The sequence below is a fragment of the Triticum urartu genome, chromosome 7A (assembly GCF_056163025.1).
Source record: "Triticum urartu cultivar PI428250 chromosome 7A, HENAU_Tu73, whole genome shotgun sequence".
Lineage (NCBI taxonomy): Eukaryota > Viridiplantae > Streptophyta > Magnoliopsida > Poales > Poaceae > Triticum > Triticum urartu.
Window position 1 is genome coordinate 743,288,845 of NC_141879.1, and position 72,089 is coordinate 743,360,933.

The window sequence follows — 72,089 nt, forward strand, 5'->3', positions numbered from 1 at the left end:
GGGACCGAAAGGGAAACTCTCGTCGCGGGGGGTTTACACCCTTGTCCGCTTCGGGGGGATCACGTGGTCGCTGAAGCCCTTTCTTTGGTCGTCCCGGGCTCCATCGCGCGTTGCGTTCTTCGGTTGGCTGCTGTCTCTGGCTCGCATTCATACGAGGGATGTGCTCCTGCGGAAAACCATCCTGACGGTGGCGGAGGCTGGGTGTCCCTGCTACTCGGCCGCGCTGGAGACTGCGAACCACCTCATCTTCGGGTGCCCCTTTACAGCATAGTTCTGGCGATGCCTCGGTATATCGACAGATGGGAGAACGGTGGAGTCCATCCACCACCTAGACGCGTCTCCCGCTGTGGGGGGGGGGGGGGCGTCGCCCGCTGCCTTCATCCTCATCTGTTGCTGGAGGCTCTGGAAACGTCGGAATGCGGTCGTCTTCCGCAATGACCGGCAGTCCCTTGCAGTCACCCTCAAAGCCTGTCGCGACGATGCCGTTCTCTGGCGGGCGAGGCTGCCCCCCGGTGACCGTGCTCATATTGATGTATGGCTATCTGCTCTTAGGGGTTGAGTAGTTTTAGCCCTCCCCCCTTCTTTCTGTTGGGGAACATAGTAATTTCAAAGATTCCTATGCACACGCAAGATCATGGTGATGCATAGCAACGAGAGGGGAGAGTGTTGTCTACGTACCCTCGTAGACCGTTCGCGGAAGCGTTATATCAACGCGGTTGATGGAGTCGTACGTCTTCGCGTCCGACCGATCCAAGTACCGAAAGCACGGCACCTCCGAGTTCTGCACACGTTCGGCACGGTGACGTCCTCGCCTTCTCGATCCAGCAAGAGGGGCGAAGTAGTAGATGAGTTCCGGCAGCACGACGGCATGGTGACGGTGTTGGTGAAGAACAATCTCCGCAGGGCTTCGCCTAAGCATTAAGAAAATATGACGAAGGATAAACTAGAGGAGACGGGGTTGCCGGCACACGGCTTGGTGTTTCTTGATGTGTCTTTGGTGCTAGCCCTGCCCCTCTATTTATATGTTGAGCCCTGGGGTCGAAACTTGGAGTAAAAGCCTCCACAAAGTCGGTTTCACCCGAAAGGCAAGAGTCCTTCTCGGACTCCAGGGCCAGACGCCAGGGATCCCGGCGTCTGGACCCAGACGCCAGGGACCCTGGCGTCTGGCCCCTGGACTCCGCAAAACTTCCTTTTGCGCTTTCCAAAAACCTTGTGGGCTTTCCCCTTTGGCCCAAATAAAGTGTTCTCGTACCCAAACATTTCGGGAAACATCCGGAACCCCTTCCGATGATTTCCGGAACCCTTCCGGTGACCAAACACTATTATCCCATATATCAAACTTTGTCTCCGTACCATTCCGGAGTTCCTCGTCATGTCCGTGATCTCATCCCGGACTCTGAACAACATTCGGTCACCAACATACATAACTCACATAGTACTATATCGTCAACGAACGTTAAGCGTGTGGACCCTACGGGTTCGAGAACTATGTAGACATGACCGAGACACCTCTCTGGTCAATAACCAATAGCGGGACCTGGATGCCCATATTGGCTCCTACATATTCTACGAAGATCTTTATCGGTCAGACCGCATAACAACATACGTTGTTCCCTTTGTCATCGGTATGCTACTTGCCCGAGATTCGATCGTCGGTATCTCAATACCTAGTTTAATCTCGTTACCGGCAAGTCTCTTTACTCGTTCCGTAATACTTCATCTCGCAACTAACTCATTAGTTGCAATGCTTGCAAGGCTTATGTGATGTGCATTACCGAGAGGGCCCAGAGATACCTCTCCGACAATCGGAGTGACAAATCCTAATCTTGAAATACGCCAGCCCAACATGTACCTTTGGAGACACATGTAGAGCTCCTTTATAATCACCCAGTTACGTTGTGACGTTTGGTAGCACACAAAGTGTTCCTCCGGTAAACGGGAGTTGCATAATCTCATAGTCATAGGAACATGTATAAGTCATGAAGAAAGCAATAGCAACATACTAAATGATCGAGTGCTAAGCTAACGGGATGGGTCAAGTCAATCACATCATTCTCCTAATGATGTGATCCTGTTAATCAAATAACAACTCTTTGTCTATGGTTAGGAAACATAACCATCTTTGATTAACGAGCTAGTCAAGTAGAGGCATACTAGTGACACTCTGTTTGTCTATGTATTCACACATGTATTATGTTTCCGGTTAATACAATTCTAGCATGAATAATAAACATTTATCATGAAATAAGGAAATAAATAATAACTTTATTATTGCCTCTAGGGCATATTTCCTTTAGTCTCCCACTTGCACTAGAGTCAATAATCTAGTTCACATTCCCATGTGATTTAACACCAATAGTTCACATCATCATGTGATTAACACCCATAGTTCACATCGTTATGTGACCAACACTCAAAGGGTTTACTAGATTCAATAATCTAGTTCACATGAATATGTGATTAACACCCAAAGAGTACTAAGGTGTGATCATGTTTTGCTTGTGAGAAAAGTTTAGTCAACGGGTCTGCCACATTCAGATCCGTATGTATTTTGGAAATTTCTATGTCAACAATGCTCTGCATGCAGCTACTCTAGCTAATTTCTCCCACTTTCAATATGTATCCAGATTGAGACTTAGAGTCATCTGGATCAGTGTCAAAACTTGCATCGACGTAATCCTTTACGACGAACCTTTTGTCACATCCATAATCGAGAAACATATCCTTATTCCACTAAGGATAATTTTGACCAATGTCCAGTGATCTACTCCTAGATCACTATTGTACTCCCTTGCCAAAATTAGTGTAGGGTATACAATAGGTCTGGTACACAGTATGGCATACTTTATAGAACCTATGGCCAAGGCATAGGGAATGACTTTCATTCTCATTCTATTTTCTGCCGTGGTCGCGCTTTGAGTCTTACTCAATTTCACACCTTGTAACACAGGCAAGAATTCTTTCTTTGACTGTTCCATTTTGAACTACTTCAAAATCTTGTCAAGGTATGTACTCATTGAAAAAAAAACTTATCAAGCTTCTTGATCTATCTCTATAGATCTTGATGCTCAATATGTAAGCAGCTTCACCAAGGTTTTCTTTGAAAAATTCTTTCAAACACTCCTTTATGCTTTGCAGAATAATTCTACATTATTTCCGATCAACAATATGTCATACACATATACTTACCAAAAATGCTGTAGTGCTCCCACTCACTTTCTTGTAAATACAGGCTTCACCGCAAGTCTGTATAAAACTATATGCTTTGATTAACTTATCAAAGCGTATATTCCAACTCCGAGATGCTTGCACCAGTCCATAGATGGATCGCTGGAGCTTGTATATTTTGTTAGCACTTTTAGGATTGACAAAACCTTCTGGTTGCATCACATACAACTCTTCTTTAAATCCATTAAGGAATGTAGTTTTGTTTATCCATTTGCCAGATTTCATAAAAATGCGGCAATTGCTAACATGATTTGAACAGACTTAAGCATCGCTACGAGTGAGAAAAATTTCATCATAGTCAACACCTTGAACTTTGTCAAAAACCTTTTTCGACAAGTCTAGCTTTGTAGATAGTAACACAACTATCAGCGTCCGTCTTCCACTTGAAAATCCATTTAATCTCAATGGCTTGCCGATCATCGGGCAAGTCAACCAAAGTCCATACTTTGTTCTCATACATGGATCCCATCTCAGATTTCATGGCCTCAAGCCATTTCACGGAATCTGGGCTCATCATCGCTTCCTCATAGTTCGTAGGTTCATCATGATCTAGTAGCATGACTTCCAGAACAAGATTACCGTACCACTCTGGTGCGGATCTTACTCTGGTTGATCTAGGAGGTTCAGTAGTATCTTGTTCTGAAGTTTCATGATCATTATCATTAGCTTCCTCACTAATTGGTGTAGGTGTCACAGAAGCAGGTTTCTGTGATGTACTACCTTCCAATAAAGGAGCAGGTACAGTTACCTCGTCAAGTTCTACTTTCCTCCCACTCACTTCTTTCGAGAGAAACTCCTTCTCTAGAAAGGATCCATTCTTGGCAACGAATGTCTTGCCTTCGGATCTATGATAGAAGGTGTACCCAACAGTTTCCTTTGGGTATCCTATGAAGACACATTTCTCCGATTTGGGTTCGAGCTTATCAGGTTGAAGCTTTTTCACATAAGCATCGCAGCCCCAAACTTTAAGAAATGACAACTTTGGTTTCTTGCCAAACCATAGTTCATAAGGCGTCGTCTCAACGGATTTCGATGGTGCCCTATTTAACGTGAATGCGGCCGTCTCTAAAGCATAACCCCAAAATGATAGCGGTAAATCAGTAAGAGACATCATAGATCGCACCATATCTAATAAAGTACGGTTATGACGTTCGGACACACCATTACATTGTGGTGTTCCAGGTGGCATGAGTAGTGAAACTATTTCACATTGTTTTTTTAACTGAAGGCCAAACTCGTAACTCAAATACTCTTCTCTACGATCAGATCGTAGAAACTTTATTTTCTTGTTACGATGATTTTCCACTTCACTCTGAAATTCTTTGAACTTTTCAAATGTCTCAGACTTATGTTTCATTAAGTAGATATACTCATATCTGCTCAAATCATCTGTGAAGATCAGAAAATAATGATACCTGTCGCGAGCCTCAATATTCATCGGACCACATACATCAGTATGTATGATTTCCAACAAATTTGTTGCTTGCTCCATTGTTCCGGAGAACGGAGTCTTAGTCATCTTGCCCATGAGGCATGGTTCGCAAGCATCAACTGATTCATAATCAAGTGATTCCAAAAGCCCATCAGCATGGAGTTTCTTCATGCGCTTTACACCAATATGACCTAAACGGCAGTGCCACAAATAAGTTGCACTATCATTATTAACTTTGCATCTTTTGGTTTCAATATTATGGTTATGTGTATCACTACGATCGAGATCCAACAAACTATTTTCATTGGGTGTGTAACCATATAAGGTTTTATTCATGTAAACAGAACAACAATTTATTCTCTTACTTAAATGAATAACCGTATTACAATAAACATGATCAAATCATATTCATGCTCAATGCAAACACCAAATAACATTTATCTAGGTTCAACACTAATCCCGAAAGTATAGGGAGTGTGCGATGATGATCATATCAATCTTGGAACCACTTCCAACACACATCGTCACTTCACCCTTAACTAGTCTCTGTTTATTCTACAACTCCCGTTTCGAGTTACTAATCTTAGCAACTGAACTAGTATCGAATACTGAGGGGTTGCTATAAACACTAGTAAAGCACACATCAATAACATGTATATCAAATATACTTATGTTCACTTTGCCATCCTTCTTATCCGCCAATCACTTGGGGTAGTTCCGCTTCCAGTGACCAGTCCCTTTGAAGTAGAAGCACTTAGTCTCAATCTTAGGACCAGACTTGGGCTTCTTCACTTGAGTAGAAACTTGCTTGCCGTTCTTCTTGAAGTTCCTCTTCTTCCTTTTGCCCTTTTCTTGAAACTAGTGGTCTTGTCTACCATCAACACTTGATGTTTTTCTTGATTTCTACCTTCGTCGATTTTAGCATCACGGAGAGCTTGGGAATCGTTTATGTTATCCCTTGCATATTATAGTTCATCACAAAGTTCTACTAACTTGGTGATGGTGACTCGAGAATCCTGTCAATCACTATTTTATCTGGAAGATTAACTCCCACTTGATTCAAGCGATTGTAGTACCCAGACAATCTGAGCACATGCTCACTAGTTGAGCGATTCTCCTCCATCTTTTAGCTATAGAACTTGTTGGAGACTTCATATCTCTCAACTCGGTTATTTGCTTGAAATATTAATTTCAACTCCTGGAACATCTCATATGGTCCATGACGTTCAAAATGTCTTTGAAATCCCGATTCTAAGCTGTTAAGCATGGTGCACTAAACTATCAAGTAGTTATCATATTGAGCTAGCCAAACGTTCATAACGTCTGCATCTGCTCCTGCAATAGGTTTGTCACCTAGCGGTGCATCAAGGACATAATTCTTCTGTCCAGCAATGAGGATAAACATCAGATCACGGATCCAATCCGCATCATTGCTACTAACATCTTTCAACACAATTTTCTCTAGGAACATATCAAAATAAACATATGAAAGCAACAACGCGAGCTATTGATCTACAACATAATTTGCAAAATACTACCAGGACTAAGTTCATGATAAATTTAAGTTCAATTAATCATATTACTTAAGAACTCCCACTTAGATAGACATCCCTCTAATCCTCTAAGTGATCACGTGATCCAAATCAACTAAACCATAACCGATCATCACGTGAAATGGAGTAGTTTTCAATGGTGAACATCAATATGTTGATCATATCTACTATATGATTCACGCTCGACCTTTCGGTCTTAGTGTTCTGAGGCCATATCTGCATATGCTAGGCTCGTCAAGTTTAACCTGAGTATTCTGCGTGTGCAAAAACTGGCTTGCACCCGTTGTAGATGGACGTAGAGCTCATCACACCCGATCATCACGTGGTGTCTGGGCACGACGAACTTTGGCAACGGTGCATACTCAGGGAGAACACTTTTATCTTGAAATTTAGTGAGAGATCATCTTATAATGCTACCGTCAATCAAAGCAAGATAAGATGCATAAAAGATAAACATCACATGCAATCAATATAAGTGATATGATATGGCCATCATCATCTTATGCTTGTGATCTCCATCTTCGAAGCGCCGTCGTGATCACCATCGTCACCAGCGCGACACCTTGATCTCCATCGTAGCATCGTTGTCGTCTCGCCAATCTTATGCTTCCACGACTATCGCTACCGCTTAGTGATAAAGTAAAGCATTACAGCGCGATTGCTTTGCATACAACAAAGCGACAACCATATGGCTCCTGCCAGTTGCCGATAACTCGGTTACAAAAACATGATCATCTCATACAATAAAATTTAGCATCATGTCTTGACCATATCACATCACAACATGCCCTGCAAAAACAAGTTAGACGTCCTCTACTTTGTTGTTGCAAGTTTTACGTGGCTGCTACGGGCTTAAGCAAGAACCAATCTTACCTACGCATGAAAACCACAATGATAGTTTGTCAAGTTGGTGCTGTTTTAACCTTCGCAAGGACCGGGCGTAGCCACACTCGGTTCAACTAAAGTTGGAGAAACTGACACCCGCCAGCCACCTATGTGCAAAGCACGTCGGTAGAACCAGTCTCGCGTAAGCGTACGCGTAATGTCGGTCCGGGCCGCTTCATCCAACAATACCGCCGAACCAATGTATGACATGCTGGTAAGCAGTATGACTTATATCGCCCACAACTCACTTGTGTTCTACTCGTGCATATAACATCAACACATAAAACCTAGGCTCGGATGCCACTGTTGGGGAACGTAGTAATTTCAAAAATTCCTACGCACACGCAAGATCATGGTGATGCATAGCAACGAGAGGGGAGAGTGTTGTCTACGTACCCTTGTAGACCGTTCGCGGAAGCGTTATATCAACACGGTTGATGTAGTCGTACGTCTTCATGTCCGACCGATCCAAGTACCGAAAGCACGGCACCTCCGAGTTCTGCGCACGTTCGGCTCGGTGACGTACTCGCCTTCTCGATCCAGCAAGAGGGGCGAAGTAGTAGATGAGTTCCGGCAACACGACGGCGTGGTGACGGTGTTGGTGAAGAACAATCTCCGCAGGGCTTCGCCTAAGCATTAAGAAAATATGACGGAGGATAAACTAGAGGAGACGGGGTTGCCGGCACACGGCTTGGTGTTTCTTGATGTGCCTTTGGTGCTAGCCCTGCCCCTCTATTTATATGTTGAGCCCTGGGGTCGAAACTTGGAGTAAAAGCCTCCACAAAGTTGGTTTCACCCGAAAGGCAAGAGTCCTTCTCCTACTCCAGGGCCAGACGCCAGGGATCCCGGCGTCTAGACCCAGACGCCAGGGACCCTGGCGTCTGGCCCCTGGACTCCGCAAAACTTCCTTTTGCGCTTTCCAAAAACCTTGTGGGCTTTCCCCTTTGGCCCAAATAAAGTGTTCTCGTACCCAAACATTTCGGGAAACATCCGGAACCCCTTCCGGTGATTTCAGGAACCCTTCCGGTGACCAAACACTATTATCCCATATATCAAACTTTGTCTCCGGACCATTCCGGAGTTCCTCGTCATGTCCATGATCTCATCCCGGACTCCGAACAACATTCGGTCACCAACATACATAACTCACATAGTACTATATCGTCAACGAACGTTAAGCGTGCGGACCCTACGGGTTCGAGAACTATGTAGACATGACCGAGACACCTCTCTGGTCAATAACCAATAGCGGGACCTGGATGCCCATATTGGCTCCTACATATTCTATGAAGATCTTTATCGGTCAGACCGCATAACAACATATGTTGTTCCCTTTGTCATCGGTATGTTACTTTCCCGAGATTCGATCGTCGGTATCTCAATACCTAGTTTAATCTCATTACCGGCAAGTCTCTTTACTCATTCCGTAATACATCATCTCGCAACTAACTCATTAGTTTCAATGCTTGCAAGGCTTATGTGATGTGCATTACCGAGAGGGCCCAGAGATACCTCTCCGACAATCGGAGTGACAAATCCTAATCTCGAAATACGCCAACCCAACATGTACCTTTGGAGACACCTGTAGAGCTCCATTATAATCACCCAGTTACGTTGTGACGTTTGGTAGTTACGTTGTTATGTTGTTACTCCGGTCAAAATGGGCATAACTCGGATGAAAAAAATCTCAAAAACCTAATAGAAAAAAGTTACGGGGCTTTTAAGATCTAGAGTGAAAAAATCGAAAAAAATTCAAACAGTGGGCAAACTGTGGTCAAACAATGGTCAAACTAATTATTCTAGAATATTAGTGTTACTAAATAATTATTTCAGTTATTTCAATTTTGGTCAAATCTGGTCAAACTGTGGTCAAACAATGGTCAAACTAATTATTCAAGAAATATTAGTGTTACTAAATAATTATTGTTTTAAAAAAAATAGTTTCAAAATAAAACTATGAAATGTGTCACTTCATGCTCAAGCAAAATTCCTGAAGGTTAATAGGATTGACATCTTAGTATTGTTAGGAAAACAACAAGTGCAGACTTGGAGCGAGGGAGAATAGAACCCGGAAGTTAAGCGTGCTCAGGCTGGGGGAGTGGGAGGATGGGTGACCGTTCGGAAAGTTAGATGATTTGGAATGATGAGGAGTGATTAGAGGATAAATTGAGAAGTGATGAGGGGTGGTGATTACAGACTAGAGGTTAAAATAATCAGAAATTTGAAAATAAAAAAAATTCAAAAAAAAATTTCAATTTTTTTAAAAAAAAATCATAAAATTTCCTTTAGTCCCGGTTGGTGTTACCAACCGGGACTAAAGGTGGAGCTCCACGTGGCCGCGCCCTTTAGTCCCGGTTCTGGATTGAACCGGGACTAAAGGGAGAGGCCCTAGTACCAACATTTTAGTCCCGGTTTCAGAACCGGGACTAAAGGCCCTTATGAACCGGGACTGAAGGCCCTTTTTCTACTAGTGCACGCCTGACGTCCCTCGATGCCCCGCACGTCCCACACGCACCCGACGCGCCCGACCGCCCCAGTGCGTCCCGCACGTCCCGCGCGCACCCGACGCGCCCGACCGCCCCAGTGCGTCCCGCACGTCCCGCGCGCACCCGACGCGCCCGACGAGCCCGATCACACCAGTGCGTCCCGCACGTCCCGCGCGCATCCGACCCGCCCGACGAGCCTCACCGCGCGCCCGCGGTCCCGACGCGCCCGACGCGTCCAGTGCGCACCCATAACACGCACCGGTCGCGCCCGGCTCGCCGCCGCGGCTTATTGCCCTGCACCGCCGCAGCCTCCATGCCGCCATGCAGTGCCTCCACGCGGCCACGCCGTGCTGCGCCGCCGCGCCACCACGCAGCGCCTCGGCGGCCTCCGCGGTCGCTACACGTACGACGCCACCACCCGCAGCCTCCGCCACGCGCCATGACAGCCACAGCGCCGCTCACCTCCATGGGCCGACACACGGCTCGGAGCTGCGGCAACAACGGCCGGCAGCCCGCGTGCTTCGCTTGGATCTCGCTCGAGCGCGTCGGCTGGAGTCATGCTCAACACGCCATCACCTGGGCGGATCACCTGCGTCACCGGGCGCGCTTCGCCCGGATCCCTCTCCAGCGAATCGGCCGCATGGGGCGCGGCTGGATTCCCCTTCACCGATCCACCTCCTCTCCAGCAAGCAGCGAGCACAACAAGCGGACGGATGATGCACCTCCCTTCCGGAGCAACTAGTTAACGAGCGCTCCTTCGGGAGCCTCACAACGATCAGCGCCACTTGGTGCGTTCTCAGCCATTCGCCACGTGTCGCGCTCTGGACGCTCCCTCTGGATTTTTTTGATTTTTTCGGACGCGTTTTCGGCTTTTTAGACGGGTTTTTTCGGGTTTTTTCGACGTTTTGCTTTTCTCCTAGTCTTGCTTAACTTTTCGATCAATTTTTATTAATTTTTTTTCACAAAAAAAACACGTTTTCTTTTTTTTCTTTCGCGAAAGTCACGGTTTTTTTCCGCGAGAGGCACGGTTGTGCTTTAGGGAGAGTCACGGCCGTGCCTTTCGGAAATGGAAAAAAATATCGTGTTTTCTGGTTTTTTTTTCTTTCGCGAGAGTCACGGTTTTGCTTCCGCGAGAGGCACGGTTGTGCTATCGTGAGAGTCATGGTCGTGCCTCTCGGAAAGGGAAAAACAAAACACGTTTTCTGTTTTCTCTCTTTCGCGAGAGTCACGGTTTTGCTTCCGCGAGAGGCACGGTTGTAATTTCGCAAGAGTCACGGCTATGCCTCTCAAAGAAGGAAAAAATATGCGTTTTCTTTTTTTTCTTTCACGAGAGTCCCGGTTTTGCTTTTGCGAGAGGCACGGTTGTGCTTTCGCCAAAGTCACGGCCGTGCCTCTTGGAAACGAAAAAAAACGTGTTTTCTGTTTTTTCCTTCCATGAGAGTCATGGTTTTGCTTCCACGAGAGGCACGAGTGTGATTTCGCGAGAGGCACGGGCGTGCCTCTTTCGGAAAGGGAAAAAAACCATGCTCCCGGTTCGGTTTTTTCGCCTGGTTTTTTTGAAAAAAAGTTCGTCAAAACCTATCAACATGGGATCTAGTTTTGAAGATCTCGACACGGGGAATCCAATGGTGAAAACGGTTCGAGATTTGGACGCACGGTTCAAAAGATAAAACGTTTTGAATAAACGGATCTACGAAAAAAGGGAAAACTCCCAGGTTGCGACAAGTGGCGTGCTGCATGGGCGCCACTTGTCGCGACCTGGGAAAGTGGGATGTTCTTTGCAACGAGTACTTCTTAATTAGTGATTTCACCTCCCTTGTGGAGCGAGCACAACTTATCTTAATGGGCATGGATAACCGGCCCAGTTTACCAGAGGGCTCGGATTTGGCCTGTGGAGCAGCACCCCATAGGATAGTTGGGCCAGTTGTGGGAGAGATGCCTTTACAGGAGATCCGATGGCTAGAAACGTATAGATCATGAAAACGGACGGTTGGAAACGCGAAGCGCCGACAGGGCTCGCTTTAGGTGCGGTCATACTGTCATGAGCCATGACTAGTCACTGTCCATGGACGTGCCCAGTCGTGTCCGTAAACGCTTGAGGGACGGATTTGTCAAGTCCACCTGTAGATGCTCTTAGTGGCACATCTATACTCTATACCTACTATTAAAGGGAATAGGTATTCTTGGTTTGTTCATAATATTGTTTGTCCCGTGGTGTTTTTTTTCTTTTACTGTGGAACCTATCTAATTTTCATCCGTCACGGGACGCTGGGGTTAATTCGTAAGTTCGTCTGTGATTTCTCGTACGTATGGGCCGGCCCATGATAATGATAGGCTGCGATGATATGTACTGTAGCTCAAAAAAAAGATGCGCTTGCGGGGATCGAACCCAGGATGTCGTATTACACACACCTACCAACCTTTACTGTTTACAAAGCAGTGAAATTTTTTAAGAACAATCACCAGCGCGGATACAAATATTTTTTAAATTTTGATATATCAACTCTTTTTGAAAAAAACACAGAATTATTTGCGAAGCGCAAACACATAATTCTTTTTAACACTTTTGGAAACGGGAACATTATTTGAAACTCCTGAAAATGAAAACATGAACATTTTTAAGATTTGTGAACAATCTCTGAAAACGGTAACATTTTATGAAATTCTGAACATTTTTTAAAAGTTGTGAAAAAAACAAAAGCATTCCGAACAACTTTGAAATACACAAACATTTTTTTTGAAAATCCAGAATATTTTTTAGTTTATGTACAAATACAAAAACACAACCATTTTTAAAATTTTAAAAAGCGTGAATATTTTTTTAGATAGAGAGGGTTTGCTTGAATATTTATCCCACCTCGCTTTGATCCTCAAAAACCCACCAGTTTATATACGCTGGATAGTTGTTGAGTAATCATCAAGCCCAAGGAAGGGTATGGTGTGGGAGTGAAGGAATTAAGGTTGGCTCTAATTAAATGAAATTGTTGGAATAGAGCCTGACGAAAGAATTAAATGTTGGCTCTAAACAGAAATGTGGGAAGTATGGCTGGATTGTAGGCTTGGGATGTGCTTGCATGTCCCATGGAGTGTATGGTATGGCTGAATCTAACTAACAAAAGATATAAGATACCTGGTTGGAGTGGTATATATAGCTGGTGAGTGATGCTAAATCTTAATGGGCACTAATAAAACAATCCTCGAGATGTGTGCAACACGAGAGATGTTGCTGCCTTCTTTCCATGGGATCAATCGGGTCTAGCTCGTGAACTACTCAAAAACGAAAAAAAGAAATAAACGACCTGCTGTCCGCTTTGATTTTTGGGCGGCATGTTAACCTTTTCAATGTGCAAGGGAATGTTTTTATTTCTCGGTGTTTTTGCCGTTATTAAATTTAACTTTTTTGAAAAAAAAACTGGTTAATCTACATGCAACTTTTGATCGAGCATTGTTACTGCAAACGGCACACACAACAGTTTCAGGCCCGCTGATGTTGCTCAAAGCAGAACACAACATTAGAAGGACAATTGCTTGCTATATCCGGAAGCACACCAATGAACACCGGTCCTTGCTATTATTTTTCTATTAGAAAGTTGGACCGCTGTGCTGCAAAACCAGTTACATAAATGATGCCAAGACAACAAGTCATACGTACAACGTAGCAAAGTCGAGCACATGGACACAACAAGGATGTCCGCCACTGCTACAAGTCGGACACCTGTCGTAACGAGGTGAATCAGCATGCTACAAGTTGGATGTGTGGAGGTGTAAAGCTAACTAAGTGTTGATGATAGGATTATAAGAAGAATTAATTGATCCTTAATACCCGTGTTAAGGGTTTGTTGCATGATTAATGCCTGACTGATATGCATTTCTTTTAGAGCTTGATGTGCCTCTCCGTGCTGTGTGATACCTTCTGGATGCTATCATGCCACACTGATGAACACGCTAATTTTTACTCTAGTTGCAACGTACGGGCATATGTGCTGGTGAAAAAAAATTGAAAGTCGAGAATTTCTTTCGCGCTTAATGCTAGAACCAACCAACGGCCATGTAGACCGAGGAAGCGGAAGCAAACCGCCTCCCAGGGACGGGGCTAGATGAGGACATGGGTGTAATGTACACCCATTATCTATTTTCAAAAACGAGTACATAGATACATCGTTAAATCATATGGTTTTAAAAATATTTTATTAAATTTGTCATTGTGTATCCTCACATTTTATTTTTACCTAATATTAAAAGACAGAAACTTTTATAGTTCTTCGTACGTTTATTGGTTTTTTTTAATTTTCCGTGTGTTCCTATACGGCCTCAGCGGGGTGGTCCACTTGTCTCTCCGTTCGTCTCAAAAAGTAATGTCTCAGCCCGACACTCAAATTGCATCCCGTTCCTCCTACGAAGCAAAAATACATAGCTGACTCGGGGAGTTAAAAGGGGTCAACCAGAACTTGAACTCCTACTTGATCTGGGTTTCGTGCCCTTCCACCCCTAGATAGATACGGGTCGTCAAGGCTTGCAGCGAGCAGCAGCGGGGATCAGGCGGAACTGAGCTGGGTGAGGGAGACAGAGGAGAGAGATTGTTCTCGACCTAGATCTCCGTGGCGACTCCTTCCCCCCCGGTTCCTCCACTCTCCTGCCACCGTGCTCGGCTGCTCCCGTTGGCTGCCTAACCTGGTTCCGGGCCGTCGTTGCTGGCCTGAGCGGCCAAATAGGAAGAAGTGGCCTTGGTGCTGGCCATCCTTCCCTGATCTACTCGACCTCGAGTCCCCTCTCTCCTGACAACACCGCGACCCCGCCCTCATCTCCTCAAATCAAGTCTCCATCCAGCAGAAGAAATCATCCTCCACGCTCATGGATGGGTTGCTGTAGTACTGCTGCAAGCACATGCAACACACGACTCCTGTTAGAGGCTAAGACGCCATGGCCTCCCTCTCTTGCTCCAGTCACCAGCCTCCTTCGCTTTTTTCTGGTTTTGGTAGATTCAACACACCGGCAAGTACTGAGAAAAACCGGGCAACAAGACTAATGTGTTTTCCACTTTTCATGCATCAACGCCCTTCTTTTTTTCCCACTAACCCAGAGCCACACACGTCGGTTCTTCTCTTTAGATGTTCAGTTACATGAACCAACGCCACACTTCAGACATACCGGCGCGTACACAGCCACGCTTTGAACGGAACTTAGGTACACACTGAGTCCATCGACGTTTGCATGGTCAATTGTTTATTATATTACAATATGGTTTTCTGACACAACACGTACACCTAATTTGTGTTGGACTGAATGAATGAAAAATATACTACTTCGGCACATTGATTGGTCGGTCAGAATGATCAGTTGGGCGTTCTTGTTGGCGGTGTTTTTTTAGTGTTGATGTTACACAAGAATCCATGGAAAAACAATAATTTCTCAGGCATTTCCTTTTTAGCATTTTGAATTTAAATATATAGTCAGAGCGGCAACGATTACAAGAGTATGACGGTGTGCCCAATTCCCATATTAATGTATTTTTTTATCTTTCAGAGCAGCAACAACTCCCTATGCCTGTAAAAAGACATAGATGATATAAGCATCACCCGAGGCTGAGAAAAAGAAGAGTACTTAATATGTATCTTTTGTATAGGTTAAGTATATATGCTTATGTCTATCGTTGCATCCTTGTCCTATAGTATGTTTTGGTCCTGTGTTACCACAACGGTTCATGATTCTTATATATTGAAATAAAATAAGAACGTATAACTTTGAACCTTGGTTGCTTTGGTAACACTTTTCATTTGCTTGTGCTTCTAGAGTGTCGTCGGCGTGGAAGAAGGAGAAATACATCAGTAGAATCCTCTGAAACTTCCAAATCGTCAGAGGAAGATAAAAGGCCTTTGTGGTTATCTTTCTTTTGGTTGGCTGTCACCAAATGAAATCAGTTTTTTTTCCAGAGAGACCCTTCGGGATGGTAGTAAACTTTGGTCAGTTACATGTAAATGTGTGTTATACATTCTGGTTTTTCTGTTAAGCTGAAACTAAACCAAATTAAAGCATTTTTCCCAAACTACTGGCAAGGAAAAATTTAATGGATTACTTATATCTTACAGTGGAAGTTAGATGAGGCGTTCGCGTGTGCCGGCGGAGGTGGGAGTGGATTCGTGACTTGGTGATGACAAAAAAAAGACGACATCCACTTTAGGGCATGGCCAATGCATAGCCTCAGGGTGATACCCTATAGGCTACGTAGGATCGGATGTCAGAAAAAGTAGGTTCGTATGGAGCAGTGGGATCCTCTATAGGAGGTGGGTGTTTGGGGTAAAAAAGTGTGGTCCGGTGTATAAAGTTAAATAAAGGTTGAAATGAAGAGTAGACATGCATGCGTAGTGGGAGACTTTATTTTATATTCTTTGATGAGGCCAACTAATGATAACTTGCATTGGAAAGAAAAATCAATATAGATGCCTCAAGCTACTTTTTGTCATGAGGCATATGTATTCATATGCGACCATTGTACATGCACTTATATCTTCTTGTTGGCTGAGGGTGCAAAGGGGCACTTTGCTAATGGAAGAGGACGAAGTGCAAGGCGATCACTATAAAAGAAAGAACAAATGGCAGGAAAACGTTGGTGTTTTTCGTGGCATGGTCAAAGACTGCATCTTGGTGTTCACTATGCTGAACATGCATGTAACCATTTTCTACCGTCTTCTTATAACAATGTAATCACAAGACATGTGTGACATGTTGAATTAAAGTAATGTTTTGATCAATGTCTCTAGAGAGAGAGAGAGAGAGTGAGAGAGAGAGAGAGAGAGATGAGTACTAATTTAGAAATCAGCGTTTTGGCTCTCGGGTGCATCTGCCCTGAGGTGAACAATACATTCATTTAAAATAGTAAATAAAATTCAAAAAAGTAGTTTTTTATGTGATGCTAGATGCTTATATGCGTGAAGTCCATGCCAAATTTTGTGGAGTTTGGACATTTTTGAGTTGTAAGAAAGTTTACTGTTCATGTACTGTTTTGACCGATTTTGACTTTTTTCTATCAGCTCCTTAAGTATCAGAACAAGCTGAAATTGGGCACTAATAGTACGCACTGCAACATCAACCACCTAAAATATTCAAAAGCTTTTAAATTTTTAGTAGTTTAGTTGAATTTACTTTTCACCACGTGCATATGAGCTTTGGCACGAATTGAATATCCGACTAATTTATCTCTATATACTACCTTAATCAACACACAAATTTCTCATCAAATTATAAGGTAAATCACTCACAAGATTTGATAAGAATTTATTTACACAATCTCATTAATACGGACACATAAATAACGGGCATTTATTTACAGCATGTCAATATTTCGTGGCAACACACGGGCATTGTCCTAGTATATTATTAAATATATTGTCAAATTTGTACACTGGTGCTCCAAAAACAAGTATATTGTACTCTAGAATTTTGTAGAGATGTATTTTCCTAATATATAATACAACCACTATTACAATATTTGTGAAACTATATGTTTTAGAAATATCTAACATACATATGTATAAACTACATAAATTATACAAGTATTAAAAAAAGTAAAAAAAATATTTCAAAGTAGAAACTAAATTCAGCACAACACTTAAGTATTTTTCAATGATATACAATACAAATGTATAATAAATAATTAAATAATTTTGTTCAGTATGACAAATAAGAAATGGAAAAATATACTCCTTCCCATCAAAAAATTATATATACTCCTTAACACAGTAGTATCGTAAGTATAAAATTTTATTATAAAATATGTATATATCAAGAGGAGTGGGGGAATAGGGAAACTGAAATTGGTGACTCCAGTTTCCCCCGTCGGGTCTCCTCCTCCCCACCTCGGCACCACACCCGAGCGCGAGTCGCCAGGTCCCTTCTCCACACCCGGCAGGAGGTGAGTTCTGGTGGAGACCGAAGCAACCAGCCCCCTCCCTAGCCACACCATGACAGGGTCCTCAAACGTATCTACCAGCTCCTTGAGGTGGAAGAAGTCGACGTTGAAGAAGGCGAGGTCGTGGAGTGGGGGTTTCTTAAAAAAGGGTAAAATCCTACCGCGACGAATCGCCCTACATGATGCTTAAGGACGACTTCCGGAAGTTGTCTGAACATGTTCTTGATTCTTCATAGATCATTTTTTTTTCCTTTTTGGACATGTATTGGAATTCTGAAGTTATTGTCCTTAAACTTCCAAGAAGTTTAACTTACCTCCTGGTTTATGTTTTGTTGTTCTTTTACACCATTTTTTGAGACAACCTACAAGGTGGTGACTGTGAGTGCTAAAGGCTGGCTTGCTTGCTTCTTTCCGCCTTTTGATGTTACTATTGTGCATTTGTTCTTTGATGTTACAGGAAATTGTAGCTTCAGGAGGAGATAGCTGGCTACTTCTAATGCAACAAGGACAAAGTTTCCTGAACTTGGCAGTACAGGAATGAAAACGGGTCCGTTTTGTAGTAATCAATGGTTTGGTGATCATAGAGTGGCCAAATAATATGAGAATGCAGGATGAAGAATGGTATTTGTCTTGATTTTTTTTTCTGAATGTGAAGTTTCAAAATATTATCTGCTTGAATTGAGGTGGCCATTTCATCAAGAGATTAGAAATTCTATTCACCCTGGCAAAAGTATGCTTCCTTGACAACTGTTCTATAGTTCTGTATCAGATGAGCAAGTGGTGCTCTTAATCGAGAAGGAAGCTTCTGTTAGATATACCCTTATTTGTTTATTAGTTGATGAGATTAGTCCTTGCAGGGCTATGACATTGGCACTCGTCTACATCTAGCAGTAAGAGAAATGTGTCCCCTGGATAAGGTATTGGTCACGGTACCAGGCCACTCTTTCTTCTTAGAAGTTGAAGATAGTTCTAGCTTACAAGAACATGTCTCTTTTTGCAGGTTGGGTGCAGATGTAATGTGTATTGTGGTTGTTTGGACAACCCACACATTATTGAATATTTCTGGTGAGACTCGATTTTTTAATGCTAATTTCAAATGTGAGTTCATTTTCTTCTATTTATTTATTTTGGATGGTAATATGTTCTGCACTCAATTAGATAATAACATGATATGGCAAACAAAATAATAAGATAAATGGACGTTGGTTAGTGTAATTGGAAGGACTTTGTATTCAATGATGGTAATTAGAGGAACTAATTCCACTGACTTTACTTTGGCAATCATCTACTGAATTGTGAATGCACATCATCTGTGTAGGTATCAGGGTTTAGCACAACTTAAAAGGTGGAATAATAATTATAGAAGAAGTTCATGCCATGCCAATCATGTGTCATTACTTCTGTATTGTTGCTATCATAATCTTAGTTTTTCAGAGAATCATGATGTATTTGAAAAAAAAAAACTACTTAGGTAGTAACAGGACCTTGCTGATTACATAATTATCTTCTGTAACTAGAGCGATTGTTGATTTCTATTATCCATTATTTTCCATCGGCTTCATGGTGAAGACAAGAATGTTTATATGGGAAACAGAAAAAGGGTGCAACATAGTGAGTGTTTTTTCACATATATAGTGATAAACGTCAGTATAAATAACATGCTGCATAAATAAGATAACGATATCAAGGTGGACCTCCTATGATCTGGAAGTATGCTTACCTTTGAACTGGTGTCGAAATTCTACCACATTAAAATTTCTTCTGAATTTTTTTTCTATTTTGAGCTTTGCATAATCACTTTGTTCTGCATTTTCAGCCAATTAATGAGATCTTAATGTTCCAGGAAAGAGCACAAGTTTTGAATAGTATTCAGTGTTGCCATGCTAACTGGAAGTATTCAAGATTACAAATGTGGCAGTTAACATTTCAACTCTTTCTCATTGCTATATGAAAACACTTAAAGTTCCTTTGATGGTGACTTGTACACTTGAACTTATGTGAGGACAACTTCTTAAAAATGGATGTTTTAGTTTTTCTTATTGTTATAGTTACATCACCAAACATGTTCTTTTATGTACTCAACAGTTTTAGTGATTTAGTGATGTAAAGTCTTCAACAATTTTTTCATGTTTGTTGCTTGGATGTGATTTTTTAAGTGTTTCTAATGGTGTTCAAATTGCAGGCCATGCTCAACTTTCTCACCCTCTTTTTTGGTGTATGCACAGTGATGATCTTTGATGAGAATGATGCCCTTGAGAGTTTGAGACTGTGGGTATGCATTACATGAGCCTAATGAAGAACAGATGGATCCAGACACATGCCACACATGCACACACGGGTCCTCAGCGTCACACTGAGATGCGAGAATCCTAAGAACACGAGATTCCGGAGGACGAAGAAGAGAAGCCCCACCAGGGAAATTGGTTAGTGCAGGGAATTGGCATATGTAACCTCTTGATTCACTGGTAACCGGGTATTAGGGAACCTTCTAAACCTGGTAACATTACCCTACCCTGAGATCCTTGCCCTCAAGATTCATCAATAGCTTCTATAATAATCTTGTAGCAGTGTCCAGCTCAATGCCAAGGCGAAGGGAAGCCCCAATCACCCACCAAGATGGCGGAGAAGCTTCTATATTATCGTCTTGGCATCATATAGAAGAGGGTGTTCCAAGGCCGTCTAACATCCATTGCCATCGATGCATTGCGCGCCCTCTTCCAACTTGACTGCACTAGTAGAAAAAGGGCCATTTGTCCCGGTTCATAAGGTCCATCTGTCCCGGTTGCGGAACCGGGACTAAAGGGTCGTTACTAATGCCCTTGGCCTTTAGTCCCGGTTCTTATACGAACCGGGACAGGTGGGCCTCCACATGGCCACTGTGGCGAGCCCAGGCAGGAGGGCCTTTAGTCCCGGTTGGTGGCACCAACCAGGACCAATAGGCATCCACGCGTCAGCTGTTCAGGGGCTAGGGATTTTGTTTTTTTTTCTGAAAGGGGGGGTGGATTTGCGGTTTTTTATGGTTAATTAAGGTGTTTTATATATTGTGTTAGGTAGCTAATTAATTAATAGAGAGAAGTGTCCTCTCTTATCTCCGTGCTTGGTCGACGCTACGTACTATACGTATAGAGAGGCCCTCGACATGCTAGCTAGTAAGAAAATGAAGGAAACCATTAAGTACAGAAGTTCGTCATGCATACCGAGAGAAGTGATCGACCTCTCCTCCGAGAGATTAGTCGAACAACAAGTTTTCGTATTATCTATCCGACGTTACTGGCTACATACATATACAATATGTAAGATCTGTTACAATCCCCTAGCATCTGAAATCAAGTTCCACATGGTATTCTCCGGCTTATTGATGATGTGGTCAAGAAAGAATCCCGCTAATTCCTCTTGAATTGCTTTCATGCGATCTTCGGGTAGGAGTTCATTCCGCATCTCCCACGTCTAATTTGAAGAAGGGGGTTAATACATATATGAATGAAACTCAACAGAAATGATGGTGTAATAAAATGAAATTGTGAATATTACTGCTTACGCACATCAGATTGTCTTTTAGAGTAGCCCCACTTATCTTTGCAAGTCGCGTTGTAGATGAACTCGCACACGTAGTATCCACAGAAATCATTCCCTTGTTCCTGCCACAAGCACTTTACGAGAAATAGAGGTCAATCAAACCGATAATGAAACATTATAAATGGAATTGATGAAAGTAGCTAGAATCAACGGGATCGAGATGGGCGGAACTAGCTAGCTAGTACTACTTACTTTCGGGTATGTCCATCGCAGCTCCCCCAGCAGTCCCGGAGCTTGTGCGGTGAATACGTTCCAAACCCTGCGAGACAAAGAAAACAATTACTTGATATCAGGAAATGAACAAAAAGTTGCCGATATGGTGCAATAATGATCGATTGAACTTACTTCTCGAGCATTTTAGTCATGTCTGCATAGGTCTCGGGAGATTTTCGTCTCGAGTCTAAGACGGTTACTAGTCCCCGCTCAAGCTTAATCTCCAGGAGAATATAGTGGAAGCTGCGCACCCATGCATAACTCATCAATTACATTACTATAACCTCGCTTGAGTAATAAGGGAAACCGAATATGCACAAAACAGTAACACTCACTTGAAGTTGTAAGGAAAGTGTATTTTATCTTTGTTTTGATTTACTATAAATGATTTGAGCAAGTTGGCCTCGGCATCATCGGCGTTCTTTTCAACCTCAAATTTATCTATGAGATTTGGGTTAATGAACCCAATATCATACATTTCTGGTTTTCTGCACTCGACGATCTTCAATCTGCATAATATAGTGAGGATAATCATATATACATGCAATGAAAGAGCTGAGCTATATATAGAGACTTAATGACAGAAGTAGTACTTACAAACAGTAGCAAGTGACCGTTAATTTATCGAGGGCCTTTTAATTGAACCACTGGAAGAACTCCTCAAATGGAACAGTCAACAAATCAATTCCAACGAGGTCGTGCTCCTCTTTAACTCTCAGATACAAAGTATTCGTCCCCCCAGACTCTCTGTAGGTTTCCACGTAGTAATCATGGAATCTTCGCATCATCGTTGTTAGAGATTTTTCATCTTTGACAAGAGGCTTCCCGTAATGGTTTTGGTGTTCTTCCACCTCCAAGAAATCATAATGTACATCGTCGGACAGGTAATCATCAAGATTGCTATAACCGGGCACCATACCCGGATCATTAGCAACGATATCGCTAGACACCTTGAGCGGGGGGCATGATTGGTCCGCTTTTCGCCGAGCTGGGAAATTTTTTTCTCAACTCGTCGTTTTGCTAACCTTCGATCACTGATAATATTTCCCGACCGCTCCGCTTCGATATATACCTTTGCAGTAATGTGCTCATAGTTGGTATTCGGCGGAGACTTTGGTGGTTTACTCAGGGCATCGAGTGTGCGCTTTGCTTTCACCCGGTCTACCTTCTCCTCCGGAGGTGGATGTCTCTTTGCTTTCACCCCTTCAAAGAAGTCATTCACTTTTTTTTCCACGATCTTCGCGTTTTCTTCCATGGTCCTCTCGTATGGTAACTTCTCTAGAGGCTTGAGAGGTGGACCGAATCTGTATTGCCTGCCTCTGGCTGTACTGCTAGACGCCGGAGCAGACGGAGCGGCTGCGACTGTCTTTTTTCGTGCTTGCTTACAAGGCGGAGGAGAAGGACTACGACGTGCCGGAGCAGCCGGGGCGGCGGCGGGTCTCTTTCGCCCTTGCTGGCGAGGCGGAGAAGGAGGAGGCTGGTGGCTGCTCGGGCGCGCCGGCGCATGTGGAGAAGAAGGCGGAGTGCCACCACGCGCCGGAGAAGGAGGCTGGTGGCTGCTCGGGCGCGCCGGCGCAGGAGGAGAAGGAGGCGGAGTGCCGCCACACGCCGGAGAAGGAGGCTGAGTGCCCTGATCACTCGCCGGAGGAGGAGGCGGTGGAGAAGGCAGAGTGCCCTCACTCGCCGGAGGAGGAGGAGGCGGAGGCGTCCAGTTCGGAAGGTTGATGAGCTCCTTCCGCCATAAGCATGGAGTCTTCAGAGCCGAGTCTCCCCGTCACCCGTAGGGTGGTCAAGCTGGAGGTCCTCAAATCCTTCTGTGATTTCATCGACCATTAGCCTAACATATATTTCTGGAATCGGCCGGCAGTGTAAAGTTGCGCCAGGTTCAGGATGTGCAACAGAGCCAACAGCCGCCTTGACTTTCATATTCATCCATTGCGTCATAAGGTGGCAATTGTGAGACTCCATGATTAAGTCCACGGGGTAGCTAGCAGGAGCCGTGAAGATGATAACCCACAAGTATAGGGGTCGCAACAGTTTTCGAGGGTAGATTATTCAACCCAAATTTATTGATTCGACACGAGGGTAGCCAAAGAATATTCTCAAGTATTAGTAGCTGAGTTGTCAATTCAACCACACCTGGAAGCTTAGTATCTGCAGCGAAGTGTTTAGTAGCAAAGTAATATGATAGTGGTGGTGATAACGATGGCAAAAGGTAACAGTAGTAAAAGTAATGTTTTTGGTATTTTGTATTGATGATAGCAATAGCAATGGAAAAGTAAATAAGCGAACAACAATATATGGAAAGCTCGTAGGCAATGGATCGGTGATGGAGAATTATGCCGGATGCGGTTCATCATGTAACAGTCATAACCTAGGGTGACACAGAACTAGCTCCAGTTCATTGATATAATGTGGGCATGTATTCCGAATATAGTCATACGTGCTTATGGAAAAGATCTTGCATGACATCTTTTTTCCTACCCTCCCGTGGCAGCGGGGTCCTTATGGAAACTAAGGGATATTAAGGCCTCCTTTTAGTAGAGAGCCGGAACAAAGCATTAACACATAGTGAATACATGAACTCCTCAAACTACGGTCATCACCGGTAAGTATCCCGGTTATTGTCACTTCAGGGTTAACGGATCATAACACATAATAGGTGACTATAGACTTGCAAGATAGGATCAAGAACACTCATATATTGATGAAAACATAATAGGTTCAGATCTGAAATCATGGCACTCGGGCCCTAGTGACAAGCATTAAGCATAGCAAAGTCATAGCAACATCAATCTCAGAACATAGTGGACACCAGGGATCAAACCCTAACAAAACTAACTCGATTACATGATAGATCCCATCCAACATTAAGCCTACGATGGAATTACTCAGGCACGGCGGTGAGCATCATGAAATTGGTGATGGAGGATGGTTGATGATGATGATGGCAACGGATTCCCCGCTCCGGAGCCCCGAACAGACTCCAGATCAGCCCTCCCGAGAGGTTTTAGGGCTTGGTGGTGGCTTCGTATCGTAAAACGCGATGATTTCTTCTCTCTGATTTTTTCTCCCTGAAACTCAATATATGGAGGTGGAGTTGGAGGCGAAGACGCAACAAGGGGCCCACGAGGTAGGGGGGCACGCCCTAAGGGGGTAGGCGCGCCCCCACCCTCGTGGCAAGGTGGTGGCCCACCTGGCCTTCATCTTTGGCAGGTATTTTTCTTATTTTCTGAAAAGTGTCTCCGTGAAGTTTTAGGTCATTCGGAGAACGTTTGCACCTGCACATAAATAACACCATGGTAATTCTGCTGAAAACAGCGTCAGTCCGGGTTAGTTCCTTTCAAATCATGCAAATTAGAGTCCAAAACAAGGGCAAAAGTGTTTGGAAAAGTAGATACGTTGGAGACGTATCAACTCCCCCAAGCTTAAACCTTTGCTTGTCCTCAAGCAATTCAGTTGACAAACTGAAAGTGATAAAGAAAAACTTTTACAAACTCTGTTTGCTCTTATTGTTGTAAATATGTAAAGCCAGCATTCAAGTTTTCAGCAAAGATTATAACTAACCACATTTGCAATAACACATATGTTTACTCATATCAATAGCATAATCAACTAGCGAGCCATAATAATAAAACTCGTATGACAACACTTTCTCAAAACAATCATAATATGATATAACAGGATGGTATCTCGCTAGCCCTTTCTGAGACCGGAAAACATAAATGCAGAGCACCTTTAAAGACCAATGACTGACTAGACATTGTAATTCATGGTAAAAGAGATCCAGTCAAGTCATACTCAATGTAAACTAACAGTAATGAATGCAAATGACAGTGGTGCTCTCCAACTGGTGCTTTTTAATAAGAGGATGATGACTCAGCATAAAAGTAAATAGATAGGCCCTTCGCAGAGGGAAGCAGGGATTTGTAGAGGTGCCAGAGCTCGGTTTTGAAAATGAGGTGAATAATATTTTGAGCGGTATACTTTCATTGTTAACATAACAACCAAGAGATGCTGATATCTTCCATGCTACAGACATTATAGGCGGTTCCCAAACAGAATGGTAAAGTTTATACTCCCCCTTCCACCAACAAGCATCAATCCATGGCTTTCTCGAAACAACAAGTGCCTCCATCTAACAAGAGTCCCAGGGGAGTTTTGTTTGCAATTATTTTGATTTAGTTTGCATAAAGCATGGGACTGGGCATCCCGGTGACCAGCCATTTATCTCGTGAATGAGGAGCGGAGTCCACTCCTCTTGAGAATAACCCGCCTAACATGGAAGATACAGACAGCCCTAGGTGATACATGAGCTATTCGAGCATACAAAACAAGATATTTATTTGAAGGTTTAGAGTTTGGCACATACAAATTTACTTGGAACGGCAGGTAGATACCGTATATAGGTAGGTATAGTGGACTCATGTGGAATAACTTTGGGGTTTAAGGGATTGGATGCACAAGCAGCATTCCCGCTTAGTATAGGTGAAGGCTAGCAAAGGACTGGGAAGCAACCAACTAGAGAGCAACAACAGTCATGAACATGCATTAATATTAATCAACACTGAATGCAAGCATGAGTAGGATATAATCCACCATGAACATAAATATCGTGAAGGCTATGTTGATTTTGTTTCAACTACATGCGTGAACATGTGCCAAGTCAAGTCACTTAAATCATTCAGAGAAGGATACCACCCTATCATACCACATCATTACCATTTTAATAGCATGTTGGCACGCAAGGTAAACCATCATAATTCATAGCTAATCAAGCATGGCACAAGAAACTATGATCTCTAGTTTTCATTGCAAACATGTTTATTCATAATAGGCTGAATCAGGAACGATGAACTAATCATATTTACAAAAACAAAAAAGGTCGAGTTCATACCAGCTTTTCTCATCTCAGCCAGTCCATCATATATCATCATAATTGCCCTTCACTTGCATGACCGAATGATGTGAATAATAATAATAGTGCACGTGCATTGGACTAAGCTGGAATCTGCAGGCATTCAATAAACAAGAGAAGACAAGGCAATATGGGCTCTTTTGTCAGATCAACAATAATGCATATAAGAGCCACTTCAACAATTTAATTATGGTCTTCTCCTATCGATCCCCAAAGTAAAGAAAAGAAATAAAATTATTTACACGGGAAAGATCCCAACAAGCAAAAGAAGAACAGGAAATCTTTTTGGGTTCTCTTTTTAGTTACTACTACAAGCATGGAAGGTAAACTAATTAAAAGATACAACTAATTTTTTTGGTTTTCCTTAAGGTTTATTAAACACACAAGAAGAAAGCATAAAAAGGAAAATAAACTAGCATGGATGATACAATGAAAAAGTATGAGCACCGACATCTAGCAATGAGTGTGTGAGCATAAATGTAATGTCGGTGAGAAATACGTACTCCCCCAAGCTTATGCTTTTGGCCTAAGTTGGTCTATGGCCACGGCTAGCCTGGCGGATATCCATAATAGTAGCTGGGGTCGTACTGTGATGCAGCAACTATCGCCTGCTGAGCTGCAGCGTGGCGACGAGCGGCCTCCTCTCTCCTCTCGTACTCATCTGCCTCCTCTCTGGTAATACTATATCCTCCTCTTGCCTGATAATCAAAGAAAGCAGGAGCAGGGAGAGTAATACGGACAACACGGCGTCTGTCAAAGATTAGTCGATACTGGAGAGGTGATTCGTTCCTCTCGACAAACTGGTGGTGAACCATAGCATTAAAGTCTAGATAGGCAGGAGGTAATTCAATATCATCTTCGTGTACATCTATACCAAGAAAATTAGCTATGCGGATTGCATAAATTCCACCAAAGAAAACTCTATTAAATCTATTAAGATGAAACCTACGTGCAAGGATGGCTCCCAAATTATAAGATTTGTCTCCTAACACAGGACTCCTAAGAATACTGAGGTCAGGGACACACATGTGACATGCCTCATCTTTACCATTTATGCATCTACCTATGAAGAGAGAAAAATAATGTATAGCTAGAAAGTGAATGCTCCCTATGGTAGCTTGTGTAATATCTCTAGATTCTACCACAGTTATATTAGCAAGAAAATCTCTAAATTCAGATTTGTGAGGATCCCTTATACTACCCTATTGTGGAAGTTTGCATGCAGTGGTAAAATCCTCTAAGTCCATGGTATAAGATTTGTCATAAAGATCAAACAGGACAGTTGGAGAATTACGTGAAGTTGAAAATTCAAACCTCCTCCCAAAGGAACTAGTGAGATTATGATACTGACTGTACTTCTCTTCCTCGAAGCTCACTAGATCAGCGTTACGCAAATATGCGTTGAATTATTATTTTATTCCCGCTCGATCCATAAAATTTTCAGAAGGCCACTCACAAGGACGCACTGGAGCGTCTCTTGGTGGCTCTTTGTCAGAATCACGCATTGCAAGCCTGGGTCCTTGCTTCCTTGAAGAACCACCTTGGAACATTTTCCGAAGTATTTTTCTTCCACTGAAAAATTCTGAAATTTTTTAGTAACTTCAAAATAAAAGTGAACCAAACTCAATAATATTGATAGTAACTACTCCTACAAGTGCCTAGGGCCTATATCATGCATCAAAACTACTTTTGATCATATAAATTTGACATGGAAGCTCAAGAACAGGGTCACCTAAGCAGCAAAAAATTTCAATGAGTAAAGCTCTAGAACAAAAACTAATTGGACCAATGGAGGAGTCACATACTAAGGATCAATCTCCCCAAGCAGTTTTGTGAGAGGTGCTTTGAGCAAGGAGATCGAAAATGGCAGCAAAACGAGCTTGGACTCGGGTTTGAGCTGGTTATTCGTGTTTGGGGGAGGAAGAAGGAGTGTATGGGTGAAAGGATAAGTGGAGGAGGGCCACCATGGGCCCACGAGGCAGGGGGCACGCCCTCCACCCTCGTGGGCAGGTGGTTGACCCCCCTGGTGTGTTCTCAGTTCCATAAATCCTCAAATATTCTAAAAAAAATCATATTTAATTTTCAGGGCATTTGGAGAACTTTTATTTTCGAGGTATTTTTATATTGCACGGATAATCAGGTAACAGACAGAAAATTATTTATTTTTATTTTATTTAATATAAATAACAGAAAGTAAAAGTGGGGTACAGAAGGTTGTGCCTTCTAGTTTCATCCATCTCATGATCATCAAAAGGAATCCACTAACAAGGTTGATCAAGTCTTGTTAACGAACTCATTCCGAATAACATGGAATCGGAGAAATTTCGAATAACACTATGTTACCTCAACGGGGATATGCACATCCCCAATAATAAGAATATCATATTTCTTCTTGACAGTAGGAAGAGGAAATTCAAAACCTCCAAATATAATCGATGAAAATTTTCCAATAGAGTTGATACTGTGAACATGAGGTTGTTTCCTCGGAAAGTGTACCGTATGCTCATTACCATTAATATGAAAAGTGACATTGCCTTTAGTGCTATCAATAACAGCCCCTGCTGTATTAAAAAAGGGTCTTCCAAGAATAATAGACATACTATCGTCCTCGGGAATATCAAGAATAACAAAGTCTGTTAAAATAGTAACATTTGCAACTACAACAGGCACATCCTCACAAATACCGACAGGTATAGTAGTTGATTTATCAGCCATTTGCAAAGATATTTCAGTAGGTGTCAACTTATTCAAATCAAGTCTACGATATAAAGAGAGAGGCATAACACTAACACCGTCTCCAAGATCACATAAAGCAGTTTTAACATAATTTCCTTTAATAGAGCATGGTATAGTGGGTACTCCTAGACCTCCAAGTTTCTTTGGTATTCCATCCTTAAAAGTATAATTAGCAAGCATGGTGGAAATTTCAGCTTCCGGTATCTTTCTTTTATTTGTAATAATATCTTTCATGTACTTGGTATAAGGATTTGTTTTGAGCATATAAGTTAATCGCATACGCAAAAAGATAGGTCTAATCATTTCAGCAGAGCGCTCAAAATCCCCATCATCCTTTTTCTTGGATGGTTTGGGAGGAAAGGGCATGGGTTTCTGAACCCAAGGCTCTCTTTATTTACCATGTTTCCTAGCAACGAAATCTTTCTTATCATAATGTTGATTCTTTGATTGTGGGTTATCAAGATCAACAACAGGTTCAATTTCTATGTCATTATCATTACTAGGTTGAGCATCATCATGAACATTATTATTGACATTATCACTAGTTTCAGTTTCATTACCAGGTTGTGCTTCAGCATCAGAAATAGAAATATCATTTGGATTCTCAGGTGTTTCAACAATAGGATCACTAGAAGCATGCAAAGTCCTATCATTTTTCTTTTTCTTCTTTTTAGATGAACTAGTTACATCTATATTATTTCTCTGAGAATCTTGCTCAATTCTCTTAGGATGGCCTTCATGATACAAAGGTTCCTGAGTCATTCTACCACCTCTAGTCATAACTCTAACAACATTATCATTATTCTTATTATTCAATTCATTGAGCAAATCATTTTGAGCTTTAAGTACTTGTACTACTTGAGTGGTAACCATAGAAGCATGTTTACTAATAAGTTTAAGTTCACCTTTGACATTAGCCATATAATCACCCAAGTGTCCAAGCATATTTGAATTATATTTCAGTTGTCTACCAAAATAAGCATTAAAGTCTTCTTGCTTAGCCATAAATTTATCAAACTCATCTAAGCATGGGCTAGCAAACTTAGTAAATGGGATTACAGCTTTATCTTATCTATAGAGAGAATTTACCTTTACTACCTGTGTCGGGTTATCAAGACCATGAGTTTCTTCAATAGGTAATGGATTAAGATTATATATTTCTTCAACAGGAGGTAAATTAAGACCATGTATTTCTTCAATAGGAGGTAAATTCGTAACATCTTCAGCTTTAATACCTTTTTCTTTTATAGATTTCTTTGGCTCTTGCATATCTTCAGGACTGAGAAATAGAATACCCCTCTTCTTCGGAGTTGGTTTAGGAATAGGCTCAGGAATTGGCTTTGGAGGTGTCCAATTATTTTCATTTGTCAACATATTATTCAATAGAATTTCAGCTTCATCCGGTGTTCTTTCCCTGAAAACAGAACCAGCACAACTATCCAGGTAATCTCTGGAGGCATCAGTTAGTCTATTATAAAAGATATCAAGAATTTATTTTTCTTAAGAGGATGATCAGGAAAATCATTAAGTAATTGGAGAAGCCTCCCCCAAGCTTGTGGGAGACGTGCCATAGTCGCCGCTCCTCTACTAGAGCTAGCTGAATCCAACTATTGTGACTCTTTCCCATTTTTAATAAAAAACAATATAAGTATTTTGATGAAACTACAATGAATGAACAGGGCATGTGTGTCATGCATTGCGTGTCGCATGCAACAACACTTTGCCTGCTTCATCCTAGCACTAGTAGAAAAATTTCCTAATGTGAAGCTCATTAGTCCCGCTTTGTAATCTAACCGGCACTAATGTAACCATTAGTACCGGCACTAATGTGACCATTAGTGCCGGTTCCAATAGCTAGGCGGACGGTGGTCATTAGCTTCGGTTCGTGGTGAACCTCTAGTACCGGTTCATGCCACGAACCAGGACTAAAGAGGTGGTGGCCGGCTGGTGTCAGGTTGCGGCCCCACCAACACCTTTAGTCCTGGTTCGTGGCACGAACCGGTACTAGAGATGCACCTTTAGTCTCGGTTTGTATAACCAACCGGGACTAAATATCATCCTATATAAACCCCTTCGTCGAGCTCTCTGTTCTTCCCCTTTCCTTTTCTCTCCTCTTTGTTCTTCCCCTCTTCCTCGAGCTCATCACATATTTTGCCCAAATTTTGTCAAGATTTGAAGGCCCCCATCCATTCAAGTGATCAAAAAGGTTAGTAACTTTGTCCTTTCATCTCTCGTTGCTAGATTAGCTCTTGCAATGCTCTATATATAGTAATTAATTTGTGGGTTTTAGTTTGGGAGGAATTATATGTGGTAGTTTATTTGATTTATATGCAATTTGAGCTCAAAATAATTCTTAGTTTGCATAAGTACGCGTGGTTTACTTAATGCCCTCCCGTCTCCGTCCTAACCACTGACGATCGCCCACACCATCCCGTCGCCGGCACCACCTTGTGGTGAGCCTCTTGTTAATTCTTATCTTTTTATATAAAAAAATAATGTTTGTGTGATTTAGATATATAGTTACTTGTATAATTATCTTACCTGTACGTTGTTTGTTATACATAATACCATGGTTTTGATATCCGTCCCCATCGATCCTTGTCCGGTTTATGATTCGGATGCGGTATATTCTCTTTTATAACTATTTTTTGCATTTCGTGTTTATGAAAAATTTTGTCCATCAAGTTGACATAGATATTTTTATCTAGGAGGTATGTTAACCAGAAATTCCAACCGACCCTATTGTCGAGAGGTTAAATTTAGATGAAAATGAAAACGAGTATTTCAAAGAAATTGAAAAGAATTGAGGAGGAGAAGATGGAATTGGAGTTGCATCTTGCCGATGTCGTTGATGATCACAAGATCAAGATGGAGAAAATGTGCTTGAAGATTAGAAAATATGCCATTGATAGTGAGGCTTGGTATTATTATGTTGTTGGATCAATTATTACCTTAGTTGCGATATTGATCGCATTTGCTGTTGCATTTAAATGCTTTAGCTAGAGAGTTTGTATGTTGTTTTATGAGAATAAGTGTGTATGGAGCTTTATGTATGAACTTTATGAATGAACTTGTATTAATTTGGTCTTTTCGGTGCTGTGTAATGAAGATGAGCCGACAATGGATATACGATGACCGATGATCTCCCCAGTTCGTTAATGACATAAGTACTTTTCTGCTTGCGGCTGAGTCAAACATGCGGGCGGATGGTTTTATGTCTTGTCCATGTGCTGGCTGTAATAATGATCGGAATTACTCTAAGTCAAAAACAATTCACGTATACCTGTTTGAGTCCGGTTTCATGCCTCACTGTAATATATGAATCAAGCACGAAGAAAGAGGGGTTATGACCGAAGACAATGAAGAAGAAGAGGACGACGAGAGCTATCCTGGTTGTGCCAGCAATAGTATCTTGAGATTGATGAAGTTACCATAAGTGCCTTGTAATCGACGGGACGTCCCCTCCCACTGAACAAACTTCGCTGAAAAGACTAAACTAAATTCAGAAAAATGTGAACACCAATGTCAAGTCTAGAACTTAAATCCTGTTGGACTAGGGATACTACTGTTCTTCTAACCATACTTGGTTCGGCGTCTCATCTTTGACTATCAGGCTATCACGCATATTATTTGGACGTGTAGTGCATGCCAGATTAGTATGGATTGCCAATAATACACCAAGGTCTGGCTGCTTAATGACTCCGTATCGTCTCATGATATTGACACACGTGTACTTTAGCGTGTTTACTTTTTGGCATGTCTTAACTCTAAATCTAAGCTGTTAAATTCCGAGATTTACATTACAAATATTGTAGTCTACGTGGAATAATATGGACATGGTGTTTACTTTGTATTATGTGTTAATTATACAATAGAAGATTACATCTAGATTTCGAAACCACCAAACAACAACCACCACTATCGTCAGAACAAGCAGCCGATGTGACATAGTCGCTGCTCCTCTACTAGAGCTAGCTGAATCCAACTACTGTGACTCTTTTCCCTTTTTAACAAAAATCAATTTAAGTATTTTGATGAAACTACAATGAATGAACAGGGCCGGTGTGTCGTGCATTGCATGTCGCATGCATCAACACTTTGCCTGCTTCGTCCTAGCTTAGGTGCGGGTGTTTCTATCTGGATCTTCCCATTAATCTTGAGATAAATGCCTATAAGAGGTAATAGCACCAAAGGTTCTCGAACTTGTCTATAAAATGTGATGAATTAGTTCTAAAACTTGCAAAAGGCAACAAACTTATCCTACAACTTGTAACAAATGTGCAAGTTTGGTCCTGGGCCAATCAGGAGCTGCCAAGCCACCTGGACCGGGCTGGTCAGCTCTTGTCTATTTACATAAATAAAAGACCATGGCTTTCATCGAGATTAACTGCCGACCACCACGAACCGGTCAGCTTCTGGCCCATGCATGAGGGTCAAACAGAACTCCCAGCCAGCCGAATCCACCAGACAAGATTAGATGGATATTGCATAGATTCCCAAACTTTATCAATTGTTTTTTTGGTAATTACAGGGCATGCATGTTGGTCATCATAAAACTAATACGGTCAAGTCTGGGTACATGATGATGCGGAGCATCCCACGTTCATTCCTATGTACATTTTGACTACTCTCCAAGCCCTTAGGATACATAGGATGAGACCTCGACTATACATCATTGGACACAAGGTGAACTCGCTCCTCTTCAAACTTTCACTTTTCACATGTAAGACATGGCTACTACCTCAAACTTGTGTGCTATATATATATATATATATATATATATATAGCAACTACAATGCATGCACGCATGATTGTACATGCATAGCCACATGTAGCCACATGCATAGCCCCATGCTATACAACATACGATCTATAAGCCTAGCCGCCACCTCCACCTCCTCCACAGAAGGCTAGGGTTTCTGCCTCCCCGCCGGCGGCGCCGCAGGTCCGCCTCCTCTCCGATGACCCTAGGGCCATGGGGGCGCGGTGGATCTCGGCAAATGCCGGCAAGAGGGCTCCGTTTTTAGTCTTTTCTTTCAATTTTGTTAGGGTTTGTGTCCTGCTCAGGAAGGCGAGACGGCGGCAGCTCCCTGAAGATGGAATAAAGGTCTCCCCGCCTAGCTTCCGTTCCGGCGGTGCGTCTAGTATCGTTGGTGGGTGTGTCTCCAGCGGATCTATCTTTGGTAGATTTGCTCGGACCTCGTCGTTGTTCGTCTACGTTCGTGTGTCTTCGGATTGGATCCTTCCGATCTACGTTATTCTTCATCTGCGGTGGTTGCTGTTCTGGTGTGCTGGTCCTACAGGGTCTTAGCACGACGACTTCCCGACTGTCTACTACAACAAGTTGTGCTCGACTCCAGCGATGGAGGGGCGATGACGGCGGCACGCCTTTGGCTCGCTTCAGTGCTTGTAGTTGTTAGGTGGTTTACGGATCTGGTTATAATTTCTATTATTTCTGGTATTCGTTGTACTGCCATGTTTGAAGATGAACAGATCGAAAATTTTCTCAAGAAAAATGCATAGCCCCATGCCATGTTATTTATCTTCCTTTTCTTCTTTATTTTCTCTTGATGAGTCACCTTGGATCCATGCATGCATATCATGGGTGCTCATAATTCAGAAATAGAAATCATATCCCCTTGATATCACTCTAAGGCCTTATACAATGGTCAGTGCTTAAGCGCTGATGCTTGAGGAAAAAAAAGCAGCATCGGACATAGTCTTGCAATGCAGAAGTGTAGCCTTGTACAATGGGAGGTGCTTAGGAAAGGTGCTTAGAGAAATAAACCAGACTTTTCTTAAGCACCGGTGCTTATTTGTACAAGGTAGATGCTTAACTAAGCGTCTCTCCTATAAAAATAAGCACCGGTGCTTCAGAAAAATTCGATTTATTTTTCTAAACATCTCCCATTGTACAAGGCCTAAGTAATGGCGGATACCATCCTTTTTCTGGGTTTAGGGACATCGCATCAGACTAACCCCAGCTAGCTAGCTACTCCCTCCGTCCCATAATGTAAAATGTTTTTGACACTACATTATGGGACGGAGGGAGTACAAATCAAAATCGAACACTTACAGCAGATCAAGCGCGACTGACTGCACTCCATCTCAGGTAGCGCCTCTCGGGCATCAGGGAGCGCCGGGCCACCTTCGCCACGGCCGCTGGCAGAACCATCCCCTCGCCTCTCCGGCATCTCTCTCTTGGCCGGAGAGAGGCCTTGCGTCCCAGATGTACGTGTGCTTGAGCGAATCACCGCGCCGTTGGACGGCCACCAGAACCCATGTGCCCTTTTGTTTTCAAAGGGCATGCGGTGGAAGAGCCAAATCATGGATCATGAATCCAAACTGAATGTGCTTGTTTCTGAATGATTTGTTCTTCAGAATCTGAACAATCTTCAACACGAAAGAGAACAAGACTGGACTTGGTGACAGGCAACAGAGTTGAAAATAAAAGAGCCATGGCAGAGCAGCAACCGAGTTTCGGTGGCCGTCGGATCTGCGCTCTGATTCGTGCGAGCACACGTGCCGCTGACACGCGGGTGTCTCTCTGACGGAGGAGTCAGAGAGAGAAAGAGATGCCGAAGAAGCTGCGAGCAAACGGTTCCGCCGACCGCGGTGGTCGCCCGGCGCCGGCACCATCCTGTCCCAGAGATCGAACGGAGGCACACATGGCGGCTTGATGGGTCTAAATATCACAAACCCTAGTGTGTGTTCCTTGGTAAAAAGAAAGAGAGGATTGATAGCATCCCCGTCAGTCTTGAAACGGACCTGAAGCTACAACTGCAACCAAATATTCAGAGCGCACGTGCATGTCAACCAGAGCAGCGAGATTAAGCAATAATTATAAAGGATTGGGCATTAAAACTGAACGTGTACTAGACAGCGGCAGCGAAGTGCGGTGAGGCCGGGCGGTACGAGGCCGACGAGGTTGTTGCTGTTGAGATAGAGGGCGGCGAGCTGCTTGCACTTGGAGATGCCGTCTGGGATGGGGCCGGCGAACTGGTTGCCGTGCAGGTGCAGCCATTGCCATGCCCGCTGGAGGTGGGTCACCCCGGCGAGCACGTCGAGCGTGCCGGAGAGCTTGGTCTCGCCGAGCTGGTTGTGACCCAGAGTGTCTGGAGGCTGGACCATGCAAAGGCGCCCGGGATGGGCCCGGAGAGCTTGTTGTAGGATAGGGTGAGCATCTGCAGCCCGCTCATGCCCTCGAGTACCGCGGGATCCCGCAGACAAGGTTGCAGTTGACGAGGCGCAGGCTCATGAGCTGCGGCGAGGAGGTGGTGGACCGGTTGAGTGGGTTGTTGACTTGTTGTCGAGGCAGATCTCCTCGAGGCTGTCGAGGCCGCCGAAGAAGTCGGCGGACAGGGCGTAGAAGGCGTAGCTAGCGTGTGAGCAGCACGGTCCGCTGATCTCCTTCTCCAAGTAATCTTGCAGCCCATCCAGCCCTGCATGACATCCTTGATGTCTTACACAATTGGCCCAGCCACAGACAGATTCCGAGGCGCCGAATTAACCATACAGACCGCCTCCCGGCAGTCCATCTCGACATGGATCGGCTGGACGCCCAGCTCACGGCCAAACAAAAGAGCCTTGCGACACGCCATTAGCTCAACAATCTCCGGTCTCGAGCAGTTTGGGAATGGTTGGGCCACGGCCCCGTGAAATGCCCCCACATGGTCCTGGACGACCACTCCACCTCCTCCATTGCCAGTGGACACTGGATAGAGAGACAGCATCATCAACATTAAATTTTATCCAATCGGTCTCCGGCGGATGTTTAACAGATGCTCGAGCCTTCCTGGCCACGACCTCGGTCCATTCATCCATAAGCCTCGCCACAGAGTCAGATATATCAACAGGATGTTTGATCTTCACCCCGTCGCGAGCCTCGTTCCTTGCCAACCAGAGCCAATAGAGACCCTGCATGAGCATCTCCTTCTCCTCCTCCCGAGCACCTCCCATCCAACTCCATAGCCAACGGCCAACATCATAATTAGAGGTAGTTCCGTCAGGAGTGATGGCAGCTCCAAAATCGGTGGAGGAGAGTCTCCTCCCGCCCGCATGCAGTATAGAAGACCCCCGGTTTTATCTTTCTTCGCAGCAATTCCGACCCATTGGACAGCCCATTGCGCATGATCCTCCAAGAGTGCACCTTCATTTTATTGGGAACACGGGTACTCCACAGCGACAGCCAGTTTCTATGAGTATCAACCGAAGAAGACGACCCCGGGCGACCCGACTTGGCTCTTCTCATCGTCATGGGATGGTGATAGGCCGAATGAACCGAGTAGACTCCATCCTTGGTGTAGTTCCATGCAAGGTAATCTTTACACCCTGTCCTCCAATAGGAATCTGTTTAATATCCGAAGCATCACCGGCAGAGAACATCTCATCCACCTTGGCCTCATTCCACGCATTACCTTCAGCATTCAGCAAATCAGCCACTCGGGTCGTGCCCTGGATAAAAGTTTAGCCCAGTGGCCGGAGACTGCCACTTCGGGGAATCCAGTTATTGTGATGAATGTTGATTTTGGATCCATCCCCGATGCGCCACACTGCTCCATCCCGCATCAAGTCATGACTCACGACCAAAGAGAATACTGCGAAAGGTGAATGATGTAACGCCCCGAGACCGATGTGCCAGGTGTCTTCCAGTTATTCGCTGTTGTTGCCTTGTCATTTCTTGCGTGACATACATTTCATATCATGTCATCATGCACATTTCATTTGCATACATGTTCGTCTCATGCATCCGAGCATTTTCCCCATTGTCCGTTTTGCAATCCGGCGCCCCTATGTCCTCCGGTGTTCATTTCTACCTCTTTTCGTGTGCGGGTATTAACCGTTTTCGGATTGGACCGAGACTTGTCATGCAGCCTTGGTTTACTACCGGTAGACCGCCTGTCAAATTTCGTACCATTTGGACTTCGTTTGATAGTCCAACGGTTAACCGAGGGACCGAAAAGGCCTCGTGTGTGTTGCAGCCCAGCACCCCTCCAAAGCGGCCCAAAACCCATCTAAACCCCGTCCATCCTCTCGGTCGTTTAATCACGATCGCGTGGCCGAAAACCGCACCTCATTTGGAGCCTCCTAGCTCTCTCTTCCTATAAATATGTGCCCCTCTCCGAAATTCGCGGTCTAACCCTAGCCTTCCTCTTCCTCACGCCGCCGGACATGTCCGCCCGGCGACCGGACGTGTCCGCCCTCGCCCTCAGCCAATCAGGAGCCTCCACCTATCCACCGCCACCGTTCCCGCACCGCCGGCCCGCGGAGCCCATCCCGCCGCCGCCGCGGCCCGAGCGCCTGCTCCCGCGTCTCCCTCGCCACGCGGCCTCCCTCGCCGGCATTGACAGCCCCACGCCGCCGCCCAGCCGCCCATTCGCCGGCGCCGCCTTCACCGGAGCTCGCCATCACCGTTCGCGTTCCCTGTGCTCCGCCGCCACGCCCGCGACGCTGGGTCCCTCCGCCGCTCGCGCGCCTCGGCCTCCAGCGCTGCTGCGTCGCCGGAGCTTCACCCGGTCTACCCCGCCGCCCCGACGCCATGGCCGGGGAGCGCCCCGCCGCCCCTTCCCGGAGCCCAGGAGCTCCTCCGCCCAAGCCATGGCCGGATCCGGGGTCCCCATGCCCGGATCTGCCCATTCCGCGCCTCCCCGCACCACCCGGGTGTCTCCCGCACATTTCGGCCGTTTTCACCCTCATCTCCGACGATCCTCGATTTCCGCGCCGGACGAACCCTAGATCTGGAGGTGATATTTTCATTTAAGTCCCCACTTTGCATTAACTTTTAGGCATCTTCATCGCATCATAACTTCGTCACCGTTGCTCCGATTCGTGCGTGTAGCATATCAAAATGTTTGACTCGACGAGTACATCATTTCATCTCATTGCATCATTTTCATTTAAGCTCATCTTGATTCCCAAAATGCTGTTGGAAGAGGGCTATGTGAGGATTATTCCAGATCTGTTTCAGCAAATGGCCTTTTGTCATTTTTGCCATGATTAATGTGTGCATGCTATGATCCTGAACTCTACATGTGTTTTGAAGAATGCCATGCCATCTATACAGGGGTGTATGCCATGTATTTTTTGTGACCTATGTGGTGACTAGCACAAGCATGCAAAGTAGCTTACTCAACGATGCTGATTTCAAGGACTTAGAATTTCACCAAGCCCTTGCCCTGTCATTATTTTTATGACATATGTTCATGTTGTTTCCTAGTGATCCGTGCATCTTTTGAGCATGATCAGTATGGATGTTTTGTAGATAATGTTGTGCTCTATCCATCCATGTCTTTGTTTGCAATTATGGAGCACCTTAGCTTGAGTCAATCGAGCTGTTCTTTTGCTATAAAATGTTCCTGGCAGATTGTTAACATGTTTGGCGATTTTGCCGAGCTTATTGTTGTTGATCCGTGAATGCTATGTTGTTGTTTCTTGCCATGTCTAGCTTCTATGCCATGTCTATTTGCTGGGTGTATTCTTAGTTTGTCATGCAATGCCTCGTAGTGAGTGCATCGAGCTCGTAAACATGCCTACTTGTTAATTTGTTTTGCATTCTCCAGTTTTTCACTAAGTCTGAATCTGTTTATGTTTTTGCCATGTTCACATGCTTGCAATTGTATTTTCTGATCCATTTTGTCTCATGGTCACTAAGGGACTTTTGTTATATTCTTAGAATAGCTTCATTCCATGCCTTGCTTTGCCATGATATGTCCCTGTAGCATGTAGTTATCGTGCTCTAAACATTGCTTCCTGATGATAAATTCCTGATATGCTGATAATTTCACCAAGTCTGAAACCAGTAATCTTTTGCACTTTTGCCATGCTTGTTTGAACCTGTTATTGAGTGAATTAGCCGTAGCTCACTGTTCATCTTTTGTCAAGCATCATGAGTGGATCCGTGCCATGTATTTTGTTGTCATGTTGGAGTGCTGTAGCATGTTGTTCTTGATGCATTTAGATGGTCTCATGCTGATTATCGCAGACTGGTGCCATATTTGTTTTGCTTGTCATTTCCAAACCGTGCATCCGATTCCGGTGATCTTTATATCGATTTCAACCGAAATCATATCACCTTTCTAGTGGCACTCTTGGATTTCCATGTTGAGGCCAAGTTCAATCATTCCTTTCCAAATCATGCATATGCATCACATACCGCATATTGTTAAGCCATGTTTGTGTGTTGCTTGTTTACTATGTCGTGTGCTTCTTTCTGGAATTGCTTCTTCGGGTTGGTTCCGATAATGTCGCGTTTGTGAGGACCTCTTCGACTACATCCGTTTGTCTTCTTCATGGACCCGTTCTTCTTCCTTGCGGGATTTCAAGCAAGATGACCATACCTCGAAATCACTTCTATCTTTGCTTGCTAGTTGCTCGCTCTTTTGCTATGCCTATGCCGCGATACCTACCACTTGCTTATCATGCCTCCCATATTGTTGAGCCAAGCCTCTAACCCACCATGTCCTAGCAAACCATTGTTTGGCTATGTTACCGCTTTGCTCAGCCCCTCTTATAGCGTTGTTAGTTGCGGGTGAAGATTAGAGTTGTTCCTTGTTGGAACATGGATATTTTGTTGGGATATCACAATATCTCTTATTTATATTAATGTATCTATATACTTGGTAAAGGGTGGAAGGCTCGGCCTTATGCCTGGTGTTTTGTTCTACTCTTGTCGCCCTAGTTTCCGTCATATCGGTGTTATGTTCCCGGATTTTGCGTTCCTTACACGTTGGGTTATAATGGGAACCCCTTGACAGTTCGCTTTGAATAAAACTCCTCCAGCAAGGCCCAACCTTAGTTTTACCATTCACCACCTAGCCTTTTTCCCTTGAGAGTCGCGCATCCCGAGCGTCATCTTTATTTTAACCCCCCGGGCCAGTGCTGGTCTAAGTGTTGGTCCGAACTAGATCCACTTGCGGCGCCACCTCGGGGAAATTTGAGGGCTGGTTTTAGCTATACGTAGTGTTCATCCGGTGTTGCCCTGAGAATGAGATATGTGCAGCTCCTATCGGGATGTCGGCGCATCGGGCGGTCTTGCTGGACTTGTTTTACCATTGTCGAGGATGTCTTGTAACCGGGATGCCGAGCCTGATCGGATTATCTTGGGAGAAGGAATATCCTTCGTTGACCGTGAGAGCTTGTGATGGGCTAAGTTGGGACACCCCTGCAGGGATTTGAAATTTGAAAGCCGTGCCCGCGGTTATGTGCAGATGGGATTTTGTTAATGTCCGGTTGTAGAAAACCTGAAACTTAACTTAATTAAAATACATCAACCACGTGTGTAACCGTGATGGTCTCTTTCCGGCGGAGTCCGGGAAGCGAACACGGTGTTGGAGTTATGCCTGACGTAGGTTGTTCTAGGATCACTTCTTGATCATAGTTGTTCGACCGTGCTTTTGCCTCCTCTTCTCGCTCTCATTTGCGTATGTTAGCCACCATATATGCTAGTCGCTTGCAGCAGCTCCACCTCATACCTTTTACCTTACCCATAAGCTTAAATAGTCTTGATCGCGAGTGTGTGAGATTGCTGAGTCCCCATGACTCACAGATACTTCCAAAACCAGTTTGCAGGTGCCGATGTTACCGGCCAGGTGACGCAACCAAGCTCAAGGAGGAGCTCGATGAAGATCTTGTACTTTGTGTTGTTTTCGTTCTAGTTGATCAGTAGTGGAGCCCAGTTGGGACGATCGGGGATCTGTGTAGCATTTGGGGTAGTCTTCTTTTATTTTGGTTCCGTAGTCGGACCTTGATTGTATCTAGATGATGTAATGCTTTATTTATGTATTGTGTGAAGTGGTGGTTGTAAGCCAACTATGTATCTCTTTCCCTTATGTATTACATGAGTTGTGTGAAGATTACCTCACTTGCGACATTGCTTTCAATGCGGTTATGCCTCTAAGTCATGCTTCGACACGTGGGAGATATAGCCGCATCGAGGGCGTTACAAGTTGGTAATCAGAGCCTTCCCCGACTTAGGAGCCCCCTGCTTGATCGAATCGCTGGTGTTGTTGAGTCTAGAAAAATGTTTTGAGTCATTTAGGAATTATATATCGGAGAGTTAGGAATTCTTTTTACTCTTCAGTCCCTTCGTCGCTCTGGTGAGGCATCCTGACGTAGAGTTTTCACTCTTCTCTTCTCAGATTTCACTAAAAAATTAGGATCACGCGGGTATCTTGGAATCGTTCCGATGGTTTTGTGACGAGAACATTGTTCTTGGTGCCTCCTGACATTTCGGGGTTGTGGCAGTGTCCCGGGGAGTTGAGCTCCGAGGTGTTGTCGTCACAATTTTATCGTTGAGATTCTGGAATACCTGAGTTTCGCCGACATCGAAAATCTCTTTTATGCAGTTGTTGGTGAGATAACCTCGACACCACCCAGTACTGGGGAGGGAGTTCGGGAGTATTGCCATAACTCGTATAACGGATGCTTTTCGAAGGTTGAGTTAAACAATTTCCGAATGTTTCTTGGTTATGTGTTGAAGGATGGATACAGCTGGATGTAGGATTTGTTAGTTTTGGGTGAGATATTATGCTTCCCCTGTATCCCAACACCTAATTGCATAACCGGAAAGGTTCGGGAGTTTCATAAGTGGGAATTCAAGTAGCTCTTAGGATATCTTTTCGATAGATGTATGATATGAAATTGGGGTTCGACGTCTAGTGGTCCACCTATCCACGGTTGGTTTTACAGTGGTCTCGTTGTGTCTTAAAGAGTCCTTGGCTATGCCGACTCGGGGACGCTTCCTATGTCATGTGCACTGCCTTATACATGATTGTGCTGTACGATCGAGCCCGTGTAGGCCCCACCATGAAAACTTTGGACGAAATCTCTATCATATGTTTGTTCCTGCTTATTCTGCAAGGCAATCCTTTGCTTTGTTTTGGATTGTGGTATTCGAGTTGCTTTGAAGTCAAATGTTGATTCCATACCTTACCTAAGCGGTGTTCTCATATTCCTATGTGAATACTAATCCTTCTCGTTTATCGAGATTGTCTTGTTAATCCTTTTCAACTGGCGTGTTCTCTCTTCAAGTGGATCCGATCTTTTTCAACATCCGCAAGATCGACTCAAATCTTCTCAACGGCGTTCGTTTCATCCATCCCAAGTTGTCTTTGTTTTCCCGCCCACCCACCCTTGTTTCTTCAAGGACTCGGATTTCGTAATCAAGTATCATCTTATTGATGAGAAGCCTCTCCATTCTTTTTCCGTCTATGTTCTTATCCGGCTATTCTCATGAAGATTCTAATGGAGCTTCAAGTTCGTTCTTCATTCTTTTCATCTCCGGTGTTCTCAATACAAGCTTTGTTGATCATATCCTTTCCTCGTTTCAATGCTATCTCATGCCGATGCAATTCTTAATCATCCATTTCTCGCTATTCAATTGTTCCGGAGTGCTGAAGATATCTCAGAAGACTCGCCTTGTAATTTAAGATCAGTTCAACCTATTTCGAGGTTGTTACCTCATTCTAGCCATTTAATTCAACTGGCGCAATCTCTCTTTTGAATTGTTCAGCGGTGTTTCTTTTGAGTGGGCCCTAACCCACAGGTCTTTTTCCAGGATCTTACCCGACTCTTCTTATTTTCCCGGAGCTATCCTATATTCTTTTCAAAGTTTGACGTAAGTATGATTTTCATCAGTCAAATGCTTTTCTCCAAGATCTTTCAAATTCTTTTCATCGTTTGGCTCAACCCATTCGCTTTTCATTATCCTGCAGTATCTCAACAACTCTTGTTGGTGTTTCGCATCGTCATTTGTGTTGGGGAACGTAGCAGAATTTTAAAATTTTCTACGCATCACCAAGATCAATCTATGGAGTCATCTAGCAACGAGGGAGAGAGGAGTGCATCTACATACCCTTGTAGATCACGAGCGGAAGCGTTCAAGAGAACGGGGTTGATGGAGTCGTACTCGACGTGATCCAAATCACCGAAGATCCTAGCGCCGAACGGACGGCACCTCCGCGTTCAACACACGTACGGAGCGAGGACGTCTCCCGCGCCTTCATACAGAAAGGAGGAGGGAGAGGTTGAGGAAGAGGGCTCCAACAGCAGCACGACGGCGTGGTGGTGATGACGCTGCAGTACTCCGGCAGGGCTTCGCCAAGCTCTTATGGAGGAGGAGAGGTGTTGGGGAGGGGAGGGGCTGCGCCTTCGATGTTGTGTGCAGCCCTCCCCTCACCCCTCTATTTATAGGGGAAGGGGGAAGGGGGCCGGCCCCCTCTAGATGAGATCTAGAGGGGGGGCGGCGGCCAACGGGAGGGGGGCTTGCCCCCCAAGCAAGGGGGCGCACCCCCTTAGGGTTTCCCCCAACCCTTGGCGCATGGGCCCTAGGGGGGTGTGGCGCCCCAGCCCACTTGGGCTGGTTCCCTTCTCCATACAGCCCATAAGGCCCTCCGGAAGAGGTGGACCCCCGGAACCCCTCCGGTGGCCCCGGTACAATACCGATATGCCCCCGAACCTTTCCGGCGACCGTATGACAACTTCCCATATATAAATCTTTACCTCCGGACCATTCCGGAACTCCTCGTGACGTCCGGGATCTCATCCGGGACACCGAACAACATTCGGTAATCACATACAAGTGTTCCTAACAACCCTAGCGTCACCGAACCTTAAGTGTGTAGACCCTACGGGTTCGGGAGACATGCAGACATGACCGAGACGACTCTCCGGTCAATAACCAACAGTGGGATCTGGATACCCATGTTGGCTCCCACATGCTCCACGATGATCTCATCGGATAAACCACGATGTCGAGGATTCAATCAATCCGTATACAATTCCCTTTGTCAATCAGTACGTTACTTGCCCGAGACTCGATCGTCGATATCCCAATACCTTGTTCAGTCTCGTTACCGGCAAGTCACTTTACTCATACCGTAATGCATGATCCCGTGATCAACCACTTTATCACATTGAGCTCATTATGATGATGCATTACCGAGTGGGCCCAGAGATACCTCTCCGTAATACGGAGTGACAAATCCCAGTCTCGATTCGTGCCAACCCAACAGACACTTTTAGAGATACCTGTAATGTACCTTTATAGTCACCCAGTTACGTTGTGACGTTTGGTACACCCAAGGCACTCCTACGGTATCTGGGAGTTGCACAATCTCATGGTCTAAGGAAATGATTCTTGACATTCAGAAAAGCTACAGCAAATGAACTACACGATCTTTGAGCTAAGATTAGGATTGGGTCTTGTCCATCACATCATTCTCCTAATGATGTGATCCCGTTATCAATGACATCCAATGTCCATAGTCAGGAAACCATGACTATCTTTTGATCAACGAGCTAGTCAACTAGAGGCTCACTAGGGATGTGTTGTGGTCTATGTATTCACACTTGTATTACGATTTTTGTATAACACAATTATAGCATGAACAATAGACAATTATCATGAACAAAGAAATATAATAATAACCATTTTATTATTGCCTCTAGGGCATATTTCCAACAGTGTCCCACTTGCACTAGAGTCAATATTCTAGTTACATTGTGATGAATCGAACACCCATGCAGTTCTGGTGTTGATCATGTTTTTCTCTAGGGAGAGGTTTAGTCAACGGATCTGCTACATTTAGATCCGTATGTACTTTACAAATCTCTATGTCTCCATTTTGAACACTTTCACGAATGGAGTTGAAGCGACGCTTGATATGCCTGGTCTTCTTGTGAAACCTGGGCTCCTTGGCAAGGGCAATAGCTCCAGTGTTGTCATAGAAGAGAGTCATCGGGCCCGACGCATTGGGTATGACTCCTAGGTCGGTAATGAACTCCTTCACCCAGACTGCTTCTTGTGCTGCCTCCGAGGCTGCCACGTACTTCGCTTCACATGTAGATCCCGCCACAACGCTTTGCTTGCAACTGCACCAGCTTACTGCCCCACCATTCAAAATATACACGTATCCGGTTTGTGACTTAGAGTCATCCAGATCTGTGTCGAAGCTAGCATCGACGTAACCCTTTACGACGAGCTCGTTGTCACCTCCATAAACGAGAAACATTTCCTTGGTCCTTTTTAGGTACTTCAGGATATTCTTGACCGCTGTCTAGTGTTCCATGCCAGGATTACTTTGGTACCTTCCTACCAAACTTACGGCAAGGTTTACATCAGGTCTGGTACACAGCATAGCATACATGATAGACCCTATGGCCGAGGCATAGGGGACGACACTCATCTTTTCTCTATCTTCTGCCGTGGTCGGGCATTGAGCCGTGCTCAATCTCGTACCTTGCAATACAGGCAAGAACCCCTTCTTTGACTGATCGATTTTGAAGTTCTTCAATATCTTGTCAAGGTACGTACTCTGTGAAAGACCAATGAGGCGTCTCGATCTATCTCTATAGATCTTGATGCCTAATATATAAGTAGCTTCTCCAAGGTCCTTCATTGAAAAACACTTGTTCAAGTAGGCCTTTATACTTTCCAAGAATTCTATATCATTTCCCATCAACAGTATGTCATCCACATACAATATGAGAAATGCTACAGAACTCCCACTCACTTTCTTGTAAATGCAGGCTTCTCCATAAGTCTGCATAAACCCAAACGCTTTGATCATCTCATCAAAACGAATGTTCCAACTCTGAGATGCTTGCACCAGCCCATAAATCGAGCTTTGGAGCTTGCACACCTTGTTAGCATTCTTAGGATTGACAAAACCTTCCGGCTGCATCATATACAATTCTTCCTTAAGGAAACCATTAAGGAATGCCGTTTTGACGTCCATTTGCCATATCTCATAATCATAGAATGCGGCAATTGCTAACATGATTCAGACGGACTTCAGCTTCGCTACGGGTGAGAATGTCTCATCGTAGTCAACCCCTTGAACTTGTCGATAACCCTTAGCGACAAGCCGAGCTTTATAGATGGTCACATTACCATCCGCGTCTGTCTTCTTCTTAAAGATCCATTTATTTTCTATGGCTCGCCGATCAACGGGCAAGTCAGTCAAAGTCCATACTTCGTTTTCGTACATGGATCCTATCACGGATTTCATGGCTTCCAGCCATTTGTCGGAATCCGGGCCTGCCATCGAAGGTTCACCGTTGTCTAACAACATGATTTCCAAGACAGGGTTGCCGTACCACTCTGGTGCGGAACGTGTCCTTGTGGACCTACGAAGTTCAATAGCAACTTGATCTGAAGTTTCATGATCATCATCATCAACTTCCTCTCTAGTCGGTGCAGGCACCTCAGGAACATTTTCTTGAGCTGCGCCACTTATCGGTTCAAGAGGCAATACTTCATCAAGTTCTACTTTCCTCCCACTTATTTCTTTCGAGAGAAACTCTTTCTCTAGAAAGGACCCATTCTTGGCAACAAAGATCTTGCCTTCGGATCTGAGGTAGAAGGTATACCCAATAGTTTCTTTAGGGTATCCTATGAAGACACTTTTTTCCGATTTGGGTTCGAGCTTTTCAGGTTGAAGTTTCTTGACATAAGCATCGCATCCCCAAACTTTTAGAAACGACAGCTTAGGTTTCTTCCCAAACCATAATTCATGCGGTGTCGTCTCAACGGATTTCGACGGAGCCCTATTTAAAGTGAATGCGGCAGTCTCTAAAGCATAGCCCCAATATGACAGTGGTAAATCGGTAAGAGACATCATAGATCGCACCATATCTAATAGAGTGCGATTATGACGTTCGGACACACCATTACGTTGAGGTGTTCCAGGCGGCGTGAGTTGTGAAACTATTCCACATTTTCTTAAGTGTGTGCCAAATTCGTGACTCAGGTATTCTCCCCCACGATCTAATCGCAAGAACTTGATTTTCCTGTCACGTTGATTCTCAACCTCGCTCTGAAATTCCTTGAACTTTTCAAAGGTCTCAGACTTGTGTTTCATTAAGTAGACATACCCATATCTACTCAAGTCATCAGTGAGGGTGAGAACATAACGATAGCCACCGCGAGCTTCAACACTCATTGGACCGCACACATCAGTATGTATGATTTCCAATAAGTTGGTTGCTCGCTCCATTGTTCCTGGGAACAGAGTCTTGGTCATTTTACCCATGAGGCATGGTTCACACGTGTCAAATGATTCGTAATCAAGAGACTCTAAAAGTCTATCTGCATGCAGCTTCTTCATGCGTTTGACACCTATGTGACCAAGGCGGCAGTGCCACAAGTATGTGGGACTATCATTATCAACCTTACATCTTTTGTTATTCACACTATGAATATGTGTAGCATTACGCTCGAGATTCATTAAGAATAAACCATTCACCATCGGAGCATGTTCATAAAACATATCTCTCATATAAATAGAACAACCGTTATTCTCGGATTTAAATGAGTAGCCATCTCGTATTAAACAAGATCCTGATACAATGTTCATGCTCAAAGCTGGCACTAAATAACAATTATTGAGGTTTAAAACTAATCCCGTAGGTAAATGTAGAGGTAGCGTGCCGACGGCGATCACATCGACCTTGGAACCATTCCCGACGCGCATTGTCACCACGTCCTTCGCCAGTCTTCGTTTATTCTGCAGCTCCTGCTTTGCGTGACAAATGTGAGCAACCGCACCGGTATCAAATACCCAGGAGCTACTACGAGTACTGGTAAGGTACACATCAATTACATGTATATCACATATACCTTTCGTGATGCCGGCCTTCTTGTCCGCTAAGTATTTGGGGCAGTTCCGCTTCCAGTGACCACTTTCCTTGCAATAAAAACACTCACTCTCGGGCTTGGGTCCATTCTTTGGCTTCTTCCCGGCAACTTGCTTACCGGGCGCGGCAACTCCCTTGCCGTCCTTCTTGAAGTTCTCCTTACCCTTGCCTTTCTTGAACTTAGTGGTTTTATTCACCATCAACACTTGATGTTCCTTTTTGACTTCTACCTCTGCTGATTTCAGCATTGAATATACCTCAAGAATGGTCTTTTCCATCCTCTGCATATTGAAGTTCATCACAAAGCTCTTGTAGCTCGGTGGAAGCGACTAAAGGATTCTGTCAATGACCGCGTCATCCGGGAGATTAACTCCCAGCTGAGTCAAGCGGTTATGCAACCCAGACATTTTGAGTATGTGCTCACTGACAGAACTATTTTCCTCCATCTTACAGCTGAAGAACTTGTCGGAGACTTCATATCTCTCGACCCGGGCATGAGCTTGAAAAACCATTTTTAGCTCTTCGAACATCTCATATGCTCCGTGTCTCTCAAAACGCTTTTGGAGCCCTGATTCTAAGCTGTAAAGCATGCCGCACTGAACGAGGAAGTAATCATCAGCACGTGTCTGCCAAGCATTCATAACGTCTTGGTTCTGTGGGACGGGTGCGTCACCTAGCAGTGCTTCTAGGACATAATCTTTCTTGGCAGCTATGAGGATGATCCTCAGGTTCCGGACCCAGTCCGTATAGTTGCTGCCATCGTCTTTCAGCTTGGTTTTCTCTAGGAATGCGTTGAAGTTGAGGACAACGTCGGCCATTTGATCTACAAGACATATTGTAAAGATTTAGACTAAGTTCATGATAATGAAGTTCATCTAATCAAATTATTCAATGAACTCCCACTCAGATAGACATCCCTCCAGTCATCTAAGTATAACATGATCCGGGTTAACTAGGCCATGTCCGATCATCACGTGAGACGGACTAGTCAACATCGGTCAACATCTTCATGTTGATCGTATCTTCTATACGACTCATGCTCGACCTTTCGGTCTTCTATGTTCCGAGGCCATGTCTGTACATGCTAGGCTCGTCAAGTCAACCTAAGTGTATTGCGTGTGTAAATCTGGCTTACACCCGTTGTATTCGAACGTTAGAATCTATCACACCCGAGCATCACGTGGTGCTTCGAAACAACGAACCTTCGCAACGGTGCACACTTAGGGGGAACACTTTCTTGAAATTATTACGAGGGATCATCTTATTTAAGCTACCGTCATTCTAAGCAAATAAGATGTAAAACATGATAAACGTCACATGCAATCAAATAGTGACATGATATGGCCATTATCATTTGCTCCTTTTGATCTCCATCTTTGGGGCTCCATGATCATCATTGTCACCGGCATGACACCATGATCTCCATCATCATGATCTCCATCATCGTGTCTTCTTGAAGTTGTCTCGTATTCTATTACTTCTACTACTATGGCTAACGATTTAGCAATAAAGTAAAGTAATTACATGACGTTTATGTTGACACGCAGGTAATAAATAAATAAAGACAACTCCTATGGCTCCTGCCAGTTGTCATACTCATCGACATGCAAGTCGTGATTCCTATTACAAGAACATGATCATCTCATACATCACATATATCATTCATCACATCCTTCGGCCATATCACATCACAAAACACATGCTGCAAAAACAAGTTAGACGTCCTCTAATTGTTGTTGCAAGTTTTTACGTGGCTGCTATAGGATTCTAGCAAGAACGTTTCTTACCTACGCCAAAACCACAACGTGAATTGCCAATTTCTATTTACCCTTCATAAGGACCCTGTTCATCGAATCCGATCCGACTAAAGTGGGAGAGACAGACACCCGCCAGCCACCTTATGCAACTAGTGCATGTCAGTCGGTGGAACCGGTCTCACGTAAGCGTACGTGTATGGTTGGTCCGGGCCGCTTCATCCCACAATGCCGCCAAATCAAGATAGTAACGGCAAGATAATTGACAATATCGATGCCCACAACTGCTTTGTGTTCTACTCGTGCATAGTAACTACGCATAGACCTAGCTCATGATGCCACTCTTGGGGAACATAGCAGAATTTTAAAATTTTCTATGCATCACCAAGATCAATCTATGGAGTCATCTAGCAACGAGGGAGAGAGGAGTGCATATACATACCCTTGTAGATCACGAGCGGAAGCGTTCAAGAGAACGGGGTTGATGGAGTCGTACTCGACGTGATCCAAATCACCGAAGATCCTAGCGGCGAACGGACGGCACCTCTGCGTTCAACCCACGTACGGAGTGAGGACGTCTCCCGCGCCTTGATCCAGCAAGGAGGAAGGAGAGGTTGAGGAAGAGGGCTCCAACAGCAGCACGACGGCATGGTGGTGATGAAGCTGCAGTACTCCGGCAGGGCTTCGCCAAGCTCTTATGGAGGAGGAGAGGTGTTGGGGAGGGCAGGGGCTGCGCCTTCGATGTTGTGTGCAGCCCTCCCCTCACCCCTCTATTTATAGGGGAAGGGGGAAGGGGGCCGGCCCCCTCTAGGTGAGATCTAGAGGGGGGCGGCGGCCAAGGGGAGGGGGGCTTGCCCCGCAAGCAAGGGGGCGCCCCCCCTTAGGGTTTCCTCCAACCCTAGGCGCATGGGCCCTAGGGGGCTGTGGCGCCCCAGCCCACTTGGGCTGGTTCCCTTCTCCATACAGCCCATAAGGCCCTTCGGAAGAGGTGGCCCCTCCCGGTGGACCCCCGGTACCCCTCCGGTGGCCCCGGTACAATACCGATATGCCCCCGAACCTTTCCGGCGACTGTATGACAACTTCCCATATATAAATCTTTACCTCCGGACCATTCCGAAACTCCTCGTGACGTCCGGGATCTCATCCGGGACTCTGAACAACATTCGGTAATCACATACAAGTCTTCCTAACAACCCTAGCGTCACCGAACCTTAAGTGTGTAGACCCTACGGGTTCGAGAGACATGCAGACATGACAGAGACGACTCTCCGGTCAATAACCAACAGCGGGATCTGGATACCCATGTTGTCTCCCACATGCTCCACGATGATCTCATCGGATGAACCACGATGTCGAGGATTCAATCAATCCGTATACAATTCCCTTTGTCAATCGGTACGTTACTTGCCCGAGACTCGATCGTCGGTATCCAAATACCTTGTCCAGTCTCGTTACCGGCAAGTCACTTTACTCGTACCGTAATGCATGATCCCGTGATCAACCACTTGATCACATTGAGCTCATTATGATGATGCATTACCGAGTGGGCCCAGAGATACCTCTCCGTCATACAGAGTGAAAAATCCCAGTCTCGATTCGTGCCAACCCAACAGACACTTTCAGAGATACCTGTAATGTACCTTTATAGTCACCCAATTACATTGTGACGTTTGGCACACCCAAGGCACTCCTACGGTACCCGGGAGTTGCACAATCTCATGGTCTAAGCAAATGATTCTTGACATTCAGAAAAGGTACAGCAAACAAACTACACGATCTTTGAGCTAAGCTTAGGATTGGGACTGGTCCATCACATCATTCTCCTAATGATGTGATCCCGTTATCAATGACATCCAATGTCCATAGTCAGGAAACCATGACTATCTTTTGATCAACGAGCTAGTCAACTAGAGGCTCACTAGGGACGTGTTGTGGTCTATGTATTCACACATGTATTACGATTTCCGGATAACACAATTATAGCATGAACAATAGACAATTATCATGAACAAAGAAATATAATAGTAACCATTTTATTATTGCCTCTAGGGCATATTTCCAACAATTTGAAGACCGAAGAAGATTTCTCTCTCAATCTTGCTCCTTTCTCTTCAAGATTCATGGTTTTAGCTTGTTGCCATCCTCTCATACTTGTTTTCGATTGAGAGAATTCTTCTCAACCATCCGGAGCAATTCAGGAGTATTTTTTCAAGAGTCCATCAATTCAGGTTTATTCATTCTCAGATGTCAGTTATCATTCTCCAATCTTACCGGTGCATCGTTCAAGTGATCCCTAATCAGTCATGATCCCTTCGTTCTCATGTATCTAGATTGTCTCAAGTATCTTCGTTCATTTCACAATTCTTACCCGGTGATTCATCCCTTTACGTCGTTCTTTTTCAATTCTTACGGTGGTTCATTCAAGATTTCTTTTCCTTCGTTATCATATCCATTAATTCGTTGTTCCAATCCTACCGGTGGTTCGATGAAGATCTTCCCGAGTTGCGCAATATCTATTCTAATCCTTTCTACAAGAATAAGTAGTATGCTAAATCCGTTGCTTGTCATCAATTTAAATTGGTGAAGGATACGCATAATGTAATTATTATTCTTGTTTCATCCACATGTTAATCCTTTCTTCCGGAGTTTGTTCACAATGACTAATTCTCGTTGTCATTTGTTCATCTTCTCTTTTTCCCGGAGTTCCAACCTCTTTCAATTATATCATCGCGGAGATTCATCTAAGTCGGTACAAGGATACACCTTGTGTTTTCAACTTCTCTTTCCTCCTGTTTGATCATTCTTTTGTTTAACGGAGTTCTTCATGAAGGTTCTACATGATGGTTCTTCAAGGATTTAATTCCTTCTCGAAGTGTTCATCTACATTATTTTCACAGGAGCTCAAGCATTCTTCATCTTGCATCTCAAAGACCAATTCATTCTATCTTATCTTTATTGGTGGTTGTATGTCATTTTCGATAATTTTCCTTCATGTTTCAGGATTCACAAGCTATCAAGAATGAGATATCTTAAATCCATCAATCTCTTCTTTGGAGATATCTTGTGTCAGGTTTCACCTAAAAGCCTTCCCTAAGGATTGCTGCTATTACGGTGCTTACAAATGATCCAAGTTCTTCATTTATCCTACCGGTGATATAAGTTTCTCATCTCCTTGTTCTTATCAATCCAATCTATTGTTTTTCGTAAGTGGCAGAATTTCACCTCAGTTTTGAGATGTTTTCCATAAGCCCACTAAAAGCTTATCCTTTTCGTTGTAGTTAATACAACTACTCAATTCTAGCATTTGTTGTTAGCATGCTCTCCCCAAGATCTTGCTGTCCCTCCGTTCATTCCATTTCCATTCTTTCATTTCTTCCGGAGGCATTGTGATGTTGCTCTCTTCGACCCATCAGCTTGTTGTGTCAAGATCATGTTTCTTTCTTTTGCTTATCCACTTAACCGGAGTGTTGTGTCCTCTTCTCAAGTCCTTTTCATCCTATCAAGTCTTGCATCCCTTCTCAACCGGAGTGCTACCCAAAGTTGTTCTTCCTTGTTCCTCTTTGCTAATGAAGGTTTTCAACTTCGTCATCTCCATTGTATTCTTTTATCAAAATGGCTTAACCTTTTCAAGGCTCTTTGGTTTCACTCATTGCTCTAAGAAGCAACTTAGTTTTACCTCTTCTCTTTCTCTTCCGTTTTTCCCTCCGGTGCCATTCTAGATCTCGGGACGAGATCCTCTCGTAGTGGTGCAGCGTTGTAACGCCCCGAGACCGATGTGCCCGACGTCTTCCAGTTATTCACTGTTGTTGCCTTGTCATTGCTTGCGTGTCATGCATTTCATATCATGTCATCATGTGCATTTCATTTGCATACATGTTTGTCTCATGCATCCGAGCATTTTCCCCATTGTCCGTTTTGCAATCCGGCGCTCCTATGTCCTCGGGTGTCCCTTTCTACCTCTTTTCGTGTGCGGGTGTTAAACGTTTTCGGATTGGACCAAGACTTGTCATGCGGCCTTGGTTTACTACCAATAGACCGCCTGTCAAGTTTCGTACCATTTGGACTTCGTTTGATACTCCAATGGTTAACCGAGAGACCGAAAAGGCCTCGTGTGTGTTGCAGCCCAACACCCCTCCAAAGCGGCCCAAAACCCACCTAAACCCCGTCCATCCTCTCGGTCATTCGATCACGACCGCGTGGCCGAAAACCGCACCTCATTTGGAGCCTCCTAGCTCCCTCTACCTATATATATGTGCCCCTCTCCGAAATTCGTGGTCTAACCCTAGCCTTCCTCTTCCTCGCGCCGCCGGACATGTCTGCCCGGCGACCGGACGTGTCCGCCCTCGCCCTCAGCCAATTAGGAGCCTCCACCTGTCCACCGCCGCCGTTCCCGCGCCGCCGGCCCGTGGAGCCCATCCGGGGCCCGCGCGAGCCCATCCCGCCGCCGCCGCGGCCCGAGCGCCTGCTCCCGTGTCTCCCTCGCCGGCGTTGACCGCCCCGCGCCGCTGCCAGCCGCCCATTGGCCGGCGCCGCCTTCACCGGAGCTCGCCATCACCGCTCGCGTTCCCTGTGCTCCGCCGCCACGCCCGCGACGCTGGGTCCCTCCGCCGGCCGCGCGCCTCGGCCTCCAGCGCTGCTGCGTCGCTGGAGCTTCACCCGGTCTACCCCGCCGCCGCGACACCATGGCCGGCGAGCGCCCCGCCGCCCCTTCCCGGTGCCCAGGAGCTCCTCCGCCCAAGCCATGGCCGGATCCGGGGTCCCCATTCCCGGATCTGCCCGTTCCGCGCCTCCCCGGTGTCTCCCGCACATTCCGGCCGTTTTCACCCTCATCTCCGGCGATCCTGGATTTCCGTGCCGGACGAACCCTAGATCTGGAGGTTATATTTTCGTTTAAGTCCCCACTTTGCATTAATTTGTAGGCATCTTCATCGCATCATAACTTCGTCACCGTTGCTCCGATTCGTGCGTGTAGCATATCAAAATGTTTGACTCAACGAGTGCATCATTTCATCTCATTGCATCATTTTCATTTGAGATCATCTTGAGTCCCGAAATGCTTTTCGAAGAGGGTTATGTGAGGATTATTCCAGATCTTTTTCAGCAAATGGCCTTTTGTCATTTTTGCCATGATTAATGTGTGGATGCTATGATCCTGAGCTCTACATGTGTTTTGAGGAATGCCATGCCATCTATACAGGGGTGTATGCCATGTATTTTTGTGACCTATGTGGTGACTAGCACAAGCATGCAAAGTAGCTTACTCAACGATGCTGATTTCAAGGACTTAGAATTTCACCAAGTCCTTGCCCTGTCATTATTTTTATGACATATGCTCATGTTGTTTCCTAGTGATCCGTGCCTCTTTTGAGCATGATCAGTATGGATGTTTTGTAGATAATGTTGTGTTCTATCCATCCATGTCTTTGTTTGCAATTATGGAGCACCCTAGCTTGAGTCAATCGAGCTCCACTTTTGCTACAAAATGTTCCTGGCAGATTGTTAACATGTTTAGCGATTTTGCCGAGCTTATTGTTGTTGATCCGTGCATGCTATGTTGTTGTTCTTGCAATGTCTAGCTTCTATGCCATGTCTATTTGCTGGGTGTATGCTTAGTTTGTCATGCAATGCCTCGTAGTGAGTGCATCGAGCTCGTAAACATGCCTACTTGTTAATCTGTTTTGCATGCTCCAATTTTTCACTAAGTCTGAATCTGTTTATGCTTTTGCCATGTTCACATGCTTGCAATTGTATTTTCTGATCCCTTTTCTCTCATGGTCACTAAGGGACTTTTGTTATATGCTTACAGTAGCTTCCTGTCATGCCTTTCTTTGCCATGATATGTCCCTGTAGCATGTAGTTATCGTGCTCTAAACATTGCTTCCTGATGATAAATTCCTGATATGCTGATAATTTCACTAAGTCTGAAACCAGTAATTTTTTTCACTTTTGCCATGCTTGTTTGAACCTGTTATTGAGTGAATTAGCCATAGCTCATTGTTCATATTTTGTCAAGCATCATGAGTGGATCCCTGCCATGTATTTTGTTGTCATGTTGGAGTGCTGTAGCATGTTGTTCTTGATGCATTTAGATGGTCTCGTGCTGATTATCGCAGATCGGTGCCATATTTGTTTTGCTTGTCATTTCCAAACCGTGCATCCGATTCCGGTGATCTTTATATCGATTTCAAACGAAATCATCTCATCTTTCCAGTGGCACTCTTGGATTTCCAAGTTGAGGCCAGTTTCAATCATTGCTTTCCAAATCATGCATATGCATCACATACCGCATCCCGCATATCATACCATGTTCATGTGTTGGTTGTTTACTATGTTGTGTGCTTCTTTCTGGTGTTGCTTCTTCGGGTTGTTCCGATAATGTCGCGTTTGTGAGGACCCGTTCTACTACATCCGTTTGTCTTCTTCATGGACCCGTTCTTCTTCCTTGCGGGATTTCAGGCAAGATGACCATACCCTCGAAATCACTTCTATCTTTGCTTGCTAGTTGCTCGCTCTTTTGCTATGCCTATGCCGCGATAGCTACCACTTGCTTATCATGCCTCCCATATTGTTGAGCTAAGCCTCTAACCCACCATGTCCTAGCAAACCGTTGTTTGGCTATGTTACCGCTTTGCTCAGCCCCTCTTATATCGTTGTTAGTTGCGGGTGAAGATTGGAGTTGTTCCTTGTTGGAACATGGATATTTTGTTGGGATATCACAATATCTCTTATTTATATTAATGCATCTACATACATGGTTAAGGGTGGAAGGCTCGGCCTTAAGCCTGGTGTTTTGTTCCACTCTTGCCGCCCAAGTTTCCGTCATATCGGTGTTATGTTCCCGGATTTTGCGTTCCTTACACGGTTGGGTTATAATGGAACCCCTTGACAGTTCGCTTTGAATAAAACTCCTCCAGCAAGGCCCAACCTTGGTTTTACCATTCGCCACCTAGCCTTTTTCCCTTGGGAGTCGCGCATCCCGAGGGTCATCTTTATTTTAACCCCCCCGGGCCAGTGCTTGTCTATGTGTTGGTCCGAACTAGAGCCACCTGCGGCGCCACCTCAGGGAAACTTGAGGGCTGGTTTTAGCTGTACGTAGTGTTCATCCGGTGTTGCCCTGAGAACGACATATGTGAAGCTCCTATCGGGATGTCGGCGCATCGGGCGGTCTTGCTGGACTTGTTTTACCATTGTCGAGGATGTCTTGTAACCGGGATGCCAAGCCTGATCGGATTGTCTTGGGAGAAGGAATATCCTTCGTTGACCGTGAGAGCTTGTGATGGGCTAAGTTGGGACACCCCTGCAGGGATTTGAACTTTCGAAAGCCGTGCCCGCGGTTATGTGCAGATGGGAATTTGTTAATGTCCGGTTGTAGAAAACCTGAAACTTAACTTAACTAAAATACATCAACCGCGTGTGTAACCGTGATGGTCTCTTTCCGGCGGAGTCCGGGAAGCGAACACGGTGTTGGAGTTATGCCTGACGTAGGTTGTTCTAGGATCACTTTTTGATCATAGTTGTTCGACCGTGCTTTTGCCTCCTCTTCTCGCTCTCATTTGCGTATGTTAGCCACCATATATGCTAGTCGCTTGCAGCAGCTCCACCTCATACCTTTTACCTTACCCATAAGCTTAAATAGTCTTGATCGCGAGTGTGTGAGATTGGTGAGTCCCCGTGACTCACAGATACTTCCAAAACCAGTTTGCAGGTGCCGATGTTATCGAAAAGGTGACGCAACCAAGCTCAAGGAGGAGCTCGATGAAGATCTTGTCCTTTGTGTCGTTTCCGTTCTAGTTGATCAGTAGTGGAGCCCAGTTGGGACGATCGGGGATCTGTGTAGCATTTGGAGTAGTCTTCTTTTATTTTGGTTCCGTAGTCGGACCTTGATTGTATCTGGATGAGGTAATGCTTTATTTATGTATTGTGTGAAGTGGCGATTGTAAGCCAACTATGTATCTCTTTCCCTTATGTATTACATGAGTTGTGTGAAGATTACCTCACTTGCGACATTGCTTTCAATGCGGTTATGCCTCTAAGTCGTGCTTCGACACGTGGGAGATATAGCCGCATCGAGGGCGTTACAAGTTGGTAATCAGAGCCTTCCCCGACTTAGGAGATATAGTCATTTAGGAATTATATATCGGACAGTTAGGAGTTCTTGTTACTACTCAGTCCCTTCGTTGCTCTGGTGAGGCATCCTGACATAGAGTTTTGACTCTTCTCTTCTCAGATTTCACTAAAAAAATTGAGGATCACGCGGGTATCTTGGAATCGTTCCGATGGTTTTGTGACAAGAACATTGTTCTTGGTGCCTCCTGACATTTAGGGGTTGTGGCAGTGTCCCGGGGAGTTGAGCTCCGAGGTGTTGTTGTCACAATTTTATCGTTGAGATTCTGGAATACCTGAGTTTCGCCGACATCGAAAATCTCTTTTATGCAGTTGTTGGTGAGATAACCTCGACACCACCCAGTACTGGGGCGGGAGTTCGGGAGTATTGCCATAACTCGTATAACGGATGCTTTTCGAAGGTTGAGGTAAACGATTTCCGAAAGTTTCTTGGTTATGTGTTGAAGGATGGATACAGCTGGATGTAGGATTTGTTAGTTTTTGGTGAGATATTATGCCTCTCCTGTATCCCCAACACCTGATTGCATAACCGGAAAGGTTCGGGAGTTTCATAAGTGGGAATTCAAGTAGCTCTTAGGATATCTTTCCGACAGATGTATGATATGAAATTGGGGTTCGACGTCTTGTGGTCCACCTATCCACGGTTGGTTTTACAGTGGTCTCGGTGTGTCTTAAAGAGTCCTTGGCTATGCCGATTTGGGGACGCTTCCTATGTCATGTGCACTGCCTTGTACATGATGGTGTTGTACGATCGAGCCCACGTAGGCCCCCCCACGAAAACTTCGCACGAAATCTATATCATATGTTTATTCCTGCTTATTTTGCAAGCCAATCCTTTGCTTTGTTTTGGATTGTGGTATTTGAGTTGCTTTGAAGTCAAATGTTGATTCCATACCTTTCCTAAGCGGTGTTCTCATATTCCTATGTGAATACTAATCCTTCTCGTTTATCGAGATTGTCTTGTTAATCCTTTTCAACTGGCGTGTTCTCTCTTCAAGTGGATCTGATCTTTTTCAACATCCGCAAGATCAACTCAAGTCTTCTCAACGGCGTTCGTTTCATCCATCCCAAGTTGTCTTTGTTTTCCCGCCCACCCACCCTTGTTTCTTCAAGGACTTGGATTTCGTAATCAAGTATCATCTTATTGATGAGAAGCCTCTCCATTCTTTTCCGTCTATGTTCTTATCCGGCTATTCTCATGAAGATTCTAATGGACCTTCAAGCTCGTCATTCTTCATTCTTTTCATCACCAGTGTTCTCAAGACAAGCTTTGTTGATCATACCCTTTCCTCGTTTCAATGCTTTCTCATGCCGGTGCAATTCTTAATCATCCATTTCTCCCTATTCAATTGTTCCGGAGTGCTGAAGATCTCAGAAGACTCGCCTTGTAATTCAAGATCAGTTCAACCTATTTCGAGGTTGTTACCTCATTCTAGCCATTTAATTCAACCGGCGCAATCTCTCTTTTAAATTCTTCAGCGGTGTTTCTTTTGAGTGGGCCCTAACCCACAGGTCTTTTTCCAGGATCTTACCTGACTCTTCTTATTTTCCTGGACCTATCCTAAATTCTTTTCAAAGTTTGACGTAAGTATGATTTTCATCAGTCAAATGCTTTTCTCCAAGATCTTTCAAATTCTTTTCATCGTTTGGCTCAACCCATTCGCTTTTCATTATCCCGGAGTATCTCAACAACTCTTGTTGGTGTTTCGCATCTTCATTTGAAGACCGAAGAAGATTTTTCTCTCAATCTTGCTCCTTTCTCTTCAAGATTCATGGTTTTAGCTTGTTGCCATCCTCTCATAATTGTTTTCGATTGTGAGAATTCATCTCAACCATCCGTAGCAATTCAGGAGTATTTTTTTCAGTTTGATTATCTGGAGTCCATCAATTCAGGTTTATTCATTCTCAGCTGTCAGTTATCATTCTCCAATCTTACCGGTGCATCGTTCAAGTGATCCCTAATCAGTCGTGATCCCTTCGTTCTCATGTATCTAGATTGTCTCAAGTATCTTCGTTCATTTCACAATTCTTACCCGGTGAGTCATCCCTTCACTTCATTCTTTTTCAATTCTTATGATGGTTCATTCAAGATTTCTTTCCCTTCGTTATCATATCAATTTATTCGTTGTTCCAATCCTACCGGTGGTTCGTTGAAGATCTTCCCGAGTTGCGCAATATCTATTCTAATCCTTTCTACAAGAATAAGTAATATGCTAAATCCGTTGCTTGTCATCAATTTAAATTGGTGAAGGATACGCATAATGTAATTATTATTCTTGTTTCATCCATATGTTAATCCTTTCTTCCGGAGTTTGTTCACAATGACTAATTCTCGTTGTCACTTGTTCATCTTCTCTTTTTCCCGGAGTTCCAACCTCTTTCAATTATATCGTCGCGGAGATTCATCTAAGTCGGTACAAGGATTCACCTTGTGTTTTCAACTTCTCTTTCCTCTTGTTTGATCATTATTGTCGGGTGGTAGGTGCAACATATGCCAACGGGTGGCTTATCATTGTGTGAGTCAGTAAGACGTCGCCGGTGCCTGGAAACGGTATGAGGCGAAGACATGCACGCCGGCGAATCTTACCCAGCTTCGGGGCTCTCCGTGGAGATAACACCCCTACTGCTGCTCTGCGGGGTCTCCGCATGATCACTAGATGAACAAGTAGCTACACTATGCTCCTTGAGCTGTTCAGCAAGAGGAGGAAGAAGGGCACGGCTCGCTCTCTTCTCCTCCCTATGTGGTGTCTAAAACTAGTAGGGATCAACCCTTTGCATGGGTATCCCAGGGGGTTTATATAGGCCTACCCCCCGGGGGTACAATGGTAATCCGGCTGGGCGTGGGGCCCAGCCGTCTGTGTCTACACTCGTCGGCTTCTGCGCCGGCTGCTGGGGCCCGCCGGCTGGTGGGTCCTGCCGGCTGCTGGCTCCTCGGTCGACAGGCGGGCCCCACTGTCCAGGGCCCGGTCGGGGGCTGGTTACTGTTGCTCAATCCTGGTGACGAGGGCTTCGCCGAGGTGGGCGTGGCTACAGTGCCGCCGTCCGGCGGGTGATCGCTGTAGCCTCACCGCGTCTTGTCTCCTTAATGGGGCGTCTCCTTCGAGGGAGGTGGCAAGCCGGCTGTGGAGAGCCGGCTTAGTGTTGGGCCGAATGGGGGAGGCCTAGCAGCCTTCAGGTGTCTCTCTGCCCGAAGGGGCCCACCGCCCATGGGCCGCACTGGCGGCCCGTCGTGGATGACATCAGGGTCAACGTGGCAACAGTGCCGCGCTGGACGGGCCATGGCCACCGGTACGGCGCACTGTGCCAAGCGTGCTCCGGGATTCGGGGGTGGCTGGCTTTACTGTAGCCATGCCCCGTCACATCGCTGTTATGTGGATGCAGACTTCGAGGGTACGATCTTGACCGCTTTGTGGGAGCCGGCCTCTTGGAGTCGGCCTTCTCGCGGCCGGCTTCTCGGAGCCGGCCCTCCCGCGGCTTTCTTCATGAGGGCTGAAGTCGGGCCGCCTTCTGATAGTTGGCCTGGGAGACAGCCGGAAAGGGGAAGGCGGCCCCACATCTTGGATTCTTGAGGGCCGGATCGGCTCGTAATGTTTTCAGAAGGGCCAGGGGAGCCGGCTAGGCTACCCGTGGTCATTTACTCCGACAGTAGTCCCCGAAGCTGATTGAGCTTCAAGGCTGACAAAGGGACGAGAAGCTTGGTCAGCTTCCTATCCCGAGGGGCCGGCTTTGCTTGTGCGCGCCATCTTCGGAAAGCTCCGTTTCTCGTAGGCGGGAACGTGGGTCGCCCTGCGAGCTGACCGCGCGCCGTCCCGCAGGCCACGTGGCAAGGAAATCCTGCCAACGCACGCGCGTGACGGGACGCCGCCGCTGGCCCGGGCCCGCCACTCATAGGCCTCGGCCCGAGCACGGATCTTCTGCGGCCCACACGGACCGTTCGCTTCCCGCGGCGGTTTTATTACGCCATCAGTGCACAATAACCGCGGGACATGGGGGAGTGGGCGCAATGGATCCCCACGTTCCCCCACGCCACTCCTCCTCGGCTCCGTCGCGCGGGTCTATAAGTAGGAGGAGGAGGGGGAGCGGCAGAGGCTCGCACGCTCTCCCTCGCTACGCCCCTTATCGCCTTCCTTCTTCTTCCCTTCGCCGCCGCATTAACCCATTGCCGCGCCGTTCCGCCGTCGGGCCTCTCGGTTCCTTTGGTCCCGCCGTAGCGGGGTCGTGCGCGTCTCCGCCGTTGCTTCGTCTTGCTCCCCGCCGCATCGCTCCCATGGTGCTGTCGAGCTCGTGGGATGGCTCCAACGTCCACGAGGACCACGTCGAGTTCGTCCGCCGGACACGGCGCTTGCCGGGCGAGAACTTCATGCGAGTTCGTCGGGCGCCGGAGAAGGAGATCTCGCCAGCGCCGGAGGAGGGCGAGCGGGTGATATTCCGCTTGCACTGCCTGCGCGGCTTCGGCCTCCCGGCGAGCGGATTCCTTCGAGCTTTCCTAGAATTCTACCACCTCCAGCCGCATCACCTCATGCCCAACGCGGTGATGCTGCTGCCGGCTTTCGTCACCCTATGCGAGGGCTTTCTTGGGGTTCTCCCCACTCTCGAGCTCTGGGGGGAATTCTTCCAGAGCAAGCTCGGCACCGTCGTCGCGGGCGTGCCCGCCCCCTGCGGAGCCTTCATTGCCATGAGGCGGACGGGCGAGAACAATCCGTTCCCGCCCATCCCGCTGATCCAGTCGGTAAAGCTCTAGCAGAAGTCCTACTTTTACGTGAAGAACGTCGCCCAGCAAGGCAACTACGTCAACCTGCCGGCTTACGTAGCCGGCCCGCCGGCTGGGAGGCAACCTTCGTGGAGCTACCGGGCCAGGTCGCTGTCTCAGGCCGGGAACGCAGCCGTCTCCTGGCTTCGGGTGATGATTCAGTCAGAGGGCCTGACCGGAGCCGACTTGGTGGCCGCCTTCGTGGAGCGCCGAGTACTTCTGCTCAAGGGCCGGCCTCACATGATTTGCCAGATGAGCGGCCGCTTCGACCCGTGCCGGCTGAGCACCAGGGTGATGCCTCATGCAGAGGTGCCTTACATGGTGAACTACATCTCCAACTGCAAGCTCGCCGAGGATTGGCGATACGGCAAGGGGCCGTATTCCCGCGCCAACCCTCCGCCTGCCGTAAGTTTTTCTTCTTTTTCATCCTTTTTGTAGTCGGCCTCATGATAGCCGACCTCTGATCAGTTGGTTTGCCCTTAGCAGAACCCTCTTCTTCCGCCGGCGGACGGGGCCGCAGGGGTAGAGCGCCAGCTCCTCCCCGACCGCACGGTGGACGACGCCAATGATCCGGACCTGAGAGCTGCCGCCATGGAAGACGCCATCGTGGGGGAAGGCGACGAGGCAGGAGGCGCGGGGCCCGGAGCCGGCTTCGAGGACTGGCCAGACGACGACAAGGTCGAAGCCGCCCCGCACCGCCAGCCGGCGCTTGATCATCAAGGCGCGGGCTCGTCTGCCGCGCCGGCTGCCCGTGGCGGCGCGCAGAAGCGCCGGGCTGCGTCGACCTTCTTCGGCAGCCGGCCGAAGAAATCCAAGGCTTCCACGGCGGCGACCAAGCGGGATGAGGCGGCCGCGAAGGCGGCCCGCTTCCGCAAGGCGGTGAAACAACCGCAGGCGATCTCGGCGTAAGTCGTCGAACATCTTGTATATTATATATATATATATATATATATATATATATATATATATATATTGTTGTCCTTTTCGATTGAAGCCCTTCTAAACTTTTCTTTGCTTGCTAGACAGGGCACCGCTTTCCCTTGAGAGAGGTCCTGGCGGCTTCGTAGTCGGGCCGACTGGAGGGTCCTCAGGCTCCCGTCGCGTGGATCCCCGCACCGACCTTAGGGAGGCCATGGAGCGGAACGCACGGGAGGCGCGGGAGGAGCGGGAGGTGGCAGAGCGAAGGACCGCCCAGGCGGCGAAGGAGCAGGCCGATGCGGCGACCAAGGCCCGGGCGGAGGCGGCAGCCGCGGAGACGAAGGCGGAGGCCTCGCACAACCAGCCTCCGCTGCTCGTCGTTCCCCTCCACGCCGTGGCCCCCGACATCCCCGTGCCCCCGTCGGAGGAGGTCGACCAAGACCCGCCGGTGATGGAGAGGAGGGAGAACCACGTGGTCTCCGTGGAGGGGGCACTGCAGACGGCGCCGACTGGAGCGGGCCAAAGCGGCCAATCAGCCGCGGCGCCAGAGCAGCCGGCCGGGGGCGAGCCGGAGGCGAGAGCCGGCCTCGAGGTGCAGCCGACATTGCGCCGATGCGCAGGGGGAGGCACCTTCGCGCCAGAGCCGCATCGAGCTGCGGACGCCAGCCAGACGGCGGAGGCCCTGGAGGCGGCCAGCGCCAGCACGTCCGAGTGGACTCCCAGCGAGGGGACGGGCGAGCTGAACGCGGCGGCCCAAGGAGGTCCGGAACTGGCTTCAAGCCCAAGCCGCCTCGCTGCAGCGATACACCCAGGAGTTCCTCGTGACGCGGGCCGTCATCCGGGTGAGTCTTCTGACCTTGGTTGTTTTGCTCTTTTGATTTCTTCCGTGGGGGCGCGTCAGCGCACCCACTGGGTGTAGTCCCCGAGTTCCGAGTCGGCTGTTGCGCAGGCGGCTTGGAACTTACTAGGTCCTGACAACTATCTTATTCTCGCCTCCTGTCTGATCTTCCAGGAGTATCATAACCTCCGCGCTGCTGCCTTCTACTCCCAGGCTCAGGAGCTGGGCCAGAGAACCGAAGACCTGACCAGCAGCCGGAGTGCGTGCTTTGTTTCGTTCGTCTCCTGTGGGGGCGCATCAGTGCACCCACTGGGTGTAGTCCCAGAGATTCGGGCCGACTGCTGAGAAGTCGGGTCGGATCTTCCTTGACAACTTCTTCCTTATTGATTTTCCTTTGTCTTCATGTTTGCAGGAGCCAATGCCGACTTGAGGGGGCAGCTCAGCGGGGCGCAGGCCGCCCTTCGCACCAAGGAAGCCGAATACAACACCTTCGTCCTGGAGCGTGACTGCCTGGCCAAGAAGTTGGCCGACCAGGAGGAGAGCCACAAGGCGGCCCTGAAGAAGGCGCAGGACAGCAAGGACACCCTGAAGGCCGAGTTCGAGACTGAAGCGGCGGGCTGGGCTGAGACAAAGCAAGCGCTGAACGAAGGCTTCGGTCGTATTGAGGATTTGATCGATGGTAAGCCGCCTTCCTCACTCCTTGCTTGCCCCTTGATTTGTGTTCTGACTTGTGCTGCTTTTCGTTCTCTGCGCAGACTACTTAACCGGCTACTCCGTCTTCGCCACCCAAACCATCGAGGCCCATCGCGAGGCGCGCCGGCAGGCGGGGGCTGAAATCGCGCCGGATGCGGGCCGGACGCTTGACGAGCAACTCTTGGCGGTCCAAGCCCGGCTGCAGCCGGCCCACCGTATGCTCCGCCGCCTCTAGCGCGCCGGGGCGCAGGTGTTGGCCGCCCTCTAGCCAGGCGAGACGATTCCCCGCACCCCGAGTCGGACTGCCGACTGGCTGGAGGTTGCAGTTGGCCGCTTCGAGGCCTGGAAGGCATCGACGGCCCGGCTTGGGGCTGGGCGAGCGTTGGAGTTCGTCCAAGCCTGGTATCCGGGGCTGAACCTGGACCAGCTGCGCACCTGGCGGCTGGAGGCCGACGAGGAGATGGAGGAGGTGCGGCCGGCTATCGCTCAGCGTGCTTCGACGATCGCCGAGTGCACTGACATCAGTGTCTTTGCTCCTGAAATAAATGACGACGGCGTTGCCCAGCCGGAGGAGTGGTTCGGGCTGGACCCGGCGGCGAGTGAGGACTCGGTAGAGGAGATCGCCTCCAGCGATGAAGGCGAAGACGACGAAGGAGAGGAAGGAGAAGACGTTGAGCCGGCTGGTGAAGCGGTCAGCCAGCCTCAGCCTGATCGTGCCTCCAGCAACGAGGCGCGTGCAAGCGCGCCTTCTGCGGGAGGCGGTGATCATGCCGAGGTTCACCAGCCGGCCACTCCTCCAGCCGGCACTGCCGTCTCCACCGACCTGCCCGACTCGCCAGTCGCTCCCCTGGCTTAATCTGTCGTCTTTGCTTTTCATGTTTGTTACCCTTTGAACAATTTTTATTAAACTTGCGCAGTTCCACCCACTGGGGGTGTATTCGAACTATGTTGAATGCTGGCCTTTTGAAGGTCTTTTGTGTAAATATGATTGTGTGTGTGTTTGGTTTCCATTCCCATATGCTTTTTATCCTTAGGTTGTTTCCTTTGCCGCCTTCCCCTTTTGGGGAGGCAAGTACTCGAGCTTTCTTAGATTGAAGTGAGGTGAATGGAAGCCGGCCGGACGGCTACTCTGGTAGTCGGTCGGTGGTGGGAGAAAAACCGGCTTTTGTTATATTAGTCCGTTAGTCCCTAGCCGTTTTTCGTGTGGGCATCCTTTCCTGCCTTTAACACTTGCCAGCCGGACAGCCGGTTCTTCGAACTGCGACTTTTCGCAAGAGAAGGCTTGGGTGCCGGCACACTACTTGTCTGACCGCGGGTAGGACTTCTAATATAACTCCAGGCGGCCAGTCCCCGGGCCGACTAGTCGAACCCGGTGCCGGACGAAAAAAGTGAATGTAATGACAAGGTCATAAGCATAATATTCTTCATTTATAGATAAAAGATGGCAGTCTCTGAGCTCTCCTCGGGGGGCCTATTGTCTCATACTTAGTACAAAAGTTAGCGTGATACATACTGCATTTCAACTGTAAAATCTTCGGAGGAGGTTGGCGTTCCATGGTCCTTCCGACTCCTTGCCGGAATCATCTCTCTTGCGTACCTTCGGCTTCTGTGCGTCGATTAGGTAGTAGGAGTCGTTGCCTAAAGCTCTGCTGATGACGAAGGGGCCCTCCCAAGGGGCCGAGAGCTTGTGCTCGCCGGCCCTTCGCTGTATCAGCCGGAGCACAAGATCGCCCTCTTGGAAGGATCTTGGCTTGACCTTCCGGCTGTGGTAGCGGCGCAGGCCCTGCTGATAGATGGCGGACCGGCTGAGGGCTAATAGTCGGCCTTCTTCCAGCAGATCGACACCGTCTTCTCGCACTTCCTTGGCCTCTGCCTCCGTGTACATGGTTACCCGAGGCGAGTCGAACTCGATGTCGGTTGGGATGACCACCTCAGCACCATACACGAGGAAGAAAGGAGTGAAGCCGGTTGACTTGTTTGGGGTAGTGTGCAGACTCCAGAGGACGGCCGGCAGTTCATCGAGCCAACAGCCGGCCAAACGCTCCAGTGGTACGACCAGTCGGGGCTTGATGCCGGCAAGGATGAGGCCGTTGGCTCGCTCGACCTGGCCGTTTGACTGCGGGTGGGCAACGGACGCTAAGTCCAACCGGATGCCCTGCGTCGCGCAGAAAACGTGCCAAGGCTCCCTTGGCGAAATTTGTGCCATTGTCGGTGATGATGCTGTGTGGCACGCCGTACCGAGTTGTTATATCTGCGATAAATGTCACGGCAGTCGGCCCATTCAGCTTCTTGATCGGCTTTCCTCAATCCATTTGGTGAATTTGTCCACAACGACAAGCAGATGTGTCATGCCACCGCGCGCCGTCTTGAATCGGCCCACCATGTCCAGTCCCCAAACGGCGAAGGGCCAAGTGAGGGGAATGGTCTTGAGTGCAGAAGCCGGCATGTGTTGCTTGGAGCTGAAGAGTTGGCACCCTTTGCAATGTTTAACCAACTCCTTGGCGTCATGCAAAGCAGTCGGCCAAAAGAAACCATGGCGGAAAGCTTTGGCGAAGAGTGATCTTGAGGCCGCATGGTGGCCGCATTCTCCTTGGTGGATGTCTCTGAGGATTGCAATGCCCTTCTCTTGCTCGACACATCGCTGGAGGACTCCAGTGACACTACGCTTGACGAGCTATCTGTTGACGATTGTGTATGCTCCGGCTCGGCGTTGGACTTGTCTTGCCTCTGTTTCGTCAGCCGGCAGATCTTGGTTTATTAGGAAGTTGAGGATGGATTGAGCCCATGATGGAGCTGCGACTTCTTCTATTGCCAACACGGCTACTGCGACCAGGGCGGGCGGGCTGGGTGGTGAAATGCTGGAGTCGGCCGCCGCCTATTGTGTTGGTGCATTCTTCGGGCCGACTACCGCAGTCCCCGAGCCGGGTGTGGCGGTCCCCGGGTCGGGCATAACTACGAAAGTCCCCGAGCCGCCTACTGATGTCCCCGGGCTGACTATCGAAGTCCCCGGGTCACCCGCTTGGTTCTTCGAGCCGGACCCGGCTACATGGGGGTCAGGCGGCACGAAGATGGAATTAGACTCGGGAGACGGCTTGATAGACGGCTTGAGGAGGCGTTGTAGAGAGACGCCGGTTGGTATTGCTTGCCGAGAGGAGCCTATTCGAGCCAGGGCATCAGCTGGCTCGTTGTTAGCTCGCGGTACGTGGAGGAACTCGCATCCTTCAAAATACCCACTGATCTGTTGAACGAGGAAGCGATAGCTTGCCATATTTGCGTCCTTGGTATCCCAGTCGCCGGATGATTGCTGGACCACCAAGTCCGAGTCGCCATAACATAGGATCCGGCGAATGCCGAGTTCTTTGGCAAGCCGGAGCCCGTGTATGAGCGCCTCATACTCGGCCACGTTGTTGGAGGCGGCAAAGTGAATTTGCAGTGTGTATCTGAGCTTGTCGCCTTTGGGAGAGGTGAGGATGACGCCGGCTCCCAAGCCGGTGCGCATCTTGGACCCATCGAAGTGCATGCGCCAATGAGTGGAGTCGGGAGCTGGCGGTAGGTACTGGGTCTCGGCCCAGTCGACGAGGAAGTCGGCCAATGCTTGGGACTTGATGGTGGTGCGAGGATGGTAGAAGATCATGTAGGGGGCCAGCTCGATGGCCCATTTCGCCACCCGGCCGGATGCATCCCGGCTGCCTATGATCTCGGCCAGCGGGGCGGTGCATACAACCGTGATGGGATGCTCTTGGAAGTAGGGCTTCAGCTTCTTGGCGGTGAAGTACACGCCGTAGCACATCTTCTGGTAGTGCGGGTAGTTCTGCTTTGAGGTAGACAGCACCTCGCTGAAATAGTACACCGGCCTCTGGACCGGCTGGGCTTGGCCCTCTTCTGGGCGTTGGACTACGATGACGGTGCTGACCACCCGGCTGGTTGCGGCAATGTAGAGGAGCATGGGCTATTTCTCAGTCGGTGCCGCCAGGACAGGCGGCGTGGCCAGCATCTTCTTCAGCTCGTGAAAAGCTTGGTCGGCTTGGTCATTCCACTCGAAGTGGTTGGTCTTCTTCATGAGGCGGTAGAGGGGAAGAGCTTTCTCTCCGAGCCGGCTAATGAAGCGATTCAGGGAGGCCAAGCATCCGGTAAACTTCTGGACGTCTCCAAGTTTGGTGGGAATCGCCATTCTCTCAATGGCCTTGATCTTTACTGGGTTGCATTCGATGCCGCGTTCGGAGACCAGGAAGCCTAGGAGCTGGCCGGCTGGCACTCCGAACACGCATTTCTCAGGGTTGAGTTTGATTTGGAACCGGCGCAGGTTCTCAAATGTTTCCTTGAGGTCTTCCAGCAAGGTGCCGCGCTTCTCCGTCTTCACCACAATGTCGTCTACGTAGACGTGGGCATTTCTGCCGAGCTACTTGAGGAGGCACTTCTACATGCAACGCTGAAAAGTGGCACCGGCATTTCTCAAGCCGAATGTCATAGTCAGGTAGCAGAAGGCTCCAAATGGCGTGATGAAGGTGGTCTTCAGGCGGTCTGCTGGATCTAACTTTATCAGGTGGTATCCTGAGTAAGAATCCAAGAAACTCAACAGCTCGCATCAGGCCGTGGAGTCTATCACTTGGTCAATCCTCGGCAGGGCAAAGGGATCTTTGGGGCAGGCCTTGTTGAGGCTCATGTAGTCTATGCACATGCACCACTTGTTGTTCTTCTTTAGCATGAGGACCGGGTTGGCGAGCCACTCTGGAAAGAAAACTTCCATAATGAAGCCGGCTGCCAGAAGCCGGGCTATCTCCTCTCCCACAATCCTTCTTTTCTCCTCCGACAGTCGGCGGAGGGGTTGTTTGACTGGTTTTGCGTCTTCTCGGACGTGTAGCTTGTGCTCGGCGAATTCCTTCGGAACACCCGGCATGTCCTTGGGGGACAATGCAAAGATGTCCCGATTCTCAAGGAGGAAATCGGCGAGCTCGCCTTCCTATTTGCTGTTTAGGTTTGCCCCGATGACGACAAACCTCTCTGGGTGCTCGGGGTCAAGAGGTATCTTCTTCGTCTCCTTGGCCGGCTGGAAAGATCCTTGGGCATCATACTCCTTGGGATCGGGGGACAGGGCCGACTGTTGCCGGCCAAGGCCACGACTCGGTCCAACATCTTCTTTTATTCGGCAATCACAAGCGACTCGGCCAGCCGGCTGCTGGCTGCTGCGCACTCGGAGGACTTCTTGTAATCGCCGGCTATGGTGATGATGCCCTTGGTGCTCGGCATCTTCATCTTGAGGTATGCATAGTGGGGAACTGCCATGAACCTGGCCAAGGCAGGTTGGCCAAGCAATGCATGGTAGGGGCTCTCCAGGTCCAACACTTCAAACCAGATCGCTTCCCGGCGGAAATGCTCCTTGTCCCCAAAAAGTACATCAATCTTGATCTTGCCAATGGGGGCGCAGGACAGGCCAGGTACGATGCCATGGAACACAGTCCGAGTAGGCATGAGTTGCTTCGTCTTGACATTCAGCTTCTCCAGGGTGTCACGGTACAGGATGTTGATGCTGCTCCCACCGTCTATCAGCACGCGGGAGAAATGGGCGGCGCGTCTATCCGTTGCAAGGGTGGCATCCAAAACCAACGCATAAGAGCCGGGAGATGGCATCACCTCTGGGTGGTCGGCCCGGCTCCAGCTGATAGGTTTTTCTGACCAATGCATGTGCTCGGCGGGGTTGGCAGCGACCATGCTGACTTCTTGGTGCTCTCGGCGTTTGCTGCGCCGGTCTTCGGGCTGGCTTGTAAAGATGATATAAGCGGCATGCTCGTCGGGGAACCCATCGTGCACGGCTCTGACTGCAGGCTGAGCGGTCGGCGGCTGCGGAGCCGGAGGCGGCGGACCGGCAAGCGGAGGCAGCGCGGGCCCTTCGCCTTTGGAGATTCGGGTTATCCAGTGGCACTTCCGAGTTGTGTGGTTGGACGGCTTCGCGCCGCTATGGACTTGCATGGGGCGTCGAGAGTCTGCTCGTAGGAGAAGGCCGGCTGCCAAGCCGGCTTGCCGCCCCTCTGCTTCTTGGGTGCGGGCCGCCCTTCGGGCTGCTCGTCTCCGACTGTGGCCACCTGCCGACTGGTGGAGGGCGGCACGGGGCCCTTGCGCTTGTGGTCGTTCTGGTGTGGGCGTCGGCCGGAGTCCCCAACCGGCGTCTTGGGCGCCGGGTTGAGTACTTTCCCAGACGCGTCTACCCGGAGTTTGGTCTTCATTGAGGAGTCGGCGGTGGCGTACTTGTCCGCTATGACCAGAAGCTCGTCGAGGGTAGTCGGCTCATCGCAGAGGAGGTTGTGCTTGAGGAGGGTGCCTTCTCGGCACCCGACAGTGAAGTATTCTATGGCTTGCACCTCGTGCACCCCTTCGCAAGAGTTGCGGAGCTCGGCCCAACGCGTGAGGTAGTCACGAGTGGACTCAGTGGGGCCTTGTACACACAAG